The following is a 72,089-nucleotide window of genomic DNA, read 5'->3' on the forward strand; positions in this document are numbered from 1 at the left end:
TAATCGTCTTAACTAATAAAATAATAAATTATAAGCCCAAAAGGTCGATACTAATATAAGCCACAAGCAACAACAAATTTTAAAAAAATAAAGTTTGGCTACTACAAATTTAATTTGGGAGTTTACTCAACTCGTGCTTTAAGTTCCACAAAATCTCACCCACGCCGTACCCCAAACCGCGTTAAAACTAGAAACGTAGAAAAGGGGAAAGGAACGAAGAAGCCGAAAACCCCCACAAGCTTCATAGCGAAAGCTGCCTCTCTCTCTCTCTCTCTCTCTCTCTCTCTCTCTCTCTCTCTCTCTCTCTCTCTCTCTCTCTCTCGTTCTTTCTAGGAAGGGTCATGGAACCTTCCTCCTTAGGCTATGCTATATTAAATATGTATACTCAAATAATATCTTAATATAAAATTTTTTTTTTACATCCTGAAATCTATTTTCCATATACACAAATTTTATATTAGTCTCAATATACACAAATTTAAATTTAAGATTCACATTTGAAGCGTTTTAAAGTTTAATTTAATTATAAAGCAAAATTTGAGACTGGAACAATGGCAAAATATTTATTGTGTAATTTAGAAAATTTATTGAGAATAATGCTCTAGTAATTTTTTTTCACTTCACATTTAAAATGAACATTATTTGTTTTGACTTTCCATTAATTAAATATTGAGACTTTTATGTTGAAAAGATTTTCAAGTCCAAGCTTCTAATCTATCTTTAAAAAAAAACATGGAGGCTGAAATCCCGATGAAGGCATTTGTGGGGTTGGAATATTAATTTTTTTAATAATTCAACTCGATGGTAAAATATTATAAGTTTTTTAAAAAGGTTAAAAGTAAAGCTTACATTTTAAAAAAATTATGATTAATAAAATATTTATTAATTAGAAAATAAGTACAATACAAAAATTAGGATTGGACTTTATTTTTGGATAAAAAACAATCAATCAACATAAAAGTTTTTATCATTATAACCTTAATAAAATTTTGAAGCTTAAATAAATTAAAATACGTTCAAAATAAAAAAAATAAATTAAATAATATAATAATAAAAATATTAACTGCATAATAATTATTTAAAAATTTAAAAATTACTAATATTCTATTTAACTTAATTTGAAATTTACTTCACAATTTTTGTTAAAATTTTAACTGAAAATTTCGATGTATCTATTCTACGAAAATAGATTCATAATAAGTAGAATTAATTGTACATATTAAAAATTAATGGGACTCAAAAACGGTGTGGTGTGAAAACACGACAGTGGCTGTTATTGTAATTTTGCAGGAGAAAGGGGGCAATACTCAAGCACTTTCTATTTATTTGTGCCGATTCTCGAGAACTTCAGCGAGGCAGAACTGCGAGAATCAGAAAAATATATATATATAATATTTCGTTAACGTCGTGTCCATTTGCACCTCAAAATTTTGTCTGTCTTCTGCAAAAATTCCCATAGCAGCTTTTTTAATATTTTCGGGATCGCTCGCTCACCCCTATATATTCCTTTCCTCGCTCATTGAAGATTAAGCTTCAGGTGTCAACAGCATAGAAGAACCTTTCTCCAAATTTTCATTTGTTTTCTGGTTTGGACTCTCTACTTTCCCTCCGTTTCTCAGCAACCAAACAGAGTTTTGGGATTTTCTCTTTCAGGTTCTTGTTTGTTTTGCGGGAAAATTTAACCATGAAGGTATATCCTGTGGCGGGCGGGCTTGCCCTTCGATACGACGTTGCTGCGAGGCTCTCTGGCGGCATCCGGAAGGAGCTGAGACGGCTCCCCCACGTTTTCACTAGCGTCCTGCAGCTGCCGCTCCGGTCCGACGCCGACGTCGCCGTCGAGGAGAGCCCCGACTGCTTCCGATTCGTCGCCGAGTCGGACGAGTTCCGCGAAGTGAGGGCTCGGATAATTGAGATTCATCCGGGGCTCGTGAAGGTCGTGGTGGGAGAAGCGCGCGGTGTTGAGTCGCGGGCGGAGGAGCTCGACCTGGAGCTCGACGTCTGGAGGCTGCGGCTGCCGGCGACGGCGAGGCCGCAGCTGGCGAGCGCGGCTTGTGCCGGCGGGGAGCTCGTCGTGACGGTGCCGAAATACGGGCAGCCGGGGAGGGAGATCGGGAGATTGGATTGTGGGGATGGCGATGAAGGTGGGTTTTGGGGTGGCGGGAAGGGGGACATGATGGGGGAAGTGGGTCGGCCTGTGCTTGTGCTTGTGCAGTGAAAACTGTGAAATCTTTTTCGAAATTTCTCTGTTGGTTTGAATCCGAATTAGGCTCAAGTGTTTTACAAGAGTTGTTTTTTAACAACTATCAAGGAGGCCAATTCCAACATCTAAGATGTGCTTCCGCAATAAAAGAAAAAAATCAGTGTTTTTCTGTTGGGTACTTTTTAAGTATTCTTGATCTGATTTTGATTGGCAATATTGGGATTTGGACTTTAATATTTGTTTGAGCAATGGCCCATTTGGAGTTTTTTTTTTTTTTTTTATCACTTTGGATTTCAATCTTGAATTGGCACAAATTATAATATAATTTTACATTATATCTTATTTAAATTCAATACAATTCTAAATTCGACAGTTTCTGAAATATATCCATTAAAATCATCATCCTAAATTCTAATAATTGGGTGCCCAACATTTTTTAATTTAAGCATATTAATTCTCTTTTTTTTTTTTCATACATTGATTGAATTATAAAGATTAGTTGAAGATGTGTGTGGCTGCAATGGGATGTAGTGAACTTTCTTTTATGAAAATGATGTGGAGAATGGGAGTATATAGGTGTGAATTACATTCCTAAAAACAAGACAAGTACATTTGAAGCTTCTTGTTTTGGATGTTATGGTGCTTAACACAAAAAGGAAATTTGGGTTGGAGATAATGATGCTGTATTTGAAATTTTGAATTGAAAGCATGACAAAATTAAGTGATCAATTCGATTTCATTTTTTTTTTTTAATTTCATTCCATTCTTATGTTTCAAATACCTAAGAGGATAATTTATTGTTTAAGTTAGAAATTGAATATGGTCCAATTATGGAAAAGGAGTTGGAGCATATTGAGCATTTATGAGGATTCTAATGACGGTTCATGAATCGATGTTCGACTTATGTATAGTTGAGGTTTTATTTCCTTATAGTTTGAGGTTTCCTCAACTATACCGATGTTCCTAGGGCTATGAAACGCAATTCAAATAAGAAAGTTAAGACAAAGAGTTAGAGAGCTTCTAAATCCTTTAATGTTTGGTTATGTTGGCTTAGGTTATTGATCCACATAATATTAGCTTCTTTGTAATCTTGCCTCGTACACAGGTAAAAAAGAGAAGAAAAAAGAAACCACAAATTAGACCTAGTAAAATGGATAAAAATTTGTTAATCCAAACTGAATCCAACTCGCTTAAATCGACTCATAATGGATCCACAAATTAAATGAGACGAATATGATTTAAACTTTTTTTATTCTTTTGTAAATGAGTCGATTGACGGGTTTAGAATTTTATCCGATAACTAATATTTAAATTCATTAATAATCTCATATGTTTATGCTTTTTAGGCATCAATTCAATTAGCATAAGCTCTATTGGGCAAAATCTAATCCCATGGTCCCAACTCCTATACTACTATGTGCACTTCTGGGTTTGCCCTATGCCCACATTCAAACTCAAGCCCAAGTACTTAATTTTCTCGTAATCAAAACAAAAACCTCTAAATTTATGTTTTAAAAAATTAGAAAAAATTATAATTTTATGATTAGTTATTAAATGTTTAATAATTACCAAATTTTCATTTTAAAAATAACTTCAATTGTTATGTTACAAAATAAGTTGTTTATCGGATAATAAAAAAAATTATATTAGGGATGGAAATGATGGATTATCCTCTATTCGCCATAAATTATCCGATTCGAACCACCACAAATCTACAACTTAAATGAGTCGGATCTGGATTGTAATATCCTCACCAATAATTCGCTTAATCTGCGACGAATTATCTAACCTGATCTATTTTGTCAAATCTACCACAAATGAAGGATCTTCAATAGACAACAAAACTATAATTCAACAAAGGGTATAATAGCTTTAGAGCAGGAGAAAGCTAGAAGATGCTAAAGCTAGCTACACGCCAAAACACCAACAACAAGATCCAACCAATATTGGAAAGAAAACCCTAATTATCTTAGGTCAATGTCCTTAGGTTTTACTATATGATTTTAATTGATTCTACCTAAAGAAATGCTTGAAAAGTGGGAGACATTAACACAAGATGGGAATTTCAACAAGTGAAGATTGTGGATACGAGTGGTAGAGAGTTACGTTGTCAAAGAAATAAGAAGTTGAAGATGCTATCAGGGTTCGACATAATTCAATTAACCAAGTCACATGCATAAAGTGCTCCAAATGAAATCGAACCATTCTGATCAATTAATTGAAGTTTCATTAATTTGGTTAACCATTGATTAGAATCAATTTTAAATTAATTTACTAATTTAAACTAATAAATTAAAAATGTTGCATTTTTCATGCAAAAAACGATAATGAATGTATTTTTTTTTTTTTAAAATCTCCACTCATCATTTTAGAAAACTAAGGACACAATTAGATTGAATGATTAATCTGAAGAACTCACACTTTCATATGTGATCAATTCAAGCAATTATTATAATGGAGGGAAATTGTTGCATAAATTACTATTTTTAAGAACTATACAATATGTATTCATGTAATATATGAGAAGAAAATAAAAGAGAGAGAACTATACAAGAGGAAGTGAATATCACTTGGTGTACTTAACTTACAACTTTGAGATGTATATTTAGCTATACAAGAGAGTGAGGTTATCCTAACATTTCGATGTGGGACTAAAAACTATACACTATGTTCAATACTCCCCCTCAAGCTAAAACGAAGATGTTGACAAGTTGAAGCTTGGAGAGAGCAGTCTGTAAAAAACCTGGGCGAACAAATTTGGTGAAGACATCAACAACCTGGCCTTTGGAGGAGATAAAGTAGGGAGAGATAATCCCAGAACGAACTTTTTCCCTGATGAAGTGAATATCCACCTCAATATGCTTGGTCCTCTCATGTAGAACTTAATCGAAAGAGAGAGATATAGTAGACTCGTTGTCATAAAACAACAAAGAAGAGTCTGTCACAGGAAAACCAATCTCAAATAGGAGAGAGCTTAGCCACATGAGGATCTCACAGATACCTTGTGCCATAGCGCGGTACTCAGCCTCAGCAGAAGAAAGTGAAACCAGCGCCTACATCTTACTCTTCTAAGAAAGAAGATGATCACCCTTGAAAGTACAAATACCTGAGATAGATTGTCTGTCATACTTGGGCCCGGCATAGTCAGTATCAGTAAACACAGAAAGATTTGGTTGTATTCCAGATGAATAGAATAATCCCATTTCAGGTGAGGTCTTCACATACCATAAGATGTGATAGATGACATCAAGATGTGAAATCCATGGAGAATGCATGAACTAACTTACTAGGCTTATTGCATAGGCCAAATCAGGACGAGTGTTGGTCAAATAGATGAGGCGACCAACAAGTCTCTGATACATCGAAGGGTCTGTCAATAGATCACCAGATTTTGTAGAAAGGGAAATATTAGGATCTAGGGGTGTAGAAACAGACCGACATCCCAGCATACCAGTGTCCATAAGGAGATCTAGGGCATATTTCCGCTGAGAGAGGGAAATGCCCTTGCGGGAGCATGTTATCTCAATGCCCAAGAAATACTTGAGGGGTCCCTGATTCTTGATGTCAAAGGTGTCCCCCAAGTCCTTTCTAATCTAAGCAATTCCAGACAAGTCATTACCTGTAGCAATAATATCATCCACATAGATAGAGATAATGGTACAAAGACCATGGGAGAGGCGCCTAATAAAGCAAGTGTGGTTTGATTGGCACTGAATAAATCCCATAGAGAGAACCGCATCATTGAATCTTCTGAACCATGCACAAGCACAATTTACGTAGGTAATTCTTTATCAAACCTCGTAAATTATTGTATTGTTCTTTATTGCTGTCTTTGATTATTAGTTTCTGCATTGCTTTATTTTGGTTGTATATTGAATAGCAATAGTTGTAGTATTGGTGTTTGACACAAGTGCGGTGCCCGACACAATAATTGGTATCAGAGCCAGGTTGAATAGTGCTGATACGAAGGTGTTTCTCTATTAGGATTCTTGATTCCAATTTTTGATGCCTAGAAAAATCTTGTCTAAGAGAGTGCTTAGAGACCATTACGACCCAGTCACTCCCTGGAGGTTGGCCTGGTCAAAGTAGAATTTCATAGGATATACAGAGCATATACAGTTGGGATAAGTGCGATAATATTCATCCTTGGCCTTCTATTATGTTGGTTTGCTATTGGATATGTAGTTTTGGAAGATGACATAAATTATGCCTATAGCAGCAGAAGCAACTCTATTCACATGAACTCCAACCTCAATAGCTTCGTCGCCATCTTTAAAGGTGATAACTAATGCTCGGTTTGAGATGGAGAAATTTGATGGTACCAATAATTTTGGTATGTTGCAATATGAGGTGATAGACATCCTGTACTAGCAAGAATTGGATGTTGCTCTTGGTAATAAACCAGAGGACATGGGTGACAAATATTGAGAAAAGATCAATCGTCCGACATATTGTACAATTTGTTTGTATCTCGCTAAAAATAAAAAATGTTGTGTTATGAAGGAGACATCTGTAAAGAAATTGTGAATGACATTGGAAGGTACATTTATGACCAAGAGTCTAATCGGCTCTATTTGAAAAAGTAATTGTTTCACATCCAGTATCAACCAAGTATTTCTATAAATGACCACATATTTGGCTGATTTGTTGAATTTGGATGAAAAATTCAAAGATGAGGACAAGGCCTTGTTGATACTAAATTCTCTCAGTGATGATTATGAACATCTCACCACCACTTTATTGTATGGGAAGGATAAAGTTACTTTTGATGTGGTTTGTACTGTATTGATTAATACTGAATGTAGAAAGAAGAATCATAGGATCCATAAGGAAACAGTAGCAGAAGTACAAACAATAAGACGACGTTCTCAAAGTCGTAAACCTGGAAGGAGGAGGAAATATTGAGGGAGACCTGCTAAATATGAATGAGCATTTTGTCATAAGAAAGGACATTGGAAGATATATTGCCCTAAATTGCAATAAAAGAATAAGGGTAAAGCACCTTCTAATGCTTATATAGCCAACCATGATAGAAGTGAGTTAAATTTTTCTCTTATTGGAACATCTTTGACATATTACTGTGATAAGTGGATTTTGGATTCTGGTTGTTCCTATCACATGTACCCCAATAGGGAATGGTTTTCTAGTTTTGAAAAATTAGATGGTGGGGTTGTTTTATGGGAAATGATAATACTTGTAAAAAAATTGGAATAGGTTCAATACAGTTGAAATGTCCAGATGGAACTGTTAAAACCTTAACTGATGTTACATATGTTCCAAGCCTAAAGAAAAAATTGATCTCATTGGGTGCCTTAGAATCTAAAGGGTTCACTATTACTTTGAAAGATGGAACCTTAAAGGTTAAATTAGATGCGCTTGTGGTGATGAAAGGTATTAGAAAAAATAATTTGTATTATTTTCAAGGTGGTATTATTGGCTAAGCAGCTGTTGTTTATAAGAAATATACAAATTTAGATATAACTAGGTTATGGCATATGCGATTGGCACATGCGGGTGTAAAATCTTTGCAACAATTGGTTAAGTGAGGCTTGTTGAAGGGTACAGAGGTATGTAAGCTTGAATTTTGTGAATATTGTTTTATGGAAAAACAAACAAGAGTGAAATTTGGTACTGCAACCCATCAGATTGAAGGTATTTTAGACTACATCCATACATATGTATAGGAGCCTACTAAAATTGCTTCATTGGATGGTATGCATTATTTTGTCACTTTTGTTAATAATTTTTCCAAAAGAGTATGGGTGTATGCTATGAAAAATAAAAATGAAATGTGTTATTTTTCTTAAGTGGAAAAAATTGGTGGGAATTCAAACTGACAGAAAGATCAAACGGCTCAGATCAGATAATGGTAGTGAATATACAAGTGATCCATTTATGAAGGTATGTCAAGATGAATGTATTGCTCGATACTTTACAGTTAGAAATACACCACAACAGAATGGGTGGCAGAGAACATGAATCAAACTTTGTTAGAGAAAGTTCGATGTATGTTGTCTAATGCTGGGGTGACAAAAGGTTTTGGGCTAAGGCTGTTAGATATGCGTGTCATCTCATCAAAAGTATACAATCTTCTGCGATTTGGGGAAAAAAACCCTATAAGGTATGATTTGGAAAACCTATGATTATGATTACTACATGTATTTGGTACTGTTACTTATTATCATGTTAAATAATCTAAGTTGGATCCAAGAGCCAAGAAAGCAATATTCTTGGAGATTAGTGTAGGAATCAAAGGATACCATATTTGGTGTCTAGAGACGAAAAGAATGATTCTTAGAAGGGATGTAACTTTTGATGGACTTGTGATGATAAATAAAACAATACATAACCAGTTGAAGAAAAGGCCAATGGCACTCAACAATAGGTGGAGGTTGAGACAATTTTGGGAGATCCAAAGAGAAATGAGGCTACACGATGTAACTCTCCAGTTAAAGTAGAGAACAATGTACAAGAAGAGAAGATTTCAATCCAAGAATCCCTATAGCAACAAGAATCAATTACTTCTCAGAGGCCAAGAAGAGAAGTTCAAAAACCTGCTTGGTATGTTGACATGGTGGCCTATGCAATTCTGGTTGTAGATGATATGCAATTCTGGTTGTAGATGATAATGTTCCTTGCACTTTCAAGGAAGGAAGCAATGAGGAACTCTGAATCAGACAAATAGAAAAAAGCAATGAATGAAAAAATGCAGTCTCTTCATCAAAATTAGACTTGGGAGTTAGCCCACTTGCCCAAAGGTAAGAAAGAAATTGGTTGCAAATGAGATTATGCAAAGAAAGAAGGATTTCCATATGAAAATAATGTTCGCTCCAAAGTTAGATTGGTAACTAAGGGCTACGCATAGAAGGAAGGTATTGATTATAATGAGGTGTTTTCTCCAGTTGTTAAACATTCTTCCTTTCAAATTTTATTGGCTTTGGTAGTATAATTTGATCTTGAACTAGTTCAATTCTATGTAAAAACTGCATTTTTACATGGTGATTTGGAAAAAGAAATCTATATGACTCAGCCAGATGGATTTAAGGTTGCTGGAAAAGAAAATTAGGTATGCAAACTGGGAAAATCATTGTATAGTGTAAAACAGTGTACAAGACAATGGTACAAACGATTTCATCAGTTTATAATTGGTCACAAGTACATTAGAAATAAAAAATTATCATTGTATTTTTTTTTTCGCAAACTACAAAATGGATCTTTTATATATTTACGCTTATATGTTGATGATATGTTGATAGCTTCAAAGAACAAGGAAGAAATCAACAAACTAAAAAAGTTAGTTAAATTAAGAGTCAGAGATGGAAGATCTTGGTGAAGCAAAGAAGATACTTGGCATAGAGATATGCAGAGACAGAGTGAGAAGGAGAGTTCGTTTGACTTAGAAATAGTATTTAAAGAAGGTAGTACAAAGTTTTGGCATGTTTGAACAACCAAAACCTGTTAGCACTCCGCTTGCTTCTTATTTCAAACTTAAAGCATCTTTATTTCGTAATTCAGATGAGAAACGTAAGTATATGTTGCAAGTTCCTTATGCAAGTGCGGTTGGTAGTTTGATGTATGCAATGGTTTGTACAAGACCTGGTATTTCACAAACTATTAGTATGGTGAGCAAGTATATGCATTATCTGGGTAAAGGACATTGACAATCTGTGAAATGGATTTTCCAATACATTATGAATATTATTGATGTTGGTATAGTATTTGAGGAAAATAATAATATTGATCAACATGTTGTTGGATATGTGGATTCTGATTTTGTAGCTAATCTGGATAAATGCCGATCAACTACTAGATATGTATTTACATTTGCTAATGGTCCAGTGAGTTGGAGGTATACCTCACAGTCTACTATTACTTTGCCTACGATAGAAGCAAAGTGATTGTTAGCTTTGGTGTAATCCCAAGAGGGGGGTGAATTGGTATTTAAAATTTATTACCTTAGGTCAATCTACTAACAACAGTATTATACAAGCCTAAGGTCAATCTACTGCATGTAAAATAAATCAATGTAAATATATAAAGGAATTTAAACTACAATAAATGTTTAACCAAGCATGCATAATAAAGCAATAAAGGAGACGACACCCAGAAATGTTATCGAAGTTTGGCTAAATTGCCTACGTCCCCGCCTCGGCCAACAAGCACAAAGATTACCACTATAGGCTCACTTAATGGGTAGAGCGACACCTAAACAACCAGATCAATTAGCACATGGCTGACCTCAACCTTTACAACCAGGTCAATTGAGGGGCTGATCTCAACCAACACGCCTTACCAGGATGGCGCACTTAACTTTCCTAACTGGGTCTAAACCAGTGCGGGATTATTTCAAAGGGCTAGTCTCCCTCTTTAGGCCCGTGCCTGGAAATATAATAGATCTGAAATACAATCAAATGGTACAGTGATTGTGCTTTTGTGTATAGCAGATATGTACCTAATACGCACAATATAACTAATGCACTACTAAAAGATAGGATATGATAAACTCGGTGTAGTCTAAGTGTCTACTTTCAAATATTTATGCAAATATAGCAATCAGTGCGTGAGAGTGTAAATGATAAGATCTTTGTGTAAAAATAATATTTCAATCACAATGCACAACCAAAGATCATAAGCACACTTCAAATATCTCAACAAATAATATTTCTCAATATAAACCACAAGAAATATTCAGATTTTATAAAGTAATTTGATCTTTGTGTTCAAGAAGATAAAATCAATCAAAGGCTATTTCAACAAAATATTTTTGTATATGCACAAATATCTCAACAAAATATTTCTTAAAGTAAATCACACGAGATATTTGAAATGGATTTGCAAAAAATTATTTCACAAACAAAAAACAATACGAACTTTTGAGTATTGTCATGATGATGCAAAACTCACAAGCTCTACGAAGTTTTCCTACGAAAGACTTATCAATGAAATCTCCTAGAAAAAACTTCAAGTTTATTCTCGGATAAAAATATATATCAATCAACTAGAACAAACGAGAGTGTAAGCTTAACTAGATACTCACAATAGCACTCTTACTTAACAAGATTTGCAATGAGAATGAGTAAGAATGAAGAAATAAGGCTTGGATGTGAGAAATAGAGCTTTTGAGAATCAGAGGATTTTTACTAATTGTTTTTCTAATCTTGTTACTAATTATTTCAAATAAAGGGGTATTTATAGACAACCTCTAAAATATAACCGTTAGGGACCTATTGGGAATAATTAGGAAAGTTTTAAATCATTTTAAAATAATTAAACCTGTTTAAAATATTTAACTACGGTAAAAAAATTCAGGGCAACCCGAGAGGTTCGGTCGACCTAAGTTTATATGGTTCGGTCGACCAAGCCGAAAATGAACTGGGGACACGGTCGACCGGATATATGTGTCAAGGGCAATATTTCGAGGTTCGGTCAACCAAGAGAAAAATGAACTATGGTCTCGGTCGACCGTAAAGGGTGATTTTTCCAAACAGCGCGATTCAGTCAACTAGGAAGATTTGAACTAGATGGTTCGGTCGACCAAACCGTTGGGACATCTCTCGAGGACCCTCGGTCGACCAAACGGTTGGAGTTCATTTTGGGCTCGGTCGACCAAGTGGTCAACAAGTTAACTCAAAGGGAGTTTGGTCGACTGGGTATAAATGAACTATATCAATTTGGTCGATCGGACTGTGGTCAAACTGTTAACTTGGTCTAGGTTCATTCAACTAGGTGTATTTGTACATGGAAGTACGGTTGACTGAAAGTACCAATTTAAAGCATTTTAGTCTTGTTTAAGCATGCAAACACTCTATTCAAATGACCATTCGTATATCCTTTTTAGTTTGAGAACACTGAAAAAATTCAGTGTTGGTCAACCGAAAGGTCCATCTATGGTCTTGAGCTTATCCATCCTACCATACAGGTAAGGTATTAATTATTACAAACCATGTTCCCTAAATTACTACTACAGACCCAAATAATATAAATTACAACAAGAAAAAGTTCTTCAGGGTCTTCAATCTTCAAGTTTTCACTTGCCATCAAATGATCTTGTCATTATGAATATGCACACAAACTTGACAGACATCAAATACCAGATCAGAGTATTTGTCATAATCAAAACAGGGTATGACCCATAGGGTCAACAGTGCATGGCAGCTTTAAAGGCTATTAAAGAAGCTATTTTGTTGCTGGATTTACTTGAAAATTTGGAAGTTGTTTAGAAGCATATTATTGTGTTATGTGATAGCCAAAGTGCTATTCATTTGGCAAAGAACCAAGTTTACCATGCACGAACGAAACATATCGACATTCAATTTCACTTTATGCGGGACATAATTAATGAAGACAAAATACTTCTTTAGAAGATTGCTACAGCTGAGAATCCCGCAGATATGTTGACCAGGGTTGTGACAACATTGAAATTCAAACATTGTTTGGACTTAATCAATATCCTACAAGTCTAAATTCTTTTGGAAGGCATCGATGATGTGGAACTCCAGAAAATGTTTGTGGCTGGAAAATATGTTGAAATTATTGTTAAGGTGGAGATTTGTTAGTTTTTTAGTTTCACATTGGTGGGAATGTTTTTTTAAACCTTTAGTTTGATGGTATAGAAGGAGTTTTCCTTACCATTTGTAAACATATCTCCCATTTTGTAGAGTTACAAAGAGTATTTGTACTTTAGGGTATTTCTAATTAGTAATGGTAATTTGAAATTTGCCTAAGTTGTAATTTTTAAAAAATAGTGGATTGATCGTTGCGCCCGAAGACGTAGGTAATTCTTTACCGAACCTTATAAATTTTTGTATTATTCTTTATTATTGTTTTTGATTATTAGTTTTTGTATTACTTTAGTTTAGTTATATAATCAATAGCAACAGTTATAGTATTGTGTTTATCATATAGCTTGATGCTCTAGAGGTGACTTTTTGCCTCTGAGGGGAACTTGTTTGATAAGCATATATTGGTGCTGTCGCTAGTCTAATTATGAAAGTTCTGCAATGGGTGGTTCAGAACATCTGATGAAGCACACAGCAAATTAAAAGTTACCCATGAAGCAAAACGCAGAAAAAAGAACAGCTCTTTTTGCAGTTTCATTATTCCTTTTTCGTTTCTCTGCAACCAAAGGTCTAGGCTTCGCGCTTTAAAGTGTAAAGTGATCATTTTGCACCCACATGAAATTCATTTGCTGGACAATTTCAGGCCACTGGTTATTGATTCTGATAAAAGATCTAGATTCTTATTCAAAACTAATGGCTCCTTTACATGAGGCATCTTTGAAGTCGATTTCAAAATTGATCTTGTTCACTAAGAACACGTCTCTTACTCTTTCAGTTTCAGTATATAAATTGGAGTTCAAGCCATGAAGCGAAACTAACTTCAGTTCAGCTAGCATCTGTTGCAGCATCAATTCGAGTTGATCTCTGCGAACGGAAGAAGCTAATGGGTGGCGGTCAGCTCAGGCGACTTCCTCACACTTTCTCCAGGGTCCTGGAGCTCCCCCTTAAGTCTACTGCTGATGTGTCCATTGAAGAGAGCTCCGACTGCTTTCGCTTCATCGCCGCAGCAAGTGCAATTGGTAATGTCAGTGCCCATGTAACAGAAGCAATCTCGGGGTTTACAAAGATTTTGATTATAGGGAGTAATGTTCTTGAACTCTCATGGGATGATCTTGAGATTGACAAATGGAGGTTCAGGCTTCCGCCATCAGCGAGGCCGGAAATGGTGACCACCAGTCATGTTGACGGGAAGCTTATAGTAATTGTGCCAAAAAGTGTAAAGGGGGGCTTGAGGGAAGGCCTGGCTCGGCCTATCCTTGTAAAATAAAAAGATTCTTTTCTTTCTTTTCTGACTCCAATTTTCCGTATGCTTAAAGCTTGCCAATACAACTAGCTATTTTATGATCACAAACTGAGAAATGCTGTGAGCAGTTCTAATAGATGGTTTTGGAATCTCTTTCTTTGGAGTGGAAGGGACTGATTATTAAGTACTTGGCCTGTGTTGGTGCAGAAAGAGCTTTTCTTGTTTTTGAACACTTCGTCAGAAGACCCTTTTCAGGAAATAAGGTCAAAAGCATAATCTGAAGTTTTGGCACTGAGAATTAGTCCTTGTGGTTGTTGATGGTGGACTTAGGCCTTGTGTATTTCTGTCTTTATTCTTATGGTGCTTTTCTGTTTCCTGCGCCTTTTCAGCACTGAACAGTAATATGTCTTGGCTTCTTAAGTAGTTTTCGGCATCTGTAGACTGTAGCAGTCATAATATGCCTAGGCTTCTCAAAGCAGTTTTTGTACTGTGATGACTTTGACAAACTCTTTAGCCCTCCAACCCTTTGTAGTGGTCAGTCTCATCTATTTTTGAGTTCCCCTCTCCCATTTTATTTGCAAGCCCATGTGGTGATCATTCACATAAGCCTTGCTATTAGTCTGGGATCCTGTTAAGGGGCCCTTCTACCCCTGAAAAATAAGGGTGTGTATGGCAGTCTCCTTAGACTGTCTCTCACAAAATTTTCCTTCCATTAAAAATATTACGAGAACACATATCCAATGATTTTCATTAGTTTTTGTTCTAAGAGTGATTTTTGAAAATTTCTTGATAAAACTGGTGAGTGGATCAGTGGATGTAGTGACAGAGCTCGAACCTTATGTCTAAAAGTTAATCTGCCAATTCAAACATCAATTTAGTCATATTTCACGAGCTACTGAAATACATAAATTGTTGATATAAACCATTTTCTTCACAATTATTTTAAACAAGTAAATCTTATAATATGCTAAAAAATGATGAATATTTATATTACAACTATCTTTGATTGGGGCTATTATTTATAGGGATGTAAAATTATGAAATATATATATATATATATATATGAAAAATATAAATATATATATGACTACAAACTTTTCATTTTTAGTACATAGCTTTTATTATATTCTCAAATTTGACCCACAATTGATTGATTAATTAATTGAGTGGCAATTAATTGATTAATTAATTGAGTGGGTTTATGAAAAAATGTTCCAAATTGTGTTAAACGTAGGGTAAGTATTTTTTTTGCCGAACTTTAGGGAAAGTAAATGTCATTGCACTATTAATTAATACTAAAAACAAGTAATGGGAATTTTGAGGAAACCCAATAATATGAGACTTGAGTCCTCTAAATCAGCCTAAACCCATATTTGAAACAAGCGTGACAAATAAAATGGTCCAATGGATCAAGAATTCTAATTAGGGCTCACTCTTTTTCATTTATGGATGATCATGAATTAGATAAAAATATATTTAGAGAAATTAATTTGGATTTTTTTTTTTATTTGCTTTATCAAATGAAAAAAAAAATTGGCCATCCAATAAAAATTAATATTGGTCATTAAATTGCATAAGTTCTACATCCAACTTATGATATGATAAAAACAATAAGCTTTCACAATGATACAACTACTCTCATTTATATGAATTTCATTACCATTTTGAAGTCCTAATTAGTTGGTTTATTTTTGCTGAAGATTATGTGCATAACGATGTCATTAATTTATGCTCTTTTTTAACTAGGTATGTCAACTTTCAGAAGATCACTTAGAAATCCTTCTCAAATCCCGTACTCTCGAAGAAATTCAAATGAGGCAAAAATCAATTACTCAAACTCTCGGCCTTTTAAAATTTCTTATTCTCATTATTTCATTTTATCCGGCACCAAAAAATTCAAAACTTTCAAAAATTAAAATAAGTCCCCAAAAAGTATTATCCAAAGAAACTAAATTCTTGGTTTTGACACTTTCTTTATCCAACTTATACCATTCCTGAACTCAAATTTATGATATAAGATTACTATTGCCCTATGCTATTACTTAATCATTAGTGACAAATTCATCATGAAAATTTTGTTCTTAGACAATTTTTGAAATCGTAGTTTATTTAGTTTTAAATTAATCGAACTACAAATAATAACTTAGGGGCCATTTGATATCACTATTAAAAATTAAAGAACTGAAAACCAAAAAAGAAAATTAAAAACCAAAAACAAATTGTTTGGTTAACATTTACAAAACTAATAAAAATTAAAAACTTTATTATAAAAATGCTAATTTTCATCTTTAAACCAAAATATCATTAAAATAAGACTAAAATTATAAAATTTCAAATAATACACATTAAAAAAATTACTATAATAAAAATAAAATTTATTATAATTATTTTACTTAATTGTTCTACTATCAAAATTTACTTTTATAATAAAAACTTCATTGGATATGTTAATTGAAAAATAATAAAAGTATTTTCTAATTGACTTTACAATTATTTTTTAAAATTTATGTATATTTTTCTTTTAATTATATTTAAATTTATATGATCATTTAATTTTGATTTTAATTTAAAAGTATATAAAATGAATAATTTAATTCAAAAAAAATTATTTCTAGATATTAAATTTTTTTACAAGAAGTTATCAAAATAATTGAAAACTATAAAATCTAGTTTTCATTTTTTTGGCAAACAACTAAAAATCTACAACAAAAACAAAAAAAAAAATTTACTAAAAAAAAAACAAGCACATTTATATAATATGTTTTTCACTGGGAAGAAACAGAAACAAAAAATAGAAAATAACAATAATACCAAACAATCACTTCATAATGAAATGAAATGGAATGGAACGGAAAGGAAAGGAATGATAATAAAAAAAATACACATAAAAATCACAAAAAAAATTTTAAGTACCAAAATGGGCACAAAATTCATGTGAGGAGAACTCATAATAAATTTAAAATTAGTAAAATGAAAATATTTCGTTTGTTGCACTGGTGAACTGTTCTGAATGATCTGATAAGAGTTTGCTGCTCAAAATTTTCATCATAAAAGCCCAAATACACAATGCTCCCATGCCATGGCACTTGGGAGGCCTGTGAAAGACATTATGCATACAATCCAATCTCTATGCTCTGAGAGACAGTTTCATTACCTTGAATTGCTTTTAAATCTTTACATGAATTCGCAGGGTATGCTCTAGACCTTGGCCATGGCATGACAAACTATTCACGGTACAGATTTTCTGCAGGAAAAAAAAAGGTTCCCATGATCATAATTCAAAGAGTCCACATGGAACCAGGCCACATTTGAATAAAAGTTTCAACTGGATTATGGAATAGAGTGGGTAGTACCAATTGCAAGCTCCTCGAGTATTATCAGCAGTCAGGTTTTCCAGCTTTCCGAGCAGACTACTAGTAAGTAAATGTTTCAAATGCAGTTATTAGATACTGCAGAATCACTAGTATCAATAGGGAACTTGCACCTTAAAACATACCTGGAACTGCAAGGAGGCAACACCCACGGCTCAAAGTCGCCACAAAACCAGTTCAAACAATTCCTCAATGGATTTCCATGCCCAAGATATCTTATATTAGCTAACACAGGCTGAAAATGTTTGCTGTTGATGAAATTAGGGAACAAAGGAAACAAATTGATACAAACATTTGATACAGATTGCCGCAAAGTACAGAGGCTAGTGTCAATCTTTAATGTCTAAACCAAAGTGTCTCTTTAGAATGCCCTTGGAAGTCATTCCGAATCCCTTGGCCACTTCTTTCATCACCCTGAGGTTTGTGACCTCCTGTTTTATCTGGTCCTGTCTGTTCAAAACAGCATCGAGTAAGGCATCTGGTTTGCCAGATGTGCACCTCAAAAGCTCAGACTTCTCCTTTCCAAGCTGTTCGTACAGATTAAGAAGGTAGTTCTTTTGAGCATTTAGCCTCTCTTCTGCAATTATATATTCAGACTCCTGTGATCTTTTCAACTCCTGAAGAACCTGATCTATCTCATCTTCAAGCTTAAGACCTTCATTTTTATGATCGGGAACAGACAAGATTTGCTGTGAGCTCGTTCTAAAATCTGAAGGGCTTTGCTGGCTTGTAACTTTCAGAGCATCATTTTTATGATGGCAAACCTCTATTAAACAAAAGGAAAAAAAAAAAAAAAAAGAATTATCTGACACTTCACATAAGCATGCCAGAGAGATCTGCTCTTGAAAATATAATCTTTGAAAAAGAATCAATGCATCCATATGCATCCTGAGCCTTTACATCCACCCAAATCCTTGTTTTTGAGTTCTAGAAAGCTAATATGATTGTAATGTACATTTACATATTTAGTTAAAAAAATACAACCTTAAAGGAAAACTAGAAAATCAAGGGGCATATAGAAACCAAATGAAAAAAAAGTCATGCCATTATGATTCCTCTCAGATTTGGAAGCATAACTTCGTCTTTTAATTCAAGTTGACATCACTTTTCCATAATAAAGGGAAAACACCAAAAATTGGAGGGTCACTTTTTAAATCCTCAAATATGATTCAATTTTATACTAGCACATGAAATTTCCTCAACAGGCATCACCAGAGAAGCAATGATTTCAAGGAACAAAACAGGATAGAGAGAAAATCCACCTGGTGTAGCAGCCAAAATTCCGTCTTCCTTCCAAATTTCTCTGGGGTCAGCCCCACTTTTAAGCTGATGTTAAATATGAGATCGTCATGCTGCTGGTTTAGAAACCCTCAAAAAGCAGCAAGGATAAATTTTTGCAAGAGGAAACTATCATTTTGTACAACTAAACTACAAAGGATCAGCATTACCTGAGCTGAGGCCAACTCAATACAATCGAGCAACTGTTTTGCACTAGGATTTTGTGAGCCACGCAAAATGCAAATACCAACATTTAGAATCTTTACAATTTCATCCCGTGAATCAAGAGATTTACAGGTCTCCAAGAGCCCTGCAACATGTGAAACCAGTTGTGTTCTTGAATCACAACGCCGGCAGTAATACTCAGCATCCAACCCAATGCTTCCTCCTACTGTACCAGCCATGTAAGATCTTAGAGCACAGTTCATATGAGCAACATGCGCACAAATACAGCCTTCATCAACCTTTGCTTCACATTTAATGAAACTGTAGCCTCCATAGGCTGAACTAACAGTCTTGCAACAAAGAATACAACAACAATCTCGGCAGAAATTAGACTCACTGCAGCAAATATTGCAATTCATGGCAACTAAAAGTGAGCTCCTTTCTTCTTCTACAAGGCTGCTGCAATTTTTGTTTCCAGCCTTACAACCCACAGTTCCTTCCTGGGAATCAGATCCAGAATGTCCTGCCAGCTCTTCAGGGGGCAGCATAGGCAGGAAAATATGCCTGTCATCATTACCTATGGTACAGGAACACTGTTGAGCAAGATTTAAAAAAAAAAAAAAAAAGTGGCAGCGACAAAACTGTTGTTTGGGTATAGAGTTAAAATTCTTATAACACTAAACAAGAGCATTTGGTAGATGCAGTCTAATCATCAGTACCAAACAATGCAACTTCAAACACTTCGTAGGTGAAAAAAAAAAGGCATTAGGAAAGTTATCTTGACATCTATTGACAGAATGCTGGATGGATCAAGCATAAAAAGAGCAAACAAAACCGCAATAGCAGAAAAAAGTCCAAGTCAAACATCTAGAAGTATAAAATTTGAAAGCAGAACCTACAAAACGTGCTGGTTTATTAACAATGCAAAAAGAAGAAATCAATACCTTAGAACTCCACATCTAAGATTTTGTAACAAAAAATGAGGTGAGGTATCCATTCAGAGGCTGAGGTTGTTATTTTATTAAAAAAGTTTGGCCTTACTTTGGTGCAAGTGAACAAGCTCAAGATCTAATAAAATCCAATGTCATGAACTCAATCAAAAACTAGTTGCAAATCAGTGAAGTGGCCCTTTAATTCATATGTTGGACTTGTATTTCTTTTTCCTTCCAATATGTACCACACTCCAAAACCATCATCCTTGGTGGCAACGCTCTAAGTTACTGCATTGCATCAACAATGCTCCAACAGGGCCACCAATCAGTAATATTAGTTTGGCCCATGGGTAGCATTCTCCTGTTGTCCTGTGGCAGGTTTCACTCGAGACAGCTGCACTCCAACACACCAGTGACACCATCTAACAATGCTAAACAAACAACACAGCCTTAAGTTCCATTGGATTGGTTGGCTATGGGAACACTTTTCTGTCACTTTGCAAGATCTAAAACATCTCAAATTTTTTCTAGGTCAATCCCTCCTTTAACATCAGCTAAATCACTCTTTCTCAATGGCATGTCATGTCCTCCATGTTGCCAGTGCCAAAACTATCTTATTAGTTAACTGCATTTTATCAACTTTGTCTTTTAGAGTTTTCCACTTTAACCAACCTACTTCAACCTGTTCTAAAACTTCTTCTCTGCTTACATAATTGATAACAGAATATATTACTGCAAAAATTTTCCTGGCCCATTAGTTTGTATACTGGACTTGTATTTCTTTACTTTTCTAATATGGGGCATTTGGGTTAGTAGAAATAAGCACAAACATGTACATGTCCGTTTGTGTGCATGCATGTGTGAGAAAGGAAGAGGAAGAGGAAACAATTCCATTTGCAGCCTTTCTTCTTCATCTAGAAGATTTAAGTTTGCAGTACAGTGGAGGCAGGCCATTGCACTAGAGTCTAGACCAAGCTAATCATCCTCATTTATCTTAATTGTTCATTTGCCTTCATTCTTGACTGCATCTTTTGCACATGTTTCAAATACACAATTATTAAACCATCACTCAAAAATATTATAATCTAAGAGAAGAAACTAGACTGTGATGAAGACAATAAATTTGAAGTATTTATCACGTTTGGTCCGTGGAATGGAATGGAATGGGGTAGGGATGGAAGGGAATGGAAAATTGAATGAAAAATATGCAAAAATCAAGTGATAAATTCAATTTCATTTCATTCCTACATACTAAACATATAGTAAAGATGTAAAAAACTCATAAATATTAGAGTCCTCACTTAAACATCTGAATTATTGAAAATAAACAATTAGACCAATAACAAAATCCTAAAATTTGCTAGGACTGAATGTAAAAGGAGTTAAATGTTAACTAGAATACAGAAAATCAAATAAACACTTAAAACTGAAAGAACTAAGTAAGCCATAATTGGCACCATACCGTTTGGCCTAGTTCAAGAGTGTCAAAAGAGTTCTTGGGGACCTAAAGCAGGCGGTGATTGATGATTCCATGTTATGGTTTCCTCCTCATTTAAGCTGTTTGATTTATACACAAGCATGTCAAACTATTGTGCATCTTAAGAAAAAGTAGAAGCAATCTAAGCTAAAGACAGGAATCGAGAGTCCTAAAATTCTCTTGAAATCCATCAAAATTTTTCTTCCCACCATCTCAAAATTGAAAAAGAAACCAATTTCCATCTTACAAAATTTCTACTGAAATTTTTGCAAATCATCTGAAATTTATTGAAATCTAGAAAATTATCAAGATTTTGGCAATGGAACAAATTTTCCTTGAATTGAAATGAAAGATGCAAAAACCAAGCAGAATTTTGTCTTCATAAATATATTTTAAAATAAAGATTATTACAGGAAGGATACCCTGTTCCTGGTGAAATATTTGCTTGGTTGGAGAGGCGTTTTGAGGAGAAAGAGATTTATGTAGACAGTGTTTAGTATGGCTAAGGAGAAAGCTCCTCTGCCAGATGGATTTAATTTAGAATTTTTCTAGAATTTCTGGGATGTGATTAACGTTGATTTGGTGATGGTGTTTGTGACCTCTGTCCTAGTAGTTTAATTATGAGTCTAAATAAGATTATTGCTAAGGTTTTGGCCCATAGGTTTAAGGAACTGATGGAGAATAACTTATATAGTTGGTTGTTAGATCTTAAAAATGCTGTTCTTGTGGCTAATGAAGTTGTTGAGGATTTAGGAGGAGGAAGAAAAGAGCTTAATTTTCAAGCTGGATTTTGACAATGTAAAATGAGGTCGGTTGGCTTTTTTAAGAGACTGGATAAGGGGTTGTCTCTTTTCTGCCTCCATTTTTATTATTATTGATGGAGAACCTACATCTTAGTTTTCAGCATCTATGGACAGAAGGCAAGGGGATCCCTTATCTCCCTTTCTGTTTATTTGGTTGTTGATGTGTTGAGTTAGATGATTGAGTGGGTCATTTAGAGGTTTTGTTCATGGTATAGCTGTGCATAGGGAATGGAGTGAATATCTCTAATTTTTCTATTAAAAAAAAATCTCTAATTTGCAGTTAGCAGATGATACTCTTTTATATTTATATTTATATTTTTTGAAGATAGGTTATCTTTTTTGTAATCATCTTCACTATTTTACATTTTTTTAGTCTTTTGGCTAAATATTAATTGAGGAAAATGTGGTATAGCTACTTTGACCTGGAGTCCAGAGACAACTTTTAGGTACGCCATCCTTGTGAGGTGCTAGATCTTATAGTAGCCTTTGACTAATTTAAAGCAAATCTTTCTTTGATTCCGCTGTATTTTATCCCTATTTAAGATACCAGTGAGGGCTTCTAGCAGTCTTGAGAAGATCAAGAGAGACATTCTTTGGTCTACGGTGGGCAAGATCATTTTGTGAGTTGGAATGGCTCCTTGTAGGTCTAAGGTTGGGGGGCTTGGGTCTTGGTAATTTGGTGTCTAAAACAATTACTTTGCTGAGTAATTGGCTATGGCATGTCCCACTGAAACCAATTTCCTTTTGCATAGGTTATTTACAGTAAATTTGGTTTGCAAGAAAATAGGTGCGATGCTAATAATGCAGTTGGGGTTTCTCATGAAAAGTCATGGAAGTTCATTTCATGGGCAAATCATTTGCTCTTTCCTTTACAAAGTGGGTGATGGTTGTAGGGTCATTTTTGGATGGACATTTGGCTTGGAGAAGCCTGTTTTTTTATTGGTTTGCCGTCAATTTTTTGGATTACTTTGCATGCTGAGGCAGATATTCTACTTTTTTCGTTACTGACAGTTGTTCCTCATGACTTTCAGTTTAGTAGGAATCTAAAGTAGCAATCCTCAGTCCTCACTCTCAAGTTTGTCAGGTGCCCATCAGTTTGCTCATTCTGGGTATGTTAGGAATTGGTTTCTGGATACTTTTAGGGTTTTTCCTGTAAATTCACCTTGCCAGAGCTCCTCATTCTTTTCCTCTTGCTAATCTATTGAAGAAAGCTAAAACTCCTTCAAAGGTAAAGGCATTTGTGTGGCAGTCATTCTTAACAGATTTAACACCAACAATGTGTTGTAGATTAAAAAGACAACTATGACCTTTTCTCCTAATGATTACATTATGTGTAATGCTAGCAGTGAGGATCATGCTCATTTATTTCTTCATTGCTTGGTTGCTTGGTTTATATGGAATAAATTTTTCAGTTTGGTTGGAGAGTGTTGGGCTTGCCTGTTCTTTGAAGGCTTTTATGACAATATGCAGGGCTTTTGGGAGGCAAAGAAATGCAAACATTTTTAGGCGAAATAAAATTTTTGATAGTATATGGGTGCTGTGGTGGGGGAGGACTGTTGGATCATTAGAGAATATGGTTTGGCTCTTGATTTGATTTGGTACAGGATTTTTTTTATTTTTGGATTCCATGTGGGTTTTTTCTAGATGGTGTTTTGGTAGCATGGATTTTTCAGATATCAGGTGTTATTGGTTAGCTTTATTAGCTTTTTTTTTTTTTTTTTACTCTTTAGAGTTCTTTTTGTTTTCACTTTTTTCCGATGTTTTTTTTAGGATGTCTCATCCTCTGTATTTTTTCTGTCTTAATTAGTTTCTTTTTCTATACCAAGAATAATAATAATAACAATAATAATAAAGCTTTCATACTTTTGAAATTTCATGAAAAACTGAACTTGATATTTAGCAACAATATTTGAATTGACCTTTTAAGTTTAAATTAGTTGTGTTTGCATAATAATTAATATTTAACTGATTTATAAATTTCACTTATATTAATTGAATATATTTCATATGCTTATTGTGCTGTAGTTATTGTACCTTCTGGACTGAAAACTTGTCATCAATGTCTGTTTTTTACAATATTTTAGTTGTAAACAATGTTACATAGAATGCAGAACAGTCAGGTTCAAGAAACAGGAACAGGATCATCGCACAACACTTGCTCTAAAATGTGGAATGCTTGTACTTAAATAGATATAATATATGTGTGTGTTGTTGAAAAATATATAATGGCATTTGTATATTTCGGAGAGGAGATTCAGGTGTTTCTAAATCTAGAAGAGATGTGTGAAAGATTAATGATGATTGAAATAGAATTATAATGCAACAATTCTCCACTTTCAACTAATGAAAAAATGTTATGTGAAAAATATTGAATTCAATTTTGGATCATCAGATTTGGCATTCCGGAACAAAAATGTACCACATTTTGGAATCTTTATATCAATTTGGGGTTCAGAAGGTTGCTAGCATTTTCTAGTGGCTATAGTTCCATTTATTTTATTATTATATCTATCAGCAATTTCTGAAGAACCATAAAAATCCCATGCTTTATTACTAATTTCCATCATTTTCTAAAATTGAAATCAAAATTAAGATGGTCATTCAAATTTTCATCAAAATTTTCATGTTTTCGAAGCCTCAAAATTATTGTCAAAATTGAAAACCTAAAACCTTGTGTGCATGCACACACGAATAATAAAAGGAAAAAATCAGGTTATTACCCACAGATATGTTCCCTTGGACATAAAACAAAAATAGAAATAGAACTTTTAAGAGAGGCCCTGATTATTTGCAAGGATAGAATGCATCTTGGACTACCTTGAGTCCATATCTTAGTGATGAGTGTGACTAGTTGAACTCTTCTCCCTAGCCATGAAAGCCTAGAAATATAAAAGGGGGATGAATGTAGCAGAAGTTGAGAAAAACAGAGACAATTAGGATGTCACTATGAAGGAAGACTATACAAAAGAAAAGAAGAATAATGAGTAGTGTCAATATATAATGTAGGACTTGAAGAGGAAAATAATGTGTGCATGTTCACAATATTTCAGCAATCACCATGGCTATTCTTCGTTATGAATCAACTGATGTGGCAGCTGCAGCAGCAGGTAAAAAGAGCTAAGCGAAATGGCTAGGTTAAAGATGCACAGGATGAGCAGTATAGATGGCAACTTAGATGGAAAACATGAAAGATAAATGTTTAGCTTGTGGATAGTGGAAGAAACTGACAGAGACATTAAAGGAGGAAAGAAATCATAAAGTTGCTTTCTTCACAAACCCCAAAATCCAATTTGCAGTGCCAACTTTTGATGCCATAATGTTATCATTTTTGTTTTAAAGAAGTAGCTTTTGTGTTCTATGTTTGAGTTACCAATTCATTTTTGCAACATTTAATGAATGTTAGCTATTTTTTCCATGCTTAAATCAGTAGCCAGATCTTGCTTTCATTCAAATTATTTTCCGTTCCATTTGTGAAATAAGAAGTCCTTTCGAATTCCTTTCCCTAAAAAACAAAACATAAAGAAAAGAAAGAAAAGGCATAAAGAAACCTTAAGAGGAGGAGAAACACTATTCTCACAAAAGCTTGGCAAAAATGAAGTTGATTGAGCAAAGGACGCAATTAGGGGCAAACCTCGCAAGCGAGCACAAAATCAAAAAACACAAAAGGGAATACAAGAGATTTAACATGGTTGGGCCCTTTCACTTGGTCTAGGGGCTCCATAGGAGCTTAACACATGTGATAAAAAGACAGCGCACAAAAAATGCAGTTAATGATGCCCTACAACATAGGCAAAAGCAATTTGCCCCTCCCTCCAGCTCTTGTGGCAAGGATTCTTCTTTTTATAAACTCCAAGCCTTGTTCCTCAAAGATACTATACTACTCTTGCAAACAGTAGGAAACCTTATCTTATTGCCCAAGCCAGCCCTCATCTAAATTTTGGTTTGGTTGTTTTAGGAAAGCTACCAAAATCAGATATGATGCAATATAGGAAATCAAATCCCCAACAAATATGTCCAAAGAAGACTTTCCAAGAACAAAATCAAACATGATATGAAAGTGACTCTTCTAATCAGTCAACCAGCGCCACTATACCAGTTTTCTCATCTTACCCAAAAATAACCTTGCACTTGATTTTGATCTGTCAATCAATATCTCAAAGATTGGTAGTCCAATCCTCCTAGAAACTCAACCTTCAGTGCTGCAGCGGCTTGCCACCACACATTGATATGTCTTACAGTCTTCAATTCTTCACAGGTCTCCTGAGTAGATTAGTCTTTAAACTCCCACAAAAATTTGAGTCACATTGATGATTGAACAATAAAATAGCAAATTTGAGAGACATCTAAACAATACAACAGTACTTAACTTAGGGTCTATTTTGGTATCATTATTGCTTTCTATTTTCTGTTTTCATTTTTGTATAATGAAGAAAAGGATTCTAAAAACACATTTGTTTACACTGCCAATTTTTTCTTTGTAGTCATAATAGTTTAATATCCAGAATTAACTTTTGTGAATTATATACAATTTTAATAAAAATCAAAATAAAATGACCATATTAATTTAAAATATAATTAAAATAAAAGTATCCACAAAATTTTTAAATTTTTTAAAAAATAATAAGACATTTAAAAAATATTTCTACTATTTCTCAACTACCATGTACAACAATATTGTTCTCATAAAGTGAATTATAAAATATAATAATTATGTAAAATAATTATAATAATTTTTATTTTTATTTTAACATTTTTACTTTTTGTTATTTTTTGCATTTTTATTATTTTTACAATTTTTAATTGTTACTTGATTCAAGGACTAAAATGAACATTTGTTCACTCAATTTTTTAAATTTGTTTTAATTTTAGAAATATTAACCAAAAAGGTTGTGTTAAAGCTTGATAATTGATATACATTGTTGGCCCACAAACTAACTTAATCTTTTAGGTAAAGTGGTAATCTAACATAGTATCAAAACTAGTTACCAGTGGATCTTGGGTTCTAGTCTTGTCGCCCATGTTTATTATGTAGTGTTTTAAAAAATTATTTTAGTCCTTATAATGGTTGTTATCTATCGTGTGTTTATCTCTCCATGTGTTGTTAGGCAACACGTGCAGGTGACTGTTCAAGCTTGATATTTATTGTTGGGCCACAACCTAACAGCTTAAACTTTTAGGTAAAGTGGTAATCTAATAGGTTGCTAATAAATAAAAAATAAAAAAATTTGTTTAGTTTTTAGTTTCTATTTATAGATTTTAGTTTTCATTTCTAGTTTCGTTTTCATAATTTTTGAGTATGACACCAAATGGCCATTTAGTCATCATATGTTGAAAAAAAAAAAAACATGAAGGGTTGAATTACATTGTAAGTTATAACTAATAATGGAAATGTTCTCAATGTAATACATACAATTTTGGACCATCAAGATATATTGTTATGCATCACTTGTGGTTAATAGAGGCTTTGAGAATAATATTAATTAAGTTAATTAATTGTTCACAAGTTAAGTGAGAGAAGACTTTTAATTCAATCAAATTGAAAGGAGTTCCAATTGAGTCTATAAATGCAGAGGGCCGAGGATGGGTGTGCACTAGATTGGTTAAGTTGGTTGAGCTCAAAAGAGTGTTGATGACATTATAAGGACAAACCTTTCCAAAAGTTTTCATAGTTCAAGAGTAATGATGACCATGGTTTTAAATTGCGGTCGCGGGTAACGTTGTGTAACGGTTGCGGGTAACATCGTGTAATGGTTGCAGGTGTTGCGGGAGATGGGAGACGTTAGTGTTACGTAACAGGAAGTGGGCGTAATGGTCATGAATTTTTTTCAAGCACGCACAACCATGCCAAAATTGAAAAATAAGCATGAAATCCATTAATACATGATTTTTAATAAATTTTGACTGCTTTTATTCAACTTGCAAATGCTTGTTAATAGGCAATATAACTTTTATATTAATTTTAGTGCGTTGTTTACAAAAAAAGTCATATTTGTTTATATTTTGCACTACTTTAATGGGTGAAAAAAATGTAGAAATGTAGTTAAAATGAAGAATCAATTAGTTAGAGACATAAAATTACAAAAAATGAGTCAATACTCAATATACACATACATGAATTTGAAAAATGATTGGTATGAATAGTTGAATATATGAATACAATATTACAAATTTACAACATAGCACGTCACCACCAAAAAGAATGACGTGGAGGGTCTTCATAATCTGCATCCCTATTTTTTCTTATATTATGACTCTTATTTTATTAATAGTCTTTCTAATTTTAAATATTTATGACATAAAAATAAAATATAATCTTTGGTTAAAAACAATAAGTAGTATTTATTTAAAATCTTTAAATAATTAAATTTTAAAATATTAGATATTTCATCTATTAATAAAATAAGTCACATAAAATAAGAAAAATTATTAATTATTTATATATAATATATTTATTTTAAGACCATTAAATTTATTCCTCAAATTTTAGCAATTAAAAATTTAGAATTTTAGGTATTTATTCAGCCTAATTTAATTATTAAACTGCCTAAGTCTCAAATCATAAACCTAATATAATATATAAATAACTAATTAAAATAACTAAAGCTAAACCTAATATAATATATAAACAATATAATATATAAATAAATACTAGTTTAAGAGTTTCAATAAACAAGAAACAAAAGAGAGAAAAAAAATAGAAAGGAACCTAAAGATTCAAGAATCAAAAAGAGAGACAGAGAGTGCGCTGGAGGAGGAGTCTCGAAGAGTCCACTCCAAGACATTGGAACTCTCAAAGACCAAAAGGGAGATGGGGCTGGCGGCAACAGACAAAGCTGCTGCAGGGCTGGTGGCGACTCGTGGAGCTGCTGCATGGCTGGCCTACGATTTCTAAACAAGCTAGGTTAGGGCTTCGAGCCTTCGACTGCTCGAGGGGGGGGGGGGAGAATCTAAGCCTTCAACAGTTCGACTGCTCGATGGGGGTAAATCTTAGCCTTCGAACTCGAAGAAATTGGAGAAATGGAGGAGGGATAGTGTTGGCCGACTACAAACAAAGGGTTCCTTCTTATTCTTCAACTTCAAACAACAAATCAAAGGTACAGTTTCTTTAATTTAGTCTTTGGAATGGTAGATCTGCCAAGGAGGAGTGGTTGGGAGAGAAGGAGAGTAGGGAATCATGAGAAAGTTGGGTGGATTTGAAGAAGAAAAGCTTAATTGAAGTGTTGGCTGCGTAACAGTCTGTAACGCACTGTAACAATGCGTAACGGATCGTAACGGCTGTTATGGTGGGGAATTTTTCTCCCCCACAATATCAATCTATAACGGTTTTGATGTCTCAATTTTTGTTACATAACAGTCGTTACGCTACGTAACGTAGCATAACAGCCGTTATTTAAAACCATGATGATGAGTAGCATTAGGACTACATTCTACAAGTGGAAAGACTAGGGAATTTCCAATCACAATAAGCGTACATCAAGGATCTACTTTGAACCCTTATCTTTGTGCTTTAGTGATGGATGAACTTATTAGGAGTATTCAAAATGGGTTTCCACGGTGTATGTTGTTTGCAGATGATATTGTCTTGATTGATGAAACTAAGGATGGAGTAGAATCTAAGTTAGAATTATGGAGAACTAGGATAAGTAGAAATAAGACAAAATATATGAAATGTAATTTCAGTCATAATAGAAGGAAAATCGGAGACAAATTTAAACTTGATGATGAAAAATGAATAGCACTAGTAGATTTCAATACCTTGGATCTATTATGCAAGTTGAAGGAGAAATTGAAGAAGATGTAATGCATAGAGTTAAGGCAGGTTGGGTAAAATGGAAAAATGCTTCTAGTGTGATGTGTGATCGTAGAATGTTCTTAAAATTAAAAGAGGAGTTCTAGGACGGTTGTAAGACCAACAATGTTATATGGATCAGAATGTTGGGCGACTAAGAAACAACATATCCAAAAAGTAAAAGTTACTGAGATGAGAATGCTAAGATGAATAAGTGGTATAACATTAAAAAATAAATTAAGGAATGAACATGTTGTAAAAAATGATAGGATATAGGATGCAAAGCGGAATAAAAACACAACAAGCAAATCAATCACAACCAGTAACAATAAATAACAAGCACAACAACAAAATTTATTTGGTTCGGCAAAGCCTACATCCACGGAAGCAATGGCACAAGAATTTCACTAAGAAAATATCAAAGTACACAATACACTTCACAAATGATCGCTCACACTGTCAATATACGCCCAGAATGACATATATAACAATTTCTCGAAGATTTCCCTCCAATTACCCAACCACCCCCAACGTTCAAATTCAAAATTCAAAAAACTACTCGCAGCCCAGAAACACTCATCAATGAGAACAGGGATTCGTCGACAAGACAAAGAAGGACACTCGTCAACTAGTCTGGCCACTCGTTGACGATCCTTTAAATCTACTCTCGGTATCTCAGAAACTCTAAGTTTTCCTTACTCTCAGGATCTACTCATCAACAAGGACAAAGCACTCGTCGACGAGTCCCTGTTGCTACTTTGCACCAAGAACACATCCATATGTTTTTCTTTCCATTTTTTATAAACCCATGAAGTAAAAGAGTCATACCATAAACAATAATCTCCACCTTGGCAATTATACACCCCTTAGGAGAATCCGAAAAATATATTTGACTGCTTCACTTTGAACTCGAAACGCTCGGTTGGGTATGTCTCCCTTCTATTACTTGAAAGAATGGAATAAGTCCAAGCAATGCTTGAACTTTTCAAAAGTAACCGATTTCGTCAACATATCCGCTGCATTTTCAGAAGTGTGAACCTTCTCCAATACAAGTTCACCTGAAGTAATCAACTCTCGAATCTTGTGGAACCTCACATCAATATGTTTAGTTCTAGCATGGTATACCTGATTCTTTGCCAAGTAAATGGCACTCCAACTATCACAATGCAGCACCACTCCATCTTGCTGTAATCCCAACTTTTTGACCAAACTAGTAAGCCATAAAGCTTCCTTTGCAGCTTCGGCAACTGCCATATATTCCGCCTCAGTCGTGGACAATGCTACTAGAGATTGAATCATGGATCTCCAACATATAGGTCCTCCTACAAGGGTAAAGACACAACCCTTTGTAGACCTTTTGTCATCCATATCTTCGGCATACTCAGCATTTACATACCCCATAACTGAAGGACAACCCTGGTGCTTGCCAAACATGATGTCATATCCAGATGTATGCCGTAAGTATCTAAATATCCATTTGACGGCTTCCCAATGTTGTCTTCCTGGATTAGAGAGAAACTTACTCACCATGTTCACAGCGTGTGCCAAGTCTAGCCTCGTACACACTATGACATACATTAAACTCCCCACAACACTAACATAGGAGACCTTTAACATGTCCCAGATATCCTCATCCGTACTTGGGCAATCTGCAGTAGACAACTTAAAATGACTCGTTAGAGGTCTACTCACCAGTTTTGCATCAATCATGCTAAACCTCTCTAACACATTCTGTACATAACCGCCCTGAGATATAACCATAACCTCCTTGAAGTTCTCTCCCGCCGAATCTCCATCCCAAGAATTTTCTTAGTTGAACCAAGATCCTTCATGTCAAATTCCTTATGTAACAGTTCCTTTAACTGTTTCACCTCAGTTAAATCTTTTGCAACTATCAACATGTCATCGACGTACAATAACAAGAAAATAAGAGAACCATCCTCAAACTTGTTCACATATACATAGCAGTCATACTCACACCTTTCGTAGTCAATTTTGATCATGTAGGAATAAAATCTTTTATACCATTGCCTTGGAGACTGTTTCAACCCGTAGAGAGATTTCTTCAACTTACAAACTAAGTTTTCTTTCCCCGGTTCACTGAATCCCTCCGGCTGCACCATATAAATTTGTTCCTCTAAGCCACCGTGAAGAAACGCCGTCTTCACATCCATTTGTTCCAAATGAAGATCATAATGGGCTACCAACCCCAACACAATCCTAATAGAAGTATGTCGGACCACAGGTGAAAAGATCTCATCATAATCTATTCCCTTCTTTTGTGAGTATCCTTTGCCACCAACTTTACCTTGAATTTCTCTCCTTCCTTTTCCGAAATTACCTCCTTCTTCCTATATACCCATTTGCAACCTATCTGTCTCTTCCTATCTAGAAGCTCCACTAAATCCCAAGTTTGATTTTTATGTAGTGATTTCATCTTTTCAATCATTACACTCATCCACCTACCTTTCTCATGGCCTTGCACAGCTCTTGAAATGTAGTTGGATCATTGCAACTGGTAAGAAAAACATAAGACACTAACTCTTCAAACCCATACCTTGGCAAAGGTTTGATAGTGTGTCTAGATCTCCGTATAGGAAAATTGTCAACTTGTTGGTTTCCCAAACTAGAGCTCCCTACAACCATAGAACCACGACCATTTCCGTTGCCCTGAGCTTCCAACTCCACCTGCACAACATGTTCATCACTGCCCCAGCTTTCTGGCTCCTATTTCTGTTCATCACTATCTTGAGTACGCTTCACCATAGCCTTCTCATCAAAGACTACATCCTTACTGATCACCACCTCGTTTGCCATCGGGTCCCACAACTTGTACACACCATTTTGATATCCTAAAAAAATGAAATGACAAGACTTCGTGTCAAACTTAGACCTCTCCTCACTAAACATGTGAACATAGGCTGGACACCCGAATACTTTCAATTCGAAGTAGTCTACTGCATTTCCCGTTCATACATCTTCTACCACTTTACCGTCTAGTGATGCCCTTGGTGATCAGTTTATCAGAAAACAAGTCATACTAACTGCCTCAGCTCAAAAGTTCTTCGATAGCCTCGCATTAAGCCTGAGACACCGAACTCTTTCAGCCAAAGTCCGATTCATCATTTCTGCCACACCATTTTGCTGAGGTGTCCGGCGAATGGTAAAGTGTCTCTCAATGCCCTGCTACTCATAAAACTACATAAACTGAGAATCAGTGTACTCGATCCCATTATCCGACCTCAAGCATTTGATTCTCCTCCCAGTCTAGTTTTCCACTCCATCCTTCCAAATCTTGAACCTCGCAAACGTATCAAACTTGTGCCGCATGAAGTATAACCAAACTTTCCGTGAGTAATCATCAACAAACTCACATAACACACATGTCTACTCTTTGATGCAACTCTAACCGGACCCCAAACATCGGAACCTTTCGTCTTGTATACAGCTAGTTTGAATTTTGCCCTATTTTGTTTTCCAAGAACACAAATCCTATAAAAATCAGTTATGATTTCAAACCCTTTAAAAGTTTCCTCTTGTGTAATTCTTTCATACCATGTTCCCCCATATGCCCAAGACACATATGCCACAAGATGGTCTCATTAGATTCAACATCTACGGCTGCAGCTCCACCTACAATAGTAGTTCCCTGCAATGTGTAGATATTCCCATCTAGCTTTTGTCCTTTTATCACCGTCAGATTTCTTTTCCATACTTTCATAACTCCACCTTCAGACTTGTAATTGAACCCATTACAATCTAAAGTGCCAAGAGATATCAAATTCTTCCTCAACTCCTGCATATGTCTTACATTGCTCAAGGTTCTCATAGCACCATCAAACATTTTTATCTTAACACTTCCTATGTCAATGATCTTACTAGAAACATCATTACCCATAAGAACTAAACCTAAATTCACTAACCTGTAAGTGTTGAACCACTCCTTGTTTGGAGTCATTTGGTAAGAACATGCCGAGTCAAGTATCCAAGAGTTCGTAAGGTTATCCGACCCCAATGAAACTGAAAGAACATCACCATCGCTGCAAACTGAACCTCCTTGAACCACATTCGCTAACTTCGAAATCCCCTCATGTTTTTCAGCATTTCCCTTCTTCCAATCCGGACACTCCGGTTTCACATGCCCCTTTTTACCTCATTTATAACACCGGATTTCCTTTTTTTTCTTGGATTGATTTTGGGATTTTTGACTTGACCCACTTTTGAACTTTCCTTTGTCACGCTCATTATTACCTTTCACCACAAGTCCTTCTCCTTCATCACATATTTTCAGCCTTTGATGAAAATTCAACAAGGCACTTGTTATCTCTTCTAGATCAAGAGTTTCTTTTCCCCACGTAACAGTGATGACTAGAATTTCATAGGTATGAGTCGACGGCAAGGAGTTTAATAACATCAAAGCCTTATCATCTTCATCAAACTTAACATCAACTCTCATCAAATCACTTATGATTTGATTCAAGGCATTTATATGTTGATCCAAGGTTGATCCTACAACCGTCTTAAGCCAATAGAAACGCTGCTTAAGAAAAAGTTTATTGTTAAGTGATTTGGACATGTACTGGCTTTCTAACTTTCATCATATAGCCACTGGAGAATCCTCTTCCATCATACGATAGAGCACTTCGTCGACCAAACACAAGCGTATTGTAGAAGCGACCTTTGCTTTCAAATCTCCCCATGTTGCCTCATCCATTCCTTCCGGTTGAACGTCAAGTAAAGCCTTAGCCATTCCTTGTTGCACAAGAATATCCTTAACTCTCCTCTGCTATAAATCAAAATTTTCGGTTCCATCAAATTTGACAATGTCAAATCTTGCAAAGGATGATCCTGATGTCATGACAACAATCGCTCTGAAACAAATTTGTTATAAATAATGATCGGATATAGGATGCATAGCGGAATAAAAACACAAGAAGCAAATCAATCACAACCAGTAAACAAGAAATAACAAACACAACAACAAGATTTATGCAGTTCGGCAAAGCCTACATCCACGGAAGCAATGACACAAGAATTTTATTAAGGAAATATCAAAGTACACAATACACTTCACAAATGATCACTCACACTGTCAATATACGCCCAAAATGACATATATAACAGTCCCTCTGAGGTTTCCCTCCAATTACCCAACCACTCCAACGTTCAAATTCAAAATTCAAAAAACTGCTCGCAGCCCAAAAACACTCGTCTACGAGAACAAGGGATTCATTGACGAGACAAAGAAGGACACTCATCGACTAGTCTGACCACTCGTCGATGATTCTTTAAATTTGCTCTCAGTATCTCAGAAACTCTGAGTTTTCCTTACTTTCGGGATCTACTCGTCGACGCACTCGTCGACAAGTCCCTGCTGCTGCTCTACACCAAGAACACATCCATAAGTTTTTCTTTCCTTTGTTTATAAGCCCATGAAGTATAAAAGTCATACCATAAACAACAGAACATATTCACAGCAAGTTAAGCGTAGCTCCTGTAAAAATAAGATAAGGAAGGAATGACTCAGGTGGTTTGGGCATCTGTAACGTAGGCCAAATAGTGCGCCAATGAGGAAGAGTGACTTAGTTATTGTGAGAGACAGCTGAAAGAATAAGGAAAGACCTAAAATAACTTGGAATGAGATAGTGAGTAACGATTTAATAGCCTTGAATTTGTCGAAAGAAATTAGACATGATCGCATAAATTGGCGGAAAAGAATTCCTGTAGCCGATCCCACCTAGCAAGACTTAAGGCTTGGTTTGTTGTTTGTTGTGGTTGTTGTAACTGAATCAAGTGGCTTACGACAGAACTAGTCATAGCAACAATCTCTTACTTGAGTGTGTTGGGATGATATTGTTTTGATTTAAGTCCAATGTCTCCTATCACCTAAAAACATGGCCATTTTGATAGGATCACTCAATGACCATGGCAAGAATGACAATAAAAGAGAGGAAATATGGAAAACATTTAGTAAATGATCAATTGAAATTGAGGAACATGATAATAAAACAAATTCTCTCTCTCACTTCAACCTATAACCAACACTTTGGAGGGTTATAATTTGGCCGGCTTTCTAAAAGCCGACCTCTCTAATTCAAGCACACATGCAAGTGTGGAGATCTTGCAAGTTTGGCTCAATCAAATGGAACTGAAATTCCAGCATATGGCTACAGAATTGGGTTTCATGAATAAAGATCTCTGTGAGTAAACTAATATATGGCTATGGAAAACATCTATGGGACTGCAACCACTAATGATTTAACCAAGTCCTTAAGAGTTAACATCACTAATAGTACCAAAGACAAAGGACTGTACCACTTACAAAAGGAGACAAAACATTCTCTCGTCTCATGGCAAAATATAATGTAATAACACAGATATCTAGTTGATTTCCTTTTTAGAAGTGATATCATTAATAACTCCAACATCTAAAGTTTATGCATATTGAACCCAAATAAACATACTTTTACATGTAACAAGATGAATAGTGTTCAGTCTATGCTGACCTTTTGTTGCAGAAAGCTGCTTTGAGGGAATTTTCCAGCTGAACAAGGCAAAAAATTTATCAACATCTGTACCAGGGAACTCCTTTCGGATATATTGCTCAACTGAAAGCTTGCTTGCGAAAATTTTCTTCGTCTGCTGATAAAGACGACTTGGAAGATACAAGTACCTATCCAAAAAGAACCCATTATTGGCAATTCTCTTTCCGACCTTCCAACTCCAGATATCACCAGGATCAGGCCAGCCTGCAGGAGCGTAAGGCAAGCCTTTGCCTGATGCATTGGGAGAGACTGGCCTAAGAAGAAAACCATTTTCCCTTACCCCAGCAGGGCTTTCACTACTTCCACTGGGAACATCAATCTCCATAGTTTGTTTTTTTTTTTTTTTTATCTTTTCAGCTGACAAGTAATTGAAGCTGGTGAACTGGGTCAAATGCCATCAGGAAATCATTAGCTGATACAACAATACAATAACTTACAGATATCATAAGCACACAGTAGTTGAAGACCCAAAGCCTCATTGGTCGTATTTTATAAGAGAAATTTCCTATCAAACAGGATTATTAGGCATAGCTAACTTGAATGAAGTGAGAAGAGAAATATTCACTTCTTGCAGGCACCAAATACATTATCTGTTGTTTCTAAATGTATACATGGGAAAAAGAAAAAGAATTATATTTAGAAGAATATTCAAATGATCTAATGATCTGGCTACTGAAAAAGAGGCATATGAATTTGTAACTGCTAAGCAACATTTCCTCTACAGAAATCACATAAGCACCCAAAAAAAAAAATGGTGCATTCAGTCAAAATTGATGAGCCAAAAGTTCAAGTCCTAAAAGTTCAAATGCTCTTTTAGAATATCAATGGTGTTCTTCAGTGCACTGTCCTCCAACCAGGCTTTAATTGGGACAGTTGTCCCTCTCTCAAAGAAACAATGTTGCCTCAAAGAAATAGTTCTTCCTTTGAACTCAGTGGGAATATAATTTCAATCACAGTTAGTACTACATTTCGTGGAAATTTATAGATCTGCCTAGGGATTCCTCATATTATTCAATAATAGAGCTTCCACAGACCTGTTGGTGCATAAGAGAGCAAAGAAGGGGCAAATCCCTAGGCCCTGTTTGAGACTTGGAAAAATATGAGGAAAAGGAAAGGAAAATATGAGAGAATATATGTTCCCTGTTTGATTATTCAAAAAAAATGAGAAAGAAAACAAAACATATAAATGGATAAAAATATTTGCTTGTCATCAATCTGGTAATACCTATGCACAAGGTTCCTACTTCTCTGGGGGTCTAAGGAGCACATATGTACATAATCATACCTTCATTTTTGAGAGACTATTTCCACAATTCAAACCTTTAACTTTTGAGTTTGGATGTAACAACCTTACTATTAAATCAAGGCTCAGTCTCTTGCATGTCATTGAGCCATTGACCTATTTTTCAAAATTTTTAGTCAAATTTCATTCTTAATAACAGTTGATATAGAGAAAAATTACTATGAAATTTTGACCTCTTTTCTTATTTTCTGTTCAATTTCTTTTCTCTCATAAATCCTTGATCCAAACAGAACCAATGTTAAAAATCAGACTAATCCAAGGAAAAGGCGCAAATGCTTACTCTAAAATGATGATAAAAATTTGTCACCTTTCAATGATGTTGAAAACCCACCATGGCTAGAATTGATCCTCTAAATGTGTTGCAGCAAGGATATTATGGACAACAAGGCCATTCATCACAGGCTACAAATAAATAACCCAGCATTAAAATAATTAACAATGGTGATAATCCCCATAACCCAAGAAAAGCCACAGGGTTTTCATTTTTTCCCTTTTTCTTCGGTGATGATGTTAGATTATATATTTCTTTGCTTCTTCCGGAAATTCAAATAAATTGGCAGAATTTAGAGAGAGAGAGAGAGAGAGAGAGAGAGAGAGAGAGAGAGAGAGAGAGGGAGCGAGAATTAAAGGGGGAAAATGGATCTTTTCAACAATGCCAAATGACAAAAGAAATGAAGAAGTGAAGTGGGTGCTCCTTCTTTTTCACAAATATTGCATGTTTCTCTCCTTCTTTCGAAACAAAAAATACAAAAGGATGAAGAAAGAAGCATATAAGATGGGAAGCTTGATGTTCGACGCTTTACCTGAGCCAAACTGCGCTCTTCACATCCGCAATATGCAGAGCGAGAAAGAAGGAAAGCCCTAAAGGCTCCCCAGCAACTGCGAAGAAGACTGCCCAACGCTATGCACAGGACCAGAAAGTTGAGGAGCTCAAGCTGTCCCTTGCTTCGCAAACGAAATGGGACGTAATAATAATAATAATAATAATAATAATAATAATAAAAGAAAAAAAAAAGTCAGAACTGAAAAAGAAATTTGTGTGAAACAATGAAATACTATTTTACCCCTTCTTTAACTTTTGAACTCTTGAGTCTCGTTCATCTTGCACACAATCAAAGTTTTTTCCTGATTTTGCATTATTTTAAAATAATATATTAAAAAATAGTTTATTTAGAAAAATATTTTCAGAATGACACTCACATAATTTCGCTATTTAATCCAGCGAAATTTAAACAGTAAAGGAAATGCATGTGAGCCAAATCTAAGCAAATTTCGCTTCTCCATCCAACGAGATTTGCATGGTGTTGGAGAATCCGGTGATAGTGTTTGGGCGGCAGGGATGATGCATGTGCCATGTGGTGAAGCTTTTGCTATTGGGGCTAGGGTGAACCCAACGCTGTATAAGGTGGACGAAGGAGACGAGGCCACCGTGGTGGGGGAGCTAGCAAGGATCGTCGGTGCCGGAGAAGGGAAGTCGTAGTTTCCGGCGGTGTTCATCGGAGGGAAGTTGTTCGGAGGACTAGAGAGGCTCATGGCCACTCATATTTCAGGTGAATTGGTACCCATTTTGAAAGATGCAGGGGCTCTCTGGCTGTGAACGTACTAATGTCATGGCGCTCTCTTCTGTTTTCTCCCTCTTTCTCTCTCAAGAATTTTTTCTTTTTCAGGGAGAGGAATGCAGAAACTTTATGCCCTTTTTTTAGAATTTAAATGCAGTTTTTGTTTTGTTTTGTTAGAAACATGATAAAAAGCTTGATATGGATCATCTAATTTTGCCTTTAAAATAAACTTAGCTTGTGTAGATTGGTGGCTTTGACTTTAACTGCTTGGTTTTGGAACTTCTCTCTCTCTCTCTCTCTCTCTCTCTCTCTCTGAAGAAACACCCTTTTCGTTTTTGGGTTTCATTACTAATCAAATTAATAATCTTTATACATAATCACAATTCTTGTCAAAAGCTAATTGATCAATTTGCCTTGAGATCCTTTCCTTTAGTTAGAATTTTTTTTTTTTAGAACTCTTATCTTCCTCTTCTCTGCCATATCCCAAATTTCAGTTGTACTACTTCAGTGATTTTCCCCCTGTTTTTTCCTATCATCTTATACCAAGCTTTTTATTTTTATTTTCATAAGCTTGTTATTTTTATTTTTCAATGATAGTAATGGAACACCGTCGGAAACTGCGGCCTCCCTTCTCTGGCACCGACAATCCTTGCCAGCTCCCCCACCACAACGACCTTGTCTCCTTCGTCCACCTCATACAGTGTCGGGTTCACCCCCAACCTCAACGGAAAAAGCTTCACCACATGGCACATGTAGCACCCCCGCCGCCCAAACACTATCACCAGATTCTCCAACACCATGCAAATCTCATTAGATGGAGCAACGAGATTTGCTTAGATTTGGCTCACATGCATTTTCCTTGCCGTTTAAATCTCGTTGCTTGGTCCAACGAGATTTGTTTAAATCTCATTGGCCCAAACAGCGAGATTACGTGAGCATCATTCTAGGAAATATTTTCCCAAATAGAATATTATTTAATATATTATTTTAAAATAATGATAAATCGGGAAAAAACTCCACACAATCAGGTGGAAAACCGCCAAGGGGACAACCGTCTTTTTATCTGAAGCACTAACTTTGTAATATATATATTCTCCCATTTTTCACAAAAGTGAGTTTATTTTTCCTCTTTTTTTTTTTTTTGAAAGAACGAGATTTATTATAATAACACAAAAATGAGGCTGTAAAGGGTGACATGCATTATAATTGGTTGAAACGTCTTTGGTATTTTTAAAAATTTGGGAAATTTTGTGGCATTTTTTAAAACTTAGGGGAGATCTTTGTCTTTTTTGTCAAACTTTAGGAGATGTGAGTGTTTTTTACCTAAAATTTTAAAGTGTAAAAATACACTCTATGCTTATATCAATTACCCCGTTGAAAATGAAAAAATAAATTGATTTCTTTATGATAAGTAGCATCTTCATAGTTTTTTATTTGACCACTATGGTGTTGGGTTTGTCTCCTATGTGGAGGATGGCCCGTATGTAATTTATCTACTTAGATGTCTAGATCAATGTCTGTTGAGGATATTAAGGATTCTATGTCTTAATTCTAGGAGGATATTTTGTATACACTTTCCTTTTGTCTATCCTCTAATTAATAGGACATTAATATGTAATTACTCAATGTAACCCTTAATTTATTATAAATACACAACACTCACCACTTCAAAAGTGTGGTGGTTTTTAAACCTTCTCACGGTATCAGAGCCTAAACGGTCAACCATAATCTCTTATTAGGCGCCGCTGCCGCAATCCCACTTCTCTCCTAACCCTAATCTCTTTCCCCTCTTCACTCCCTGCGCCGCCCTCCAGCAACCTCACAACCCAAATCTATTTCTCCTATGTGAATTACGGTGTTATCCCAAAAGAGGGGTGAATTAGGTATTTTCAAAAATTAAGTCCTTTGAGTTCTAATTTTAAAAACTATCAATTATAAACTTACAATTTACTTAATATCTAGCTTAATGTTTCACAATTAATCAATTTAATGTATGTCTTTATCAAGCATACAATTTTACCCAATTACACACAAACCTATCAAATGCTCAACTCATACACAATAAACATATAATTTAAATGTAAGCGGAAATTAAAAGGAATTAAGGGAAGAGAGAAGACAAACACAATTTTTACGATGTTCAACCTACCCCAGCCTACGTCCTCGCCTTGAGCAACCTACTCAAGGAATCCACTAAAAATCTGCTCCTTTAACTAGGATAGAGTTTCCCTTACAATCTGCTACTTACAAGAGGCATAACTTCCTCCTTAACCCCGGTTCCCAGCCCGAACTGTGAATACAAAATCAAATTATAATTTCTGCAAAAACTCAAATGCTTCTACACAAAACTAGTGAGTACAATAGAAACCTAATACATACTCATATGATAAAAGTTGAAGCTCAATGTGTGAGTATGATATTCAATGATATTTCTTGAAATAAGTGATGAATGATCGATTTAAAATATGTAGGACAAAGATGCCCCAACGATCTAATCAACTATACAATTTTTATAAAATTATTTGAATTGCGGGTATAGTTTATAAATCTAAATTAGATTTATGATCTTCACAAAAATTACTCAGACAATTGATTTTCAGTAAAGATAAAAAATATAGTTTTTTATCAAAATACTTAGTTAATAAGGTTTCTCTAGAATATTAAATCAAATATTTTTTTTAACAATAATTATGCTAAGATGAAATCTTTGAATAAATAATAAACTTGATAGTTTTTCAAAGATTTGAAACTTTAACAAAAACTTCTCTCAAATAATGATCTTTCACAATATATATATATATATAATTAATAACATATATATATATATATATAATTAATAACTCAAGATCAATCTCTTAAGAAAATTATTTAATAATAAATTTGTGAGAGGAAAAGAATCTTTGAGAATCAGCAAACAATTAGTTTGATCACCAAACCTCAATACCCAAGTTGGTTGCACAATATTCGCTGGAACGCCTTTTAAAAATCAACGTAACCCAAGCTCAGATTTGATGTGAATGCTTTGAAATCGCAAGCAAGAGCTTAGCAATGTGTTCAATGCTCTCAAGAGAAGTGCAAAAGTTCAAGGCTCCCAATAGATGTGCAAAAAGTGGTGCTCTAGGGTTTTGAATTTAGGTTTATAAGTAATCTCGCCATCTAAACAATTTCTGGCCGTTAGATCATTTAAAATATCATATTTACTCTCATGTTCGCGCTGGAACATCGTTCTGCGCCACGACCTTCGTCGATGAATGGGTACGTTTGTCGATGAGTGTACAACACTCATTCGTCGATGAGGCCATGAGTTCGTCGATGAGAGCATTGTCTGGACTTTTTGGGCTCTTGGTATTTTTTCATCTACGAGACAACATTGTTCATCACCAAGTGGCCTTCATACGTTCGTCGACGAGGCCATGGGGTTCGTCGACGAGGTCTCTAAATTTGCCTTGAAAAATTTATTCAACCTAAAACTAATGTAAATGAATCTTTCATAAAATGCATGAGTCCTAAGGTCTTTCTAGGATATATTTAAACTTCGAGTTAAATCATATGAAATATGAAAATACATTCAATTCTAAATTCCCTTGAAGCTTGCTTCTTCATCCTTTTATTCTTCTAGTTCCATGGATTGAGGCAAGTGATATGTACTTTAGGTTTCTCGTGGCTTCCATATCAAGCTTACCATTCGTGCATTCTAAATCATGATCTTGTTCATAAACTCAATTGCACAAATCAAATGCCAAGTGATTTTTCATTATCAAAACAAAATTGGACTCATAGAATCAATAATCTCCCCTTTTTGATGATGATAAACACACGAGCAAAAATGAGTTACACCTAACAAGGCTCCTCTTAAGATAATGTATAATTTAGAATTAAGTAATATACCAATATGGTTTACACACAATTAAGTTCATACACATTGTAGAATATGCAATATTTTTTCTAGTATATACTTCTATATACTTCTCCCCCCTTTATTTCAAAGGAAAAACATTTTGCTTTCTACTTCTCCCCCTTTTTGACAAAAGAAAAATCATTTTTGCTTTTTGCTTACTAACTTCTCCTCCTTTTGACATCAACAAAAATGTAAAAAAAAAAATGTGCTGACATAATTATATCTCATCTTTGTAATCAAAATACATTTCAACCTCTATGTTTCAAGATTGTACAACGAAATATATCTCCTTATGTTACTCAATTTACTTCTCCCCCTTTCTAATGTATATTTGTGTTGTTGAATCAAATTTCAATGTGAACATACACAGTATTGCAATATACATAGACATAGATAAGCAAGCCAGTCCATTAAAGTCCAAAAGTTTATGTGAGTATCAACACGTTTCATGTACCCATAAAAATTTAACATGTAGTAACTATTTGTTAAGTTTCATACCAAATGTAAAACAAATTAGTCAAATGTGAAAAAAAAAATTTAACCAAATGTGAGTTCTAATTTAAATTGTCCCCCTTAATTATGTAATCTAATGTAACTGTAGGCAACTTCTTGACTATGCATCAGGCCTAATTCACGTCTAATTTGGATAAACCTATCCTCCGAAAGTGGTTTCGTGAATATGTATGTCCATTGTTCATTTGTGCATACAAACTCAAGTGTCACATCTCCTTTTTGCACATGGTCACGAAGAAAATGATGTCTAATTTCAATGTGTTTAGTTCGTGAATGTGATATAGGATTCTTTGAGATGTTCATTGCACTCGTATTGTCTCATCTTATAGAAATTGTGTCATAGAGTAACCCAAAATCCATAAGTTGTTATTTCATGTAAAGAGTTTGAGCACAACAACTTCCATTCGCTATTTATTTTGCCTCGGCTATGGAAAGAGCAACTAAATTTTGCTTCTTTGAAAACCAAGATACTAAAGAATGTCCTAGGAAGTGACATGTGCCGCTCACACTTTTTCTATATACTTTGCTACCGGCAAAATCTACATCTAAATAGCTGATAATCTCAAAGGAGGTATACTTAGGATACCATAATCCAAGTTCAATGGTTCCAATCAGGTATCTAAGTTTTCTTTTGACAGCTAATAAATGGGACTCTTTAGGTAAAGTTTGAAATCTTGCACACAAACATACGCTAAACATTATGTCAAGCTTGCTAGCAGTTAGATATAGTAAGCTGTCAATCATCCCATAATAGAGCTTAACATCGATTGGTATGTCTTGTTTGTCTTTGTCTAATTTTAAAGAAGAGTTCATTGGTGTTCTTAGAGTTTTACCATCTTCCATATTAAACCTTTTAAGCAAGTCTCTTATATACTTCGATTGATTTATAAAGATTCCATGTTTTTCTTGTTTGATTTGAAGTCTTAAGAAGAAGTTGAGTTCTCCCATCATGCTCATCTCAAATTTATTTTGCATACAACTTGCAAACTCATTGCACAACTCTTCATTTGTTGCTCCATAGATGATAGCATCTATGTATACTTGTACTAGGAGCATGTTGTCATTCTTAGATTTGATGAAGAGTGTTATATCTATCTTTTTTCTAATAAATCCATTATTTAGTAGAAACCTGCTTAGGCTTTCATACCAAGCTCTATGAGCTTACTTTAAATCATACAAGGCTTTAGTTAGCCTATAAATGTGATTTGGATGTTTATGGAAAACCTAGGGGTTGTTCTACATATACTGTAATGACCCAAAAGTTATATCATTTTTTTTCTTACCCATTTACTCTGATACCCCTGAATTATCTACTATAACTTCCCAGGCTTCAAGTGAGCACTGAGGAAACTCTACTCATATTACATACCTAAGCAGTAGAAAAGATAAAAACATACATCCATATTTACAATACCAGAATCTAGTTTTTCCTAACACATAATTACATAAATACACATCATCCCAGTATCATATACCCAAAACTCTTGGTTACTACTCAAAAAATACAACCTCCTATTAAAACTTACCCTACAGATGGGGTAGTGTACTCACCCTCTCTATCTACGAGCCTAATCCGCTCGCCTAACTGGATCACCTGAAAAATATTAAATCACTGGGATGAGATAATGCTCAGTAAGAAGAGATATGCTATTACTAGTGTGTGGTAACTAAGCATACAAACATAATATATTGACAAATAATTGAAACTAAATTTAACTGGCAAAACATCTCATATAGTTTAAAATACAACTGACATCTCTGAGCACAATTTAATCATAATTCTAGTACTATAAAACATCTACTACTGTTTTGTAAATCTATATACATAGAAGTAACTATGATAATACCCTAGGAAACTTTACATCCTGATTTAACTTTTACCCTTCCTCAGCCTAGCCTTGACATAAACTCCATGGCATGGTAGTTGGTAAATTACACTCCACCAATCCTCAACCCGACCCTGACACAAACACTGTGGGACTGTAACTGGAAAACTGATCTAAAATAGCAACGGTACCGTGCTGTGCTGATAACTGATCTAATTCATCAAGGTTTAATACAGTATATATGTATTATCTTGCTGTTTCATCATGATTTGAAAAAAACCATAACACTATAAATCTTATTTGAAATACTGAAATATCCGATTGAAATAATTGTAATATCTGACTGAATAATCTGTAATGTCTGAGTGTTATGGTTTTGGAAATCATGGAATTTTGTAAATACTGTAAAATATCTGTCTGTAAAATATATGTCTATATACACTGTATTCGATAATACATATTTTTGTGCATAAATTCTGATAAGTCATGGTATTCTAAAAAACTGTATAAACTCTATACTGAACAAATATTTACTCAGGCCACACAACTAATAAAGCACATGTTCTGAAATCCATGAAAATATATAATTAATATTCTATATCTTGTTAAACAAATACCATATTTTATTGATAAAATTCCTGAATTCACTAGCATAGCATATTTCCTTCCCTATCTGGTTGGGAGGCTCACCTCCAACTCTACCTTCACACCCTCGGCATACCAATCTCAAAATCCTGCAATAATTTATACAAATTTCTCGGTGAATCACTGAATTTCCCTAAAAAATTATCCACTCATATTTCCTGAACCTGCCTAGTCACAATTTCTTAAACTTTAATATACCTGGGCTTCTGGAAAAAAATATCTGCTGGGCTTAACCTATGCCTACAGGGTCCCAAAAACACCATAACCCTAAAAATATAACACCCTAATTTTATTCCACAAACACCAGTATATACCCTCACAACACAAAATTCAAGCTCAGATAAAATTAGTAATACTGGAAATACCTAAAAATCCACTTACCCTGATTTTGGGATGGTTCCCAAACTTCCCAAATCGAATTTTTGCTCCGATTAGGTTGTAGAGAATCTCCCCAGGATCTCCGTGGTGGTTTTTGATCGTCAAACTAGGGAGAATCAGAGTTGGAATCGTAGAGAGAAGGCAAAAAATCCAAAATCTAGAGAGAGAAAGGAAAGGGGAGACTGAAATTTTGTCAAAAATGATCGTTTTGCATATTTATAGGTGACTAGCCACGTGGCTTCGTCGACGAGCCACGTCACTTCATCGATGAATTAGAAGGGAGTTTGTTGATGAACACCTAACCCTCATCGACAAGTTTCAGGCCCCGAAATAAAGCCTCTCGGTAAGTTCTCGTTGACGAGACACGTGTCCACGTCGACGAGCCTAAGAAGGATGCTTGTCGACAAGTGCCTTGCGTTCGTTAATGAGACCCTGTGCGTCCCTTTTTGAAATTTTCCTTTTCCTCTCTTTTCTTTTATTATTTAATTACTATAATTCTTCGGGTCTCAACATTCTCCCCTCATAAAATTTCGTCCTTGAAATTTGCTATCTGTATTGAACAGCATCCATTGAGGAAAATAGGCTACTTATTTTATTAATTATCCTCACTTATGGCGAAGGAATATCATGGTTACATAAGCAGTTCTGAGAGATTACAATTATACCCATAAAAGAAAATTTTTTCCCAAAACCAAAACACTAACTACCCTATAACCTAAAATACAACTATACATTCATTACTTTGTACTGAATAAAATAAAATTGTCGTTATTTGAATAGGTACTAACTCCTACTGTATCCCACTAAATAAGTGTGGGTATTTCTGTCTCATTTCTTCCTCAAGCTCCCACGAAGCTTTCTCTATGGCATGATTTCTCCACAAGACTTTTACTAACTGAATTTTCTTGGTGCGCAACTTCTGTTCCTTCCTGTCTAAGATCTGCACTAGTGTTTCCTCATATGCCAGTGAATCTCTAAGCTCTATCTCTACATAACTAATCATGTGGGATGGGTCTGAGATGTATTTCCTTAGCATGGAAACATGAAACACGTTATGTATTCTAAATAGAGCTGGTGGTAAAGTTAGCCCTTAGGTAACTGACCCCATTCTCTCAAGTATCTCGAATGCACCAATGTACCTAGGGCTTAATTTGCCTTTCTTCTCAAACCTCATAACTCCTCTCAGTGGAGCTACTTTCAAAAATACCTGATCTCTCACGTCAAACTATAACTCCCGGCGGCGAGTATCTACGTAACTTTTCTGTGGACTCTAAGCTGTACCAATTTTATCTTTAATAAGTCGGACTTTATCGTATGCATGCTGCACCAACTCTAGTCCCAATACTCGCCTTTCTCCCATTTCATCCCAGTATAATAGAGAACGGCACGTCCTACCATAGAAAGCCTCATACGATGTCATTCCAATGCTGGCCTAATAGCTGTTATTGTATGCAAATTCAATCAGCGGCAAATATTGGGTCCAACTACCCCCAAAATCCAGCACGCATGCACATAGCATATCCTCAAGTATTTGTATTGTCCTTTCTATTTGCCCATTTGTCTAAGGATGAAAAGTTGTACTGAATGCTAACTGTGACCCCATAGCCTCCTGAAAACTCCTCTGAAATCCTAAAGTAAATCGTGGGTCTCGGTCTAAGACTATAGATACTGGCACACCATGTGAGCGCATTATCTATTGAATGTATAACTCTGCCAATCTGTCCATAGAATAGTTGACTTTGATAGGGATGGAGTGAGCGGTCTTTGTCAGCCGATCTACAACCACCCATATAGTGTTTTGTCCTTGTCGTGCTGGTGGTAGCCCTATTACAAAATCCATAGAGACATGATCTCATTTCCACTTAGGGATGTAGAGTGACTACAACTGCCCCGCGGGTCTCTGGTGCTCAGCCTTTATTTACTGGCACATCAAGCACTATTTTACAAATTCAGTAATTTCCTTCTTCATGCTACTCCACCAGAAGGATTCCTATAGATCCCGATACATTTTAGTACTACTTGAATGCATGGTGTATAGAGATCTGTAAGCCTTCTCCAAGATAACTCTCCTGATCTGAGCATTTGCAGGAATGTATAATTTGGTACAAAACCGCAAGGCTCCATCATCTGAGATACTGGACTCTTCCTCCTTCCCATCTTGCACTTTCTCTATCAATTCTGCTAGTTTTGGATTAGTTCTCTAGGAAACTTTAATCCTTTCTTGCAATGTAGGTTGTAACACTAGGTTGGCAATGAATGTCTGGTGATCACCACCTACTATCTTTACTTCAAGTCTCTCCTGATCCATCTGAATAGGGCACTGAATCTCAATTGCTCACACCGTTGCTCCTGCTATTTTCCTACTCAGAGCATCAGCCACCACATTTGCTTTCCCTAGGTGGTAGCTGATAGTACAATCATAATCCTTGATAAGCTCCAACCATCTTCTTTGTCGCATATTCAAATCTTTCTAGGTGAAGAAATACTTTAAGCTTTTATAATCTGTGAAAATCTCGCATTTCCCACCATAAAGATAGTGTCTCCAGATCTTAAGAGCATACACCACTGCAGCTAACTCTAAATCACGCACAGGATAAATCTTCTCATATTCTCCAAGTTGTCTGGATGCATAAGTGTAATGACCTAGAAAATTTTAATGATAAAATAATTAGGAAAAATAATAGATAAAAAATATAAATAAGGAATAAAGAAGGGGGGGGGGAAGAAAAGTTTAGAAGAAAAAGGGAAAAGAAATTGTAAAAGGCTACACAGGTGCTCATCGACGAGAGATCTTCATAAACTCGTCACTAAGTATGTATTTCTTGTCATTGAGGGCTAACTGAGAGGGTTTTGGCTGTTTTGAAACTCGTTGACGAGCTCACAGCCTTGTCGACGAGTGTTCTTTAATAGTTCGTCGACGAGTCCTATTTTCTCGTCAATGAGTCCACGTGGCAGCAGCATCTATAAATTGAACCGGGGTTGCTTCCACGCGAAGGAAAACATTTTTCCTTCAATTTTTCTCTCTCTAGACGGTTCCTCTCTCTTCTCTCTAAGAATCCAGCTCAAATTCAGCCCAAATTGACGATCAGAGGTCGTTACGGTGTTCTAGGAAAGATTCTCTACACATCTAGCGGATCAGTTTTCTAAACTAAGCTTTTTGGGAAACGCTCCTAAATTGAGGTAAGGGTTAGGATTCTCGGTTTTGGGTTTTTAAAAGGTTATTTAAAGTTATTAAGTTGAGAAAATGTAGAAATAGTAGTTTATTTGAAGTTTATTTAATTAAACTAGGGTTTTTGAACTAGGGTCCGAGTGAGCATCACATGCATCAAATTGGGATACCTATTGGTGTAGTTCGAGGATCTGGGTAAGGGAAAAATTTATATATTAAATCAGGTTTTCATGAATTAAATGAAATGAACTATGTTATATATATGTATATATGTTTCCATCTGGGTATAAAATATCAATCATGTAAATTATGTTTTCTGAGCTTAGGGTTGCTTATTTAGCTATGTATATGTGAAAATGAACTGATGAAAGTGAAAAATATTTTCAGGATAATAATGTAGGAAATGAAAGGTATTTTCAGTATATAAACGTTAAATATTAGTTGGCTTATTTTATAGGTAATGTATGAATTTTACTGCTAAAATGTGTGGCAAAAGTGGATAGTAATGTTGTTTGAACATATGTTATATGTATGAGATACAAGTTATGTAAGAAATGCATTGTTAATGAAGTGTTGTAAGGACCATGTTGTTTGTGTTTGGTAATGCAACCATGTATGCAATGATAGCTAAAAAGAGTTGTAGACTAATTGATGACAGCTAAAAGGAGTTGTGTTAGCAAATTCTAGCGCATATCTATGTGGACTAACTGATGTACAACTAAAAGAAGCTGTAGTACGAATGAATGAAATGAAAATGAAATGAAATGAAATGGAAATGTGAATGCAATGGATATGAAATGTGAAATGTGAACGATGTAAAATGTGAAAGGTTACGTAAAGTGAAATGCTATGAAATGTTAAAGTTATGAACATGAACAATTATGGGTGGTTGAATAATGATAGATAGAATAATGTATTATGGTATTATCAAGTATTTATGCTAGTAGAACATGTTATGCTAGGGCGGGGCAAACTCTTTGCCTGAGGGCTTGCTGAGAAAGGTGAGTGCTCTAGTAGTATCAGATGTAGCAGTAAGCTGCATAACGCACTAGGGCAGAGAGAAACTACTTGTATGGGACGGTAGATTTCCCTATTCTTGGGGGTCTTTCCTAGTAAACTTTGTATGAATTGTGTGAGTATGAGATTAATTTATCACTTGAGAGCTTACTGAGTAAGGTGAGTATCCTGGTATGCTTCAATTGTGACCTTTGGGTTGCCTAATGTATCAGGGCAAAGGGATGCTACTTGTATGGGCGGGTAATCACCCCTATCCTTGGGTAGTCTCGTGAGTGAATGTTTTGCATGTGTTTGATAGGGTTTAGAAAATGATTTCAGAATATATGTTAATGGTTTTGCAAATGATATTAAAATGTTGATTATAATCTCATGTTGATCACACGCTGTTTTAATATATATTATTTCTTTCCCTTACCGAGATGTGTCTCACCTAATTACAAATTTATTTTTTCAGGACCCCCACGTAAACGAGCTTAGAGAAGCTCGAGGTTGATAGCATTTTGGGTTCTAGATAGAGAAAAAGGTATAAACATTTTAAAGATATTTGAGATGTATATAAGTTATGTTTTATGTTTTATGTTTTAAGTTTTCTAAAATCTATGGATGGTTATGGAACATACTGGTGTTGAGAATACTAAATATTTTTGGAGATGTGTATATATGGGAATACAGGTGATGAATGGCTATTATGGAATGTAGATAGAGTTAGTAAACTCTGGTATTTATTATTATGATTGAGGATCATAGTTATGTTTTCCACTGCGTATGTTTGAATGTATTTATGGATTATCAGGATTTTTAGGAATAACGCATCGAACTGGGTTTAAGGGTTTGGGGGCTTACAATAAGCAATAACTCTCTTGTGTTGCATCAACATGCACCCGAACCCCTTTTAAGACGCATCATTATAAATAACAAATCCATCTTCTCCTGATGGAATAGCCAACACTGGGGCAGTAACCAGTCGTTGGTTCAATTCCTAAAAGCTCTGCTCACATTCATCAGACCATTCAAATTTCGCATTCTTTCTCATGAGCCGTGTCAAAGGACCTGACAGTCTGGAAAAACCATCTACAAAGTGTCGATAGTAGTTTTTCGAACCTATAAAACTCCTTACCTCCTGGACATTTCTTGGTCTCACCCAACTCACCACTACCTCTATTTTACTTGGGTCAATTGATATGCCGTCCTCAGAAATCACATGCCCAAGGAAAGTAACTTGTCTCAACCAGAATTCACATTTCTTGAATTTTGCGTACAACTTTCTTTCTCTCAATACCTGCAACACCAGCCTCAGATAACGTTCATGCTCCTCAAAACTCTTCAAATAGACCAGTATATTATCTATAAAAACCACAACAAACTGGTCCAGATACTGATGGAACACTCAATTCATTAAGTCCATAAACACTATCGGTGCATTCATCAGACCAAATGGCATAACGAGAAACTCGTAATGCCCATAACGGGTCCTGAAAGCTGTCTTCGGAACGTCCTCCGCTTTAACTCTCACCTGGTGATAACTTGATCGGAGATCAATTTTGGAGTAGACAATAGTCTCTTAGAGCTGATCAAATAGATCATCAATTCTAGGAAGATGATATTTATTCTTTACCGTCACTTTGTTTATTTCTCTGTAATCAATGCACACCCTCATAGTCCCATTTTTTTCTTCACAAATAAAATCGGTGCACCCTAAGGCGACACGTTAGGCTTGATAAAACATTTTTTTAACAGCTCTTGCAATTGGTCTTTTAACTCTTTTAATTATGCTAGAGCTATTCTACAAGGCGCTTTAGATATTGGTGTCATCCTTGGAAGTAGATCAATTGCAAAATCTATCTCTCAGTCTGGTGGTAAATTAGGTAATTCTTACGAAAAAACATCTAAAATTCTCTAACCACTGGAATATTAGCTTGTTTCAGTTCTTCCTTTGGCAACTCTTTTATGTAAGCAACATATCCCTGGCAACCACCCTAAAGCATCCTACTCGCCTGAATAGCTGACACCAATTGTGGCGAGGCGCGCACACGTGAACCCTCAAATCTGTATTCTTACTTATCTGGGGGTCTGAAAATTACTTCTTTCTGATGGCAATCTATGCTGACGTGATTAGCTGTCAACCAATCCATACCCAATATTATACCAAACATATCTAATATCACAAGATCAGCTGGTAGTATTTTCCCCTAAAGGTCCACTGGAAAATTCCTAAGCACCTTTCTACACCTCACGGTAGATCGAGTTGGCATAGCTACAACCAACTCAACATCTAATAACTGTGCTTCAATCCCAGCCAATTTAGCATACCCCGATGAGACAAAAGAATAGGTGACACTTGTGTCAAATAAAACAATAACTTTATAAGAAATACCTGTAACAACGTCTCTAACAGCCTCAGCATCTCCTGGAGTCAAAGCATACACCCTTGTCGGTGCTGTATTCCTCTGCTGGTCTCCACGGGGTACCTGATAACCACCCCAAAGTGGTCTATGAGTTGGCGTATGGATCGGCGGTCCCTAACATGCTTATGCCATATGACCAAGTTTCCCACTATGATAACAAACATTTTCTCCCCTTTTACATTCACCTAGATGCCTCCGGCCACATTTAGGACAAGTAGGAAAAGTCTGCTCACTCTGAAAACTACTATGCCTCATCATCTGTCCATGACCTCCTCCATACCAGTCTCCTCTCCATGGGCCCCGACTGGAACCCGCTTGGAAACCCTAAGGCGTGGGCCTCTTCCTCTCACTTTGAGTTCTGGTGCCTCTCTGCATGTCACTCTCGATGATTGCAGCTCTGTTCACAACCTCCACGAATGTCTGAGCCCGAAAACTGATAACCTACTCAAACAAATTCTGTCTCGAGCCTTTCTCAAACTTCCTTGCCTTCTTCTCCTTGTCCGGTGCCAAATGTGGGGCAAACCGAGACAACTCTATGAAACTGGTTGCATATTGCTATACTGTCAACTGTTCCTTAGTCAGGTGTAGAAATTCTGCTGCCTTTGCTCTCCTAACAGTGGCGGGGAAGTATTGGTCAAAAAACAACTCCCGAAAATGGCTCCACATCATCGCCACCAGATTAGGCCTCTGTCCTCAATCAACCTCGATGATCTCTACCAGCGTTTTGCCTCCCTGATCAGCTTAAATGTCGCAAAAAATACCTTTTGCTCGTCAATACACGAAAGGACCATCATCATAACCTCAACATCTTGAATCCAGTTCTCAGTCACCAGAGGGTCTACTCCTTTAGAGAATGACGGAGGTCTCATCCATGTAAACTTCTCGATCGTGTAGCTATGCTCTCCCGAGCTTCTGACCATCTCAATCATCACCTGCTGGGTGACGCTACGGAGTACTGCATCGGAATATCTACCCCCCATACTAGAAGGTCCTACTCCATCACCCCCAGCATTCGTACCACTACTCCCTGGGTCCATCCTGAAAAGACAATGAACACAATTTAAGGACCCTATCACCCATATAGATCTAATTTATTTCATCTAACTAAAATCTCATATTCACAACTAACTACCTCCCTGATCTTAATTCAAAATTCAATCATGCAACTTAGACACACAACCCAACAATAGTTTACTATGACTTTCCAGAAATTGTCACCCCAAGAAAGACATAGAAACCACCACGAAAATCTTGTACCCAGACTACAAAACAAAACGTCAAATCCTTTTCCTATATTCTGGTATTGTTTCCACTCCACTCTAGAGTCTACAGAACCTAGCAACTTAGGCTCTGATACCAAACTGTAACGACCCAAAATTTATATCATTTTTTTTCTTACCCATGTACTTTGATACCCCTAAATTATCTACTATAACTTCCCAGGCTTCAAGTGAGCACTGAGGAAACCAAGCTCATATTACATACCTAAGCAGTGGAAAACATAAAGACATACATCCTTATTTACAATGCTAGAATCCAGTTTTCCTCAACACATAATTACATAAATACACATCATCCCAGTATCATATACCCAAAACTCATGTTTACTACTCAAAAAACACAACCTCCTATTAAAACTTACCCTATAGATAGGGTAGTGTACTCGCCTTCTCTATCTACGAGCCTGATCCGCTTGCCTAACTAGATCACTTAAAAAATATTAAATCACTCGGATGAGACAACGCTCAGTAAGAGGAGATATGCTATTACAAGTGTGTGACAACTGAGTTTACAAACATAATATACTGATAAATGACTAAAACTAAATTTAACTCGCAAAACATCTCATATAGTTTAAAATACAACTAACATCTCTGAGCACGATTTAATCAAATTCTAGTACTATAAAACATCTGCTACTGTTTTGTAAATCTATATACATAGAAGTAACTATGATAATACCCTGGGAAACTATACATCCTGATTTAACCTTTACCCCACCTTAGCCCAGCCCTGACACAAACTCCGTGGAATGGTAGCTAGTAAATTGCACTCCACCAATCCTCAGCCCGACCCTGACACACACTCTATGGCACGGTAACTAGAAAACTGATCTGAAATAACAATGGTACCGTGCTCTGCTGATAACCGATCTAATTCATCAGGGTCTAATACTGTATATATGTATTATCTTGCTGTTTCATTATGATTTCAAAATAACTATAATACTATAAATCTTATCTGAAATACTGAAATAACTGTAATATTTGACTAAATATCTGACTGAATAATCTGTAATATTTAACTGGATAATCTGTAATGTCTGAGTATTATGGTTTTGGAAATCATGGAATTCTGTAAATACTGTAAAATATCTGTTTGTAAAATATCTGTCTATATATATATATACACTGTAATTTATAATTATGTAAAATCTAATAATACATATTTCTGTGCATAAATTCTGATAAGTCATGGTATTCCAAAAAACTGCATAAACTCTATATTGAACAAATATCGACTCAGGCCACACAACTAATAAAACACATGTTCTGAAATCCATGAAACTATATAATCAATATTCTATACCTTGTTAAACAAATACCATATTTTACTGATAAAATTCCTGAATTTACTAGCATAGCATATTTCGCTTACCTATCTGGCTGGGAGGCTCGCCTCCAACTCTACCTTCACACCCTCGGCATACCAATCTCAAAATTCTACAATAATTTATACAAATTTCTCAGTGAATCACTGAATTTTCCTAAAAAATTATCCACTCATATATTTCCAAAACTTGCCTATTCACAATTTCTTAAACTTTAATATACCTGGGCTTTTGGAAAAAAATATTTGTTGGGCTTCTCAACTTATGCCTGTAGGGTCCCAAAAACACCCTAACCCTGAAAATATAACACCTTAATTTTATTCCACAAAACACCAGTATATACCCCCACAACACAAAATTCAAGCTCAGATAAAACTGGTAATACTAAAAATACCTAAAAATCCACTTACCTTGATTTTGGGATGGTTCCCAAACTTTCCAAATCGAATTTATGCTCCAGTTAGGTTGTAGAGAATCTCCCTAGGATCTCCGTGGTGGCTTCTGATCGTCAAAATGGGGAGAATAAAAGCCGAAATCATAGAGAGAAGGCAGAGAATCCGAAATCTAGAGAGAGAAAGGAAAGGAGAGACTGCAATTTCGTAAAAAATCGCCATTTTGCATATTTATAGGTGACTGGCCACATGGCTTCGTCAACGAATACCTAAGCCTCGTTGACGAATTTCAGGCCTCGAAATCAACCCTCTCGGTATGTTCTCATGTGTCCACGTTGACGAGCCCAAGAAGGATGCTCATCAACGAGTGCCCTGCGTTCGTCGACGAAACCTTGTGCATCCCTTTTTAAAACTTTCCTTTTCCTCTCTTTTCTTTTATTATTTAATTACGATAATTCTTCGGGTCTCTACATATACTTCTTCACTTATGAAGCCATTTAAAAATGCGCTTTTGACATCCATTTGATACAGCTTGAAATCCTTAAAAGCTGCATAAGCTAACAACATTCGAAGGACTTCCATTCTAGCTACAGGTGCAAAGGTTTCCTCTAAATCTATTCCTTTTTCCTAGTTATATCCCTGAGCTACTAGTCTTGCCTTATTTCTAACAACTATTCCATGTTTATATTTCTTGTTCCTATATATCCATTTTGTTCCAATAACTGTTTTATCCTCAAGTCTAGGGAATAATGTCCAGACTTTATTTCTCTCAAACTGATTTAGTTTTTCTTGCATAGATATTACCCATGATTCATCCTCAATTGCTTCACTCACATTCTTAGGTTCTTTTTGTGATAAGAAAGCAAAATGACTAATCATATTTCTAAGTGAGGATCGTGTAGTTACTCCACGTGATGGTTCTCTCATAATTTGATCTATACGATGATTCTTTATGTACTTCCATTCTTTAGGTGGTTCATTAATCTTTTTTTCCACTTGATTATCTTCAGAAGATGTTTCTTTAACTTTATTGTTCCTATCTGAATTATTTTCAATAGACAGTTTTTCAAATTCCTTATTAATCTCAATTTCATCCTCATCAATCTTTTGAGCAAATGTATTAGATTCATTGAATAGAACATGAATGGATTCTACAACATTTAATGTTCATTTATTATATATCATGTAGGCTTTACTATCTAAGGCATATCCTAGAAAAATACCTTCATCAGATTTCACATCAAATTTTCCTAAATGTTCATTGTCTTTGAGTACAAAGCACTTGCAGCAAAAGACATGGAAATATGAGATGTTTGGTCTATGGCCATTCTGTAATTCATATGGAGTCTTATTTAGAGATGGTCTAATCAGGTTTCTATTTAGAACATAACAGGTGTTATTTACTACCGCAGCCTAGAAGTACTTAGGTTGTAAGAACCCAAACTGTTATATGTGGAGTTGATTTTGTAAAAAAGGGGTAAAATGGAAATTCTGCAGGCTTTGTTGACGAAGCCAGAATTCATCAACGAAGGTAGTAGGATTTTCGTCGATGAAATTCAGAGGTTCGTCGACGAATGAAAGCCGAGAGGCGGAAAATTTGGAAATATCAGACTTCGTCGATGAAGTCGCCGACTGCTCGACGAAATGTAGGATTTTTCGTCGACGAAGACACCTTTTCGTCGACAAAATCCTTCGGGTCAAAGGCTTATAAAAGATCTTTTGGGCTTTCTTTTTGGCTAAGTTTAGCCTTTTTTTCTTTCTCTCTCTCTAGAACTCTCCCTCCACTCTCTCTTTCTAGCTTTGGTTGTTGATCGATGCCCGATTCGTAAATCCATCGTTACTGTGAGGATCAGCGAAGGATTCTCTACGTTTCTAGTGGATCGGAATCTCGATTCGAGCGATTTCGGGTTTCGGGCCAAAATCGAGGTAAGGCTCGGTTTTCATTTCTGATTCGGTATATGTGTAGTAGTACGGATTGTAAGTATGTTATGTACTGTGGTTTGTAGGTTTTGGAGTCTCGATTCATAGTTTTGAGGACCGTAGAGTTCGTGGTTGGAATTCGGGTTAAGGTAAGGGGATTCTGTTTATATCAGTTCATTTTTGAAATTAGGATCGGTAATCCTGTAGGCTACGATCGTATGTATGTTTTGGCTACTTATTTGGGGAAATCTATTAGGTAAAAACACGGGATTTTCGGGTTACAGTTTTTGGGAAAATTGGGGATTTCGGGTATCATCTCTATTTTGTTTGGAAAACCGTTTGTCTTGTTTAAACTGTATTATTGAGGTGACCGTAATCCATATTTGCATAAACTGTATACTTGAATTTGTAAACGATATGATTTTCCGTAAACCAAATAAGTGTGGTATGTATGGATGTATGTATTTGTTCCAGGTATTTGTAAAATAGCTATGTGACGGCTAATTACCGTACGCTGAAATGTATAGGGACGTGAGTTCCAAAATGATTCCAGGTTTTATGAAATTGGCTAGTGGCGGCTAATTACCGTACGCCGAGAGTGGTCAGCTCTATATTCGGGGTGTGAAATATCACTAGTATGATTCGACTGGTCACCGAAGGTGTGTTCTACACCGTATGTAGCAATGGATTCACAGTGGGCCTAGGTCGACGCAGCGTAGTTTGACACATGGCAATGTAATTAGGGTGAGACTAGGTGACCTTGTGTAGTTGCATATGTAGCAATGAATTCACTATTGGGCTTGAGTCGTAGATCTTCGTAGTTGCATGTGTAGAAACGTAACCGCTGTGAGACTAGGTGACCTTATGTAGTTGCGTTTGTAGCAATGGATTCACCATTGGGCCTTGATCGTCGCAGCGTAGTTACGTATATAGCAATGTAATTGCTGTGAGACGAGGTGATCTGGTGTAATTGCAAACTAGTGTGATGACACTAACCGTATGTATGTATGTATGTACTTAGGTATCGTATGAACTGGAATGGGTTTTTGTGAAAATACTGGAACTGTATGGAAATGTATGGAACTGTTTTGAAACTGTATGAATTGTTTCAACTGTATCGTATGTATAGTGTTATGAAGTATATAAAATGACACTGGTATGCCATACACTGATATAACATGTTTTCTTCCTTACTGAGAGGTATCTCACCCCGAATATATACAAATATTTTTCAGGTCCTTCGGGTAGCCAAAACTAGCATCCTAGCATCCGGAAGCGAGGGGTGTTGTTTAGCTACTACTAGTGCCTGATAGGTACGAGTTTTTGTAACCGGGTTGTCGTGGTGGATTTTGTAGATGCCCGTAGTATGTATGGTATTCATAGGGATGTATATCCTTGTATGGTATAGACTCTGGTATGGTACAGTTTTATGTATAGAAAGACCGTATTCCACTGCATGTATTGTTGAGTATGGGGGATTGTATGTATGTATGTAGGGCATCCGTTCACCCCACGGGGTCGGACCCTCTTTGTATGTTGTATCATGTATGTTTTAATTGATACAGAGACAGGTTAGGTTACTTAAATTCACCCCTGGGTCCCATTTCCGGATTCGAGGCGTGACATAGGTAGTTTATGTTCATTGAGCATAGTTCTAGCCATTTCTTGTATAGACCTATTCTTTCTCTCAACTACACCATTCTGTTGTGGTGTTCTAGGAGCTGAAAAATTATGAGATATTTCTAATGAATCACAGTATTCTTCCATACCTTGATTTTTAAATTCTCTACCCCTATCACTTCTGATTTTAGTAATAGTGTATCCCTTTTCATTTTGAATTTTCTTGCACAGTTTAATAAATTATTCACATGGTTCATCTTTGTGACTTAAAAATAGTACCCATGTAAATCTATAATAATTATCAATGATAACAAATGCGTATGATTTTCCTCCTAAACTCTAAATTGGGTATAGACCAAATGAATCTAAGTGTAGCATTTGGAGTGGCCTAGTAGTAGAGATTAATTTTTTCTTATTAAAACTAGATCTTGCTTGTTTTCCTAATTGATATGCATCACAAGTTTTTTCTTTCACGAATTTTTTCTTAGGCAATCCCTTAACTAAGTCTCCCTTAACTATTTTAGTTATTAAGTCCATGTTTGCATGTCCTAGTCTCCTATGCCAAATCCAACTAATTTCATTTATAGCAGAGAAACATGTCACACATTAAGAAGTTAAGTTATCAAAACTGGTGGTATATACATTTTCATGATGCTCAGTAGTGAATATAATTTTATTATCAGTTTTATGTCCAACAATGCACTTGTCATGTTCAAAAGATACTTTATAACCTTTATCACACAATTGACTTATACTTAATAAGTTATATTTTAAACCATCAACTAGTAAAACATCATCCATAAAAAGTGATGAATCGTTACCAACTTTACCTACACATATGATCCTTCCTTTTGCATTGTCCCCAAAAGTGACAAATCCTTCGTCCTTTAGTGTGATGGATGCAAATTTAGCTTTATCCCCAGTCACATGACGCAAACATCCATTGTCCATATACCATCTATCATTTAAGGAGGATGATCTCAAGCACACCTGCAATAGATATTTAAGAAATTATTTTTGGTACCCATTTTTTCTTGGGTCCACGGGAGTTAGTGCTTGACTCTCCTTTAACTCTCTATACCTTTTTCATTTTAACATCTTTGTTCTTAAAAAGACAATCAAATTTTATATGACCCATCATTTTACATTTAAAGCATGTAGTATATTTATAAAAGTCTTTTGATAGAGCATAAGCTTTTGATTCTTTTGCAAAATAACTCATGTAAAGATGTTTTTGTTTCAATTTTTCCTTTCCATTAAAACCAAATCCTTCTTTATCTAAGGAATTTCTTTATGTCCCAAGAAGTCTTTCAAAGTTACCCTAACCCTCTATGAATTTATGAATAATTTTAGAATTGTTTTTCAAATTTCTTTCCAATTCCTCGATTTCTAAATCATTTTCTTTTATCACAAATGTATGGGACTTATTTAGTTTTTCAAAAAGTTTTGAGAGTTCTTTTACTTTACATTTTAAATCAGAAATTTTCTTAGTTTTCTTCTCAAGCATTTTAAGAGTGTGCAAATATACTTGTTGCAATTTATTATAAGAAAGCATGCTATTTTCGTTTTCAAAATCACTGGAATAATAAGAAGATGTTGAGAAAGATGATTGTACCTTATGATCATCATGTGCCATTAGACACAGATTTGCTACCAGATCATCACTGGACTCCGTGTCTGAAGTACTTGTACTGTGCGTGTCCCAACCGACTTTTAGAGTCTTCTTCTTTTTCTTAGAGGCTTTCATTAGTTTAGGACATTCAGGCTTGATGTGTCCAATCTCTCTACAATTGTAGCAAGTTGGCGGATCTTCCTTCTATCTCCTCTTGCTAGACTCTCCTATTTCTGATTTCGAGTTCTTAAATTTTCTATTAAACTTCTTATTCTTCTTTAGGAACTTTCCGAAGTTCCTTGTTAGCAAAGCCATGTCATCTTCTGATTCTGAGTCGCTTCCTTCACTAGAGCTTCTAGACGATGTCTTAAGAGCTGTAACTCTTTTTGCTTTATTCTGCTCATTTTTCCTCTCATTTATTGCTAGCTCATAAGTGATGAGCAATCCGATTAGTTCATCAACTGACATCTCTTTCAGATTTCTTCTTTCGACTATAGCAGTAGCTTTAGCTTCCCATACTGGCGGTAGTCCCCTAAGGATTTTCTTGATCAACTCATAAGTAGGGTAAGATTTACCAAGAGCATTTAATGAATTCGTGATGTGAGTGAATCTAGTGTACATGGATTGAATAGACTCATCAACATTCATTTTAAATACCTCATATTTACTAGTAAGCATATCTATCGTACTATCTTTTACTTCCTTAGTGCTTTCATATGTTACTTCTAATTTTTCTCATATCTCTTTAGCAGTTTTACATGTCATTACCCTATTAAACTCATTAACATTTAGTGCACGGTATAGGAGGTTTATAGTAGTATGATTTATTTGAACAGATTTCCAATCATCATCAGTATAGTCATCTTCAGTCTTAGGTACATTTAGTTTATCAACTGCTTTCATAGGCACATGATTTCCTTTAGAAATTATTTTCCACACTTTCCAATCAACATTTAAAAGATATATACTCATTCTTTGTTTCCAGTAGGTGTAATTTACACCGCAAAAAATTGGTGGTCTAGTGGACAAGTGTCCCTCACCGAATGGGGTTACACTAGTGCATGCCATTGTGATCTTTTAGAAAAATAACGGTTAAGTCTATGTAAACTTACTTTGATACCAAATGTGAATTACGGTGTTATACCAAGAGGGGGGGTGAATTGGGTATTTTTCAAAATTAAGTCCTTTAAGTTCTAATTTTGAAAACTATCAATTACAAACTTGTAATCTACTTAATACCTAACTTAATGTTTCACAATTAATCAATTTAATGTGTGTCTTTATCAAGCATACAATTTTACCCAATTATACACAAACTTATCAAATGCTTAACTCATACACAATAAACATATAATTTAAATGAAAGTGGAAATTAAAAGAAGTTAAGGGAAGAGGAAAGACAAACACGATTTTTACGAAGTTCGGCCTACCCCAGCCTACGTCCTTGTCTTGAGCAACCGACTCAAGGATTCCACTAAAAATCTGCTCCTTTAACTGGGATGAAACTTCCCTTACAATCTACTATTTACAAGAGGTATAACTTCCTCCTCAACCCCGGTTTACAAGCTGAACTGTGAATACAAAATAAAATTACAATTTCTACAAAAACTCAAATGCTTCTGCACAAAGCTAGTGAGTACAATAGAAACCTAACACATACTCATATGATAAAAGTTGAAGCTCAATGTGTGAGTATGATATTCAATGATATTTCTTGAAATAAGTGATGAATGATCGTTATTTAAAATATGTAAGACAAAGATGCTCCACTAATCTAATCAACTATATGATTTTTATAAAATTATTTGAATTGCAGGTATAGTTCAGAAATCAAAATCAAATTTATGATCCTCACAAAAATTACTCGAACAATTGATTTTCAGTAAAGATAAAAAATATTGCCTTTATCAAAATACTTAGTTAATAAGGTTTCTCTAGAATATTAAATCAGATATTTTTTTTAACAATAATTATGCTAAGGTGAAATCTTTGAATAAATAATAAACTTGATAGTTTTTCAAAGATTTGAAACTTTAACAAAAACTTCTCTCAAATAATGATTATTCACAAAATGTATATATAATTAATAACTCAAGATCAATCTCTCAAAAAAAATATTCAAGAATAAATTTGTGAGAGGAAAAAAGTCTTTGAGAATTAGCAAATAATTAGTTTGATCACCAAACCTCAATACCCAAGTTGTTTGCACAATATTCGCTAGAATGCCTTTTGAAAATCAACCTAACCCAAGCTCAGATTTGATGTGAATGCTTTGAAATCGCAGGCAAGAGCTTAGCAGTGTGTTCAATGCTCTCAAGAGATGTGCAAAAGTTCAAGGCTCCCAATAGATGTGCAAAAAGTGGTGCTCTAGGGTTTAAAGTTTAGGTTTATAAGTAATCTCACCATCTAAACAATTTCTAGCCGTTAAATCATTTAAAATATCATATTTACGTCCGTGTATGCGCTGGAACGTCGTTCTGCACCTCGACCTTCGTCGAAGAATGGGTACGTTCATCGACGAGTGTATAACACTTGTTCGTCGACGAGACCATGAGTTCATCGACGAGAGCACTGTCTAAAGTTTTTGGGCTCTTGGTATTTTTTCATCTACGAGACAACACTATTCATTGCTGAGTGGCCTTCATACGTTCGTCGATGAGGCTATGAGGTTCGTCGACGAGGCCTATAAAATTTGCCTCAAAAAATTTATTCAACTAGAAATAATGTAAATGAATCTTTCATGAAATGTATGAGTCCTAAGGTCTGTCTTGGGTATATTTGAGTTTCGAATTAAATCATATGAAATGTGTAAACACATTCAATTCTAAATACCTATTCATATTGAAGATCTTGAACTTGAAGCTTGCTTCTTCATCCTTTTATTCTTCTAGTTTCATGGATTGAGCCAAGTGATATGTACTTTAGGTTCCTCATGACTTCCATATCAAGCTTACCATTCGTGCATTCTAAATCATGATCCTGTTCACAAACTCAATTGCACAGATCAAATACCAAGTGATTTGTCATTATCAAAATAGGATTTGGCCTATAGAGTCAACATCCTATACACTACCAACGCCTCATGACCTCCACCAATATCTCGTGCGAGTGGCCAGCTACCGTCCATCTCTTTCTCACAAGCAATCTTGAAATAAATTCCTAACCCCCCACATCCCTAATTTTTCGTGCACTGTAAGTTGTGTCTCCTTCTCCAGCATCCTCTGGAAAAGTCAATTGCTCCTTCTCTTATAGAACCAAGAAATAATCGACCATGTGGATGACACTCTTGAGCCCCCACCCCGTTTTGACCCTGCGGACTCTCAGACACCAAACCTCAAACATGTGGCACGGAAAAATACATACAAATGTCTCCTTAGCCTTCCCTTATCCTCCCTCACTAAGGAGGTCATGGCTGAAGTCGTGGGCCTATCTACCTCATGCAAGGTCTGGGTTACCTTGGGGAACTCCTTTAGCCCTCACTCCAAGGCCCATGAACTCCGTCTCAAGGATGATTTGTAGCTAATGAAATGCAACACCAAGTCCATTTGAGAGTACACCCGAGCTTTCAAAGCCTTCTGTGCTCAACTTCATGCCATCGAACAACCCGTTGATGACATAGACAAGGTACACTGATTCTTCCGAGGTCTTGACCCGAAATTCTCGAGTTTTTCCATGGCATAAATGGCTCTCACCTTGTTACCTTGTTTTTCTGACTTGGTGCCCAAAACTGAGAGCTTTGAACTCTTTCAAAAATCATGGGAACCTACTGCCTTGCCCATTGTGGCATTCACTGCTACCCATCACCACCTTGCGATGCCAAACCCAAGGTCCAGTTTCTTCTGTAATGACCTGAAGAATAATGGTACTTAAATAATAATAAAAGAGGGAGAAAAGGAAATAAAAAGGGGGCTCAAAAGAGGGTGCTCTTCGTCGACAAGAAAGTACAGAGGGGATGTTTTAGGGCGCTTCTGAATTTCATCAACGAGTGAAGGGTTCGTCGACGAATTGCCTATTGACCTTGTCGACAAGGTGACGTGACTCGTCGACGAAGGCCAGTGTATAAATAGGTCAAACTTCATTTTTAAGCTGAAATTTGACGCCCAAACTCTCTTTCTCACCTCCTTTCATCCCTCCACCCTTCTCTCTTAATTTCTGGGCCCATTTGTCACCGAATCGACAATCCGAAGCCACCACGACACTTTTGGAGAAGTTATCTGCATTTTTGCTGGAGTGGATCGTTGGTGGGACGAGTTTGGAATTCATCCCAAATTCAGGGTAAGGCTTTGTATTCAATATTTGGCTTTACTATAGTTGTAAGAAATGTTATACACGATGAAATACTAAAGTTTAGTTATGGAGAATATCATTTTCAGGGTGTTGAACGGAGAACCCTGCGGGTGTTAGGTTGACTACTTTAGGGACTTTCCAAGAATCAGGTAAAGGGATAAACTAAACTAGCTATTTTATGAAAATGTATATATGTTATTATAGCATCCGATTTTAGGAAAATAAATATATTTATATATGCTTTATGGTTGGGAAACACTGCTATAAAAGATGATATGTTTAAATATGTATGAAACTTATTTCGTGTGGCATGAGTAGAATTTATAATGAAATACTGTTTCCTAAGAATATGATAAAGATATGGATTTTTATAATGAAAAATCGGTGTATGGGCTGATAATTTTTACATGTATTGTCGGTATACAGGGCCGTGCTATGGATATGATTTGCTAGCGTACGGGTCGTGCTATGGATGTGATTTTCCGACGTATGGGCCGTGCTATGGATAAGATTTGCCAGCGTACGGGTCATGCTACAGATAAGATTTGCCGGTGTATGGGCCATGTTATGGATATGATTTGTCGGCGTATGAGCTGTGCTATGGATATGTTTTGCCGGCTTACGGGCCGATGATTTTTTGATGTATATAAATATGCAAAATGATGTGATGAAATTAATTTGGCCATTAATAGTATGAAATATCCATATATCACAGTTTCATTATAGGCTATATGTTATCAGAACCTGGTTGACTTAGTCTAGGCTCGCACTTGCACGGTACCGCTGCTATGTGTTCATGATCATCATGATATTGTGTTAATGCTGCTATATAAAGTAGCATGTGGACGAATAGTCGATGTGGTTTTAAGAAGTGTGAGCGCCCTTGGTGTACAGACCAAGTCTGTTAGACCCATCGGACTTACAAACTATACTTTTGACTTGGCAGTGGTCGGCCAACCATTGTCAGGTCCTACCTTTGGGCCACACAACCCAGTCATGTGGAGGTAATACATGACAACAGCCAGCTAACCTACCAGGATTGTTTTTGTATTATTATCATATGAGATAAATTATGTTCTATAAAAATGCAGTATGTTTTGCCATGTTATGATGATATATGTTTTCCCAGATATGATATAAAAGTTTACTAAATATGTGTATATATGATTTATGTATAACACGGAAAACTCATGTTGCCACACACTAGTATTAGTTTATTTCCCTTACTGAGAGGTGTCTCACCCCAAATTATATGATCATTTCAGGAGCCCCTGATAGGAGAGCGGATAAAGGTCTGTTGAGGTAGCAACAATTGGTTTGCCCTTTCTGAAGGGTAAGTGTTTTAGTTGGGTCAGATGGACTTTGTGGAAAGTGATCCTAGGTTTCTTTTGGGTTATGTATTATGTATACATAAATACAGTGGTTGTAGTAACTCTGGTATTGTGATGAGTGATGTTGGGTTTATGATATTATATGATTTTATGTTTCCTGCTGCTTAGGCTTCCGTATTGTGTTTCTGACGTATCCTTGATACCCACGGGTTCAGGTTGATTATGACCTACTGGATTTGATATGTTGATATTGTAATTTATTATTTTAAAGGAAAAAAATATGTGAAAATTAAGCAGGTCATTACAATTTGGTATCAGAGCCTAAGTTGCTAGGTTCTGTAGACTTTAGAATGCAGCGGAAACGATACCAGAGTATAGGAAATGATTTAAGGTTTTGTTCTATAGTCTAGAGGCAGGACTTCCGTGGTGGTTTCTGCGTTTTTCCTAGGGTGACAATTTCAAGAAACTCATAGTAAACTGTTGTCGGGTTATGTTCCTAGAATGTAGGATTAGGGTTAGAAATAAGCTGAGAGTGTTGAGATAGAAGGCTAAGTTTAGCAAGTAAATTATAAAGATAGGATTATTGAATTGCGTTTATTATTTTTTAGGATGGATCCAGGAGGAGGTAGTGCCCATGTGAGTGGCAGTGATGGAGCTGGGCCCTTAGGTGCATGTGGGACTGACTCTGACGCAGTATTATGTAGCGTGGCTTAGCAGGTTATTGCTGAGATCGATAGGAGCTCTAGGGAGCAGGGTGGTCCAGGGTGGTCCATCGGTTGGCCATGGATGCACTATCGAGAAGTTTACGAAGATGAATCCTCTAGCATTTTCAGGAGGGCCGATCCTGCAGCCGCTGGGAATTGGATGCAGGAGATTGAGAAAGTCTTGACCATGTTGTAGTGCACGGAAGAACAGAGGGTCTTTTTCGCCACCTAAAAACTGATAGGAGAGGCCGAGAGGTGGTGGACTGCTGTGCAGCTTCTAGAGCAGTAGAGGACTACGCTGATAGCCATGACTTGGGATCGGTTTAAGGAATTGTTCTTCGATAGATATTTCTCAACTACTATTAGGGAGGCTAAAGTAGAAGAGTTCCTGAGTCTGAAGCAGGGACAGTTATCAGTCCAGTAGTATGCAACGCATTTTATCAAGCTCTCTCGCTTCGCTTCGTATATTATCCCTAATGAGGTAAAGAAAGCAAGACAGTTTGAAAGAGGTTTGAGGTGGAGTATATTCAAGCAGGTGGTGGTGCTACGGATCCAGGATTTTGTTGAGCTGGTTGATAGAGCGGCCTTGGCAAAGGTTGGTGAGCGTCTGGATGCAGAGGAGTAGGGACAGAAAAAGAGATCTACATCTTTGACTATCAGCAGGGTCCTAGACAGAATCAGTGGAGGAGAAGAAACCATGGTAGAGGATAGAGGCAGGAGACTAGAGGTCGTGAGGTACAGGAAGTACAGGGTCCTCCAGTCTGCCTGACTTGTGGGAGGAGACACTAAGGAGAGTGTCGAGCAGGTGGAATTGTCTACTACCGCTGCGGTAGGCAGGGTCATATGGTGCAAGATTGCCTTACACCACCAGATGCAGCTCCTGCTCCCAAACCATATAAGGGAGGTTATCAGGCACCACGAGGGGGCCAGCAGAGAAATACGGCTCTAGTTAGAGTGTTCGCTCTGATGCTGGGTGATGCTGAGACAACCGGCGACGTGATGACAGGTATGGTTAGTATGCTTTCTTTTAAAGTTATTGCATTATTTGATTCAAGAGCTACACACTTGTTTGTGTCTTTGGAGTGCACTAGACTTTGTGGGGCAGCAACACAGTTGTTAGATACTGAACTATTAGTATCTACACCGACTGAGTCAGCAGTGAGATGTAGTAGAGTGCTCTGGGATTGTTTAGTTGATATTCAGGGAAAAATTTTGTCTGCTGATCTAATAGTGCTGGATATGCATGGATTCGATGTGATCTTCGGCATGGATTGGGTAGCAGCTAATTTTGCCAGCATAAAGTGTCATTCACAAGAAGTGATATTCAGACCTCCAGGACGAGCAGAATTTAAGTTCGTAGGGTCGTGAGTGCAATCCCCGCCTCAACTAGTTTCAGCTATCCAAACCAGAAGACTACTACTGAGTGGTTGTTAAGGGTTTGTGGCAGTTGTGATGTCAGAGAATGAATTGAAACTTACTAGCACGCCTGTAGTAAAAGAGTTTACAAATGTGTTCCCAGATAAGTTACTAGTCTTGCCACCTGATTGCAAGGTAGATTTTCCTATTAATCTACTTCCAGGTACAACACCAATTTCCAAAGTACCTTACCAAATGGCGCCAGAAAAATTGGCAGAATTGAAGAATTAGTTGCAATATCTGCTTGATAAGGGCTTCATACAACCCAGTGTATCTCCGTGGGGAGCTCTAGTTCTATTTGTGAAGAAGAAAGACGGGTTTATGAGGATGTGTATAGATTATAGAGAGATTAATAAAGTGACGATCAAGAACAAATATCCTCTACCCCGTATAGATAATTTGTTTGACCAACTCCAGGGTACACGGGTGTATTCGAAAATTGACATCAGATCTAACTATCATTAGGTAAAAGTGAAAGTAGAAGACGTCTCGAAGATGACCTTTAGAACCAGGTATGAGCATTATGAGTTCCTTGTTATGTCATTTGGTCTAACGAATGCTCCTACTATATTTATGGATTTGATGAATAGGACTTTTCATCCATATTTAGATCAGTTTGTTGTTGTTTTTATTGATGATGTACTAGTTTATTCAATGAACTATGAGGAGCTTGAGACACACTTGAGGCAGGTTTTGCAGACGCTGAAAGAGAAGAAGTTGTATGCCAAATTCAGTAAATGTGACTTCTGGCTTGAAAATGTCATGTTCTTGGGGCATGTTATATCTGGAGATGGTATTTCTGTGGATCCTAGTAAGATTGAAGCGGTTGTGAATTAGGTTAGACCGAAGAATGTCCAAGAGATTAGGAGTTTCTTGGGGCTAGCTGGGTATTACCGTTGTTTCGTTGAAGGATTCTCAGCATTATCAGGACCTCTGACATGACTGATGAGGAAGAATGTTAGATTTGAGTGGGACGACACCTGTGAGTAGAGTTTTCAGGAATTGAAGTAGAGGCTAGTCACAACACTAGTATTGATCAATCCGTCAAGGGGCGAGGGTTATGTCATTTATAGTGATGCATCCTTGAAAGGATTTGGCTGTGTGTTGATGCAGTATGATAGGGTGGTGGCCTATGCTTTCAGATAGTTTAAAGAATATGAAAATAACTACCCTACCCATGATCTTGAATTGACTGCAGTAGTACACGCATTGAAGATTTGGAGGCATTACCTGTATGGTGAGTGGTGTGAGATCTTTTCCGACCACAAGAGTTTGAAGTACTTTTTCACACAGAAGGAATTGAATATAAGGCAGAGAAGGTGGTTAGGGCTAATTAAGGATTTCGATCGTACCATCAGTTATCACCTAGGGAAAGCAAATGTGGTAACTGATGCGTTAAGCGGGAAATCTAGGGAATCAGTGTTGGTGGCTATGGAGATCCAGTATCCAATCATGATGGATCTGGAGAAATTCGATATAGAGTTGGTTGAGAGTGGTTCTCAGGTTCATATTGATAGTTTAGTAGTGCACCCTACTCTGCAGGAGAGGATTAAAGCTGCTCAAAGAAAAGACTCGAAATTAGCAGAGGTGATGGATAGAGTGTAGAGTGGCCGGGGGGGGGGGGGAATTTAGTGTTGCAAATGACAGAGTTTTGCGGTTCCGTTCTAGATTATGCATTCCTGCTGATATTGAGATCAGGAAGACTATTTTAGAGGAGGCTCACAGATCTTTGTACACAGTTCATCCGAATAGTATGAAAATGTATAGGGATCTGCGAAAGTCGTACTGGTGGAGTGGTACGAAGAAATAGATTGCTGAATATGTAACCCAGTGTTTGACATACCAGCGGATAAAAGCTGAGCACCAGAGACCGGCAAGCCAGTTACAGCCATTATTTCTCCTAGAGTGGAAGTGGGATTATATATCTATGGATTTTATGTCAGGGCTGCTGACGACGTTGTACGGCTAGAATGTCATCTAGGTGATTGTTGATCGTTTGACTAAAACTGCCCACTTTTTGCCTATCAAGATCAGCTACTCTCTTAATCGTTTGGTAGAAATTTACATTCAGGAAATAGTTCGTTCTCATAGGGTGCCGATATCTATTGTGTCGGATCGAGACCCACGCTTTACATCACGATTTTGGAGGAATTTTCAAGAAACACTAGGGTCTTAGTTGTCTTTTAGCACGATATTCCATCCTCAGTCAAACGGACACATTGAGAAGACGATACAGATTTGGGAAGATATGCTTCGAGCATACGTATTAGATTTTTGGGGTAGTTGGACTCAGTTCATGCCGCTGGTGGAATTTGCGTATAATAACAGTTATCAGACCAGCATTGACATGGCACCATTTGAGACTCTATATGGTAAGAGATGTCGTTCTCCTTTATTTTGGGATGAAGTGGGTGAGCGGTGAGTAGTGGGACCAGAACTTGTTCAGCAAGCGCGTGATAAGGTTCAACTCATTAAAGAGAGAATTAGTGTAGCTCAGAGCTGGCAGAAGAGTTATGCTAATAATCGCCGCAGGAATTCCAAATTTGGAATTTGATGTTAATGATCATGTATTTTTGAAGATAGCTCCATTGAAAGAGGTTATGAGGTTCGAGAGGAAGGGTAAACTTAGCCCTAGGTTTATCGGTCCGTTTAAGATCTTAGAGAAAGCGGAGCCAATAGCCTATAGGCTAGCTTTGCTACCTGTATTATCCAGAATTCACAACGTATTTTACGTATCTATGTTGAAGAAATAAGTTCTAAACCCTTCTTATATTATCAGTTATGATGAATTAGAGTTCAGTGATTCACTCGTGTATGAGGAGGTGCCAATACAAATTCTGGATAAGAAAGTGCTGGAATTATGTAGTAAAAAGATTCCTTTGGTAAAAGTTTTGTGGAGAAATCATACAGTGGATGAAGCTTCTTGGGAATCCAAGGAGCAAATGAAGCAGAAGTATCCGCAGCTATTCTAAGAGATTTGACAAGTTAAATGTAAGAAAATAGGTGATTTTTCTTTTGTAGGTACATGTAAAAGTTTAATTAGTAAGTAGCATTTTAGTTTTGGGAGAATTTTCTTTCGTATATGTAATCTCTTAGGACTCGGAATGTAATCAAGGTATTC

The 72,089-nt window shown here is 36.0% G+C and overlaps 3 protein-coding genes across 14 annotated transcripts; 2 read left to right on the forward strand and 1 right to left on the reverse strand.

Moving 5' to 3' along the window:
• The first annotated feature begins 1,355 nt into the window (after positions 1 to 1,355).
• On the forward strand, positions 1,356 to 2,378 carry LOC131151013 (uncharacterized). The gene has a single exon (XM_058102167.1). The coding sequence runs from the start codon at positions 1,685 to 1,687 to the stop codon at positions 2,213 to 2,215; it is 531 nt and encodes a 176-aa protein (XP_057958150.1). The 5' UTR covers positions 1,356 to 1,684; the 3' UTR covers positions 2,216 to 2,378.
• A 7,138-nt stretch (positions 2,379 to 9,516) lies between these two features.
• On the forward strand, positions 9,517 to 14,110 carry LOC131151162 (uncharacterized). The gene is made up of 2 exons (XM_058102412.1): positions 9,517 to 9,573; positions 13,535 to 14,110. Exons 1-2 carry the CDS (start codon positions 9,517 to 9,519, stop codon positions 14,024 to 14,026), a joined length of 549 nt encoding a protein of 182 aa, XP_057958395.1. The 3' UTR covers positions 14,027 to 14,110.
• A 2,825-nt stretch (positions 14,111 to 16,935) lies between these two features.
• On the reverse strand, positions 16,936 to 38,635 carry LOC131151014 (uncharacterized). Of its 12 annotated transcripts, none has more exons than XR_009135663.1 (8): positions 38,469 to 38,635; positions 37,997 to 38,067; positions 36,324 to 36,744; positions 18,822 to 19,393; positions 18,636 to 18,699; positions 17,499 to 18,139; positions 17,356 to 17,412; positions 16,936 to 17,246 (listed from the first exon to the last, which is right to left on the reverse strand). XR_009135663.1 is itself a non-coding variant. In XM_058102168.1 (6 exons), exons 3-6 carry the CDS (start codon positions 36,685 to 36,687, stop codon positions 17,703 to 17,705), a joined length of 1,437 nt encoding a protein of 478 aa, XP_057958151.1. In that variant the 5' UTR covers positions 36,688 to 36,744; positions 37,973 to 38,067; positions 38,469 to 38,635; the 3' UTR covers positions 16,936 to 17,702. The 12 variants fall into 12 exon arrangements, 2 of the variants coding, with proteins under 2 accessions (XP_057958151.1, XP_057958153.1); XR_009135664.1 differs by having other exon boundaries at positions 17,356 to 17,415; XR_009135671.1 differs by having other exon boundaries at positions 18,822 to 19,409; positions 36,324 to 36,490; positions 37,973 to 38,067.
• Between the last annotated feature and the right edge of the window lie 33,454 nt (positions 38,636 to 72,089).

Source organism: Malania oleifera, chromosome 3 (genome assembly GCF_029873635.1).
Source record: "Malania oleifera isolate guangnan ecotype guangnan chromosome 3, ASM2987363v1, whole genome shotgun sequence".
Classification (NCBI taxonomy): Eukaryota; Viridiplantae; Streptophyta; class Magnoliopsida; order Santalales; family Ximeniaceae; genus Malania; species Malania oleifera.

Excerpts from the sequence above, each read along its gene's own strand:
- LOC131151013 (XM_058102167.1), top strand. The coding sequence starts at position 1,685 with ATGAAGGTATATCCTGTGGCGGGCGGGCTTGCCCTTCGATACGACGTT.
- LOC131151162 (XM_058102412.1), top strand. The coding sequence starts at position 9,517 with ATGGAAGATCTTGGTGAAGCAAAGAAGATACTTGGCATAGAGATATGC. Across the intron at positions 9,574-13,534 it reads TAGAGATATGCAGAGACAGA|TTTCAGTATATAAATTGGAG; the intron begins GTGAGAAGGAGA and ends TTACTCTTTCAG.
- LOC131151014 (XM_058102168.1), bottom strand. The coding sequence starts at position 36,687 with ATGGAGATTGATGTTCCCAGTGGAAGTAGTGAAAGCCCTGCTGGGGTA. Across the intron at positions 19,394-36,323 it reads GCAGCTTTCTGCAACAAAAG|GTAATGATGACAGGCATATT; the intron begins GTCAGCATAGAC and ends CCTGTACCATAG. Across the intron at positions 18,140-18,635 it reads AATTTTGGCTGCTACACCAG|AGGTTTGCCATCATAAAAAT; the intron begins GTGGATTTTCTC and ends TTTGTTTAATAG.